At 40.8% G+C, this 70795-nt stretch overlaps 4 protein-coding genes across 6 annotated transcripts; 2 read left to right on the forward strand and 2 right to left on the reverse strand.

Moving 5' to 3' along the window:
- Positions 1 to 2577: 2577 nt before the first annotated feature.
- LOC146640220 (ankyrin repeat and death domain-containing protein 1A-like) lies at positions 2578 to 7439 on the reverse strand. The gene is made up of 5 exons (XM_085352181.1): positions 7428 to 7439; positions 6310 to 6397; positions 5247 to 5351; positions 3489 to 3620; positions 2578 to 2840 (listed from the first exon to the last, which is right to left on the reverse strand). The coding sequence occupies exons 1-5, from the start codon at positions 7437 to 7439 to the stop codon at positions 2578 to 2580; spliced, it is 600 nt and encodes a 199-aa protein (XP_085208307.1).
- Positions 7440 to 20393: 12954 nt separating this feature from the next.
- On the reverse strand, positions 20394 to 43913 carry LOC146640221 (uncharacterized). Its single transcript, XM_085352299.1, has 26 exons — positions 43395 to 43913; positions 40947 to 41008; positions 40610 to 40648; positions 40265 to 40501; positions 38430 to 38656; positions 38013 to 38188; positions 37761 to 37805; positions 35099 to 35174; positions 34865 to 34966; positions 34729 to 34763; positions 33837 to 33989; positions 33536 to 33664; positions 33289 to 33327; positions 32624 to 32749; positions 31982 to 32108; positions 31194 to 31364; positions 31075 to 31109; positions 30676 to 30840; positions 30438 to 30567; positions 27018 to 27139; positions 26796 to 26936; positions 26117 to 26196; positions 25485 to 25738; positions 24370 to 24477; positions 20560 to 20681; positions 20394 to 20468 (listed from the first exon to the last, which is right to left on the reverse strand). Exons 1-26 carry the CDS (start codon positions 43911 to 43913, stop codon positions 20394 to 20396), a joined length of 3495 nt encoding a protein of 1164 aa, XP_085208425.1.
- Positions 20930 to 22790, forward strand: LOC146640222 (uncharacterized). The gene is made up of 2 exons (XM_085358646.1): positions 20930 to 21271; positions 22160 to 22790. Exons 1-2 carry the CDS (start codon positions 21012 to 21014, stop codon positions 22428 to 22430), a joined length of 531 nt encoding a protein of 176 aa, XP_085214772.1. The 5' UTR covers positions 20930 to 21011; the 3' UTR covers positions 22431 to 22790.
- A 12477-nt stretch (positions 43914 to 56390) lies between the features above and the next one.
- LOC146640223 (serine/threonine-protein kinase pim-1-like) lies at positions 56391 to 61755 on the forward strand. 3 transcript variants are annotated; one of them, XM_085358658.1, is made up of 10 exons: positions 56391 to 56498; positions 57372 to 57497; positions 58875 to 59117; positions 59252 to 59404; positions 59526 to 59620; positions 59758 to 59805; positions 59909 to 60127; positions 61137 to 61317; positions 61404 to 61574; positions 61664 to 61755. In XM_085358658.1, the coding sequence occupies exons 1-10, from the start codon at positions 56462 to 56464 to the stop codon at positions 61753 to 61755; spliced, it is 1365 nt and encodes a 454-aa protein (XP_085214784.1). In that variant the 5' UTR covers positions 56391 to 56461. The 3 variants fall into 3 exon arrangements, with proteins under 3 accessions (XP_085214784.1, XP_085214801.1, XP_085214792.1); XM_085358675.1 differs by lacking the exon at positions 57372 to 57497; XM_085358666.1 differs by lacking the exons at positions 56391 to 56498; positions 57372 to 57497 and adding an exon at positions 58402 to 58462.
- The last annotated feature ends 9040 nt before the right edge of the window (positions 61756 to 70795 follow it).

The following is a 70795-nucleotide window of genomic DNA, read 5'->3' on the forward strand; positions in this document are numbered from 1 at the left end:
ATTCAAAACACGTACAAAATTCAAAACACGTACAAAATTCAAAACACATGCAAAATCCAAAACACGTACAAAATCCAAAACACGTGCAAACTCCAAAACACGTACAAAATTCAAAACACATGCAAACCCCAAAACACATACAAAATCCAAAACACGTGCAAAATCCAAAACACGTACAAAATTCAAAACACGTGCAAACTCCAAAACACATACAAAATCCAAAACACGTACAAAATTCAAAACACGTGCAAACTCCAAAACACATACAAAATCCAAAACACGTACAAAATTCAAAACACATGCAAACTCCAAAACACATACAAAATCCAAAACACATGCAAAATCCAAAACACGTGCAAAATCCAAAACACGTACAAAATTCAAAACACATGCAAAATACAAAACACGTACAAAATCCAAAACACGTGCAAAATCCAAAACACGTACAAAATTCAAAACACATGCAAACTCCAAATCACAACGGAAGTGCTCCAGGACGCTAGGGGCAGTGTTGAGCTCGATTTGTAAAATAAACGGCAAGTTTGTTGCAAACACATGGGCTCTAGTCTCCGTTGCGCTTCCCAGGTTGCCTAGCAACTATGATACTAACAGCTGGAAACGTGTCATACAACTTTTTTTGACAGAAATGAAGGAGAACATATTTTTTTTCATTTGTTTGTTTGTTTCTATAAGAGCTTTGTGTGATTTGATAAGTATCTGAGGCTGAGACCACAGGACAGTAAAACATGATTTTTGGGCTTCATTTCTGTACTGAACAGTCATTTAAGATTAGCTAGTAAATAACAATTAGCTAATGTTGTTCATGAGACTAAAGTCATATCACTTTGGTAATGTAAATATAATATGGCCAATATTATGGTTATTATATTAGTCATTATTAGGTATTACAGCAGTGAACATGAACTCTTTGTCAAATACCTTCAGTACAGATTCAAGTTGCAGTTATTTACATGTCTTACCACCTTAAATCTTCACTCAAAGACAAGTATATAGGAATGACTGCCAAATTTATTTGCCACTGAAGCCGAAGGATGGCATCTGAATAAAACCTCTCTTGACATGCCTAGATGACATTAAAGCTTGGTTGGCTCTAAACTTTTTAAATTTGAATGAAAAGAAAACAGATTTGTTGGTGTTTGGACCCAGTGGCCCCTGTGAGTCCTCTTCTTTTCATTTGGAACCCATGGAGGTTTATTTTAAACCTGTTGTTACTGCCCTTGGTTTTAAGTTGGACCAGTCCATTTTTATCATTTTTAATTGATCAGGGTCAGAAGCATGTAGCTGGGATGAGTGAAAGGCATATAAACCAGAACACCAGACGAACACATCTCCTCAATTTACAGCCTGTGTTTGTGATTTTTTTGTGCAGATACTACATATGTGTAACATCTTCTTTCTGTTTCCACAGACAACCAAGAGATGGGAGAGATTGATGCAGCTTGAATTTTATGCTTTTCAAATTTGCCTGAAATAGCTTTGTTTAAAATGAGAAATGAAAATGTATCATTGTCTATACTTTTCACCTGTCCGTTGACTTAATCCCAATCACGCTTGTGTAATTGCTAGTCAGCTGTATGAAATACTAAAAAATGAACAAAAATAAACATTCATTTTCATTTCTAGTAAGTTTGTTTCTTTATTCCACAAATCCTACAAGTCTACAGGTCAAAAATACACATTTAACAAGTAAAGATATGAACTCAGTCTTGTACTAGTATTTTCCTGACAAAAAGATATAAAACCAAAGGTTAATCTACTTAAGTAACAGTCAAACAGAGTGGAAATGGCTTTCAGTGAGAAAAACAATATTATTTTCCCAGTATTACTCTCCTCAAAGTAAGAGTAAGGCCAGTCAAAAGAGTAAGTGAAATGCACACCGCCTTCGCTCCATGTTGCTTTACTGTTGACTGAACTGCTAACTTGGGGTTTGCTCTCTCTGTTAGTACAAGAATTAATAATTGATCAACAAATTGATTTATTCTGACTTACAGAAACCTGGTTGCAGCAGGATGATTATATTAGTTTAAATAAATCAACCACCAATCATCAATCAAATGTGTTATGTACTGCTGTACTTTATTCACAATGAGTAAATAAGAATTTCATTAAAATGACTTTATTTTGGACTGTCACTTTAATTTTGTTTATACAGTACCAAATCCAAACAACAGTCGCCTCATGGTGCTTTATGTTTAAGATAAAGACCCTACAATAAACCCCAACAGTAAGATGAGCCCCTGTTAACAAGCACCTGGAGTCAGTGTGGAGGAAGAACTCCATTTTAACAGGAAGAAACCTCCAGCAGACCACGGCTTAGGGAGTGACAGCCGGTTTGAGGGGAGGACAAAGAGAGGCAAATATTAACTTCATGTGGCCTACAGATTAGCTCGACAACAGTGCATAGAGGGCTTCATGGAATGGGTTTATATGGCCAAGCAGCTGCATCCAAGCCTTACAACATCAAGTGCAACACAAAACATCAGATGCAGTGTTGTAAAGCATCATTGTGAGGGGCGCTTTTTGTTAGGAGCTGGGCTCTGTCTTAGATCCAGTGAACTAGTGTTGGTGTGAGGGTCTTGGGGTTTGGGGTCTGGGATGCAGGGGGCCTGCAAGGAGTATGGAGCACCAGTGCCCGGAGTCGCCAGTTTCATGGTTTGGTCTCTCCATGCGCAGGGGGGGTCCACGCCTCCGCAGGGGGGTCCACGCCTCCTCGGATGCACTATCATGTGGAGCGAGCTGGCCCATGTTGGGAGGTACGATCTGCGCTTTAGGGAATCTCAGGAACCTCAAGGACCTTTGGGGGAAGCAAAATCCCACACCTAAGCAGCAGGCGTGGGGCATTTTGGGTAGGTTAGGGGCAGCTTGTCTTGTCCTTTCTTTGTGTGTGGATAACTGGCATGGGATGCAGCACATGGAAATCTGCAGCAGTGCAAGGCTGTTGTTACAGCCCTTCTAGGTAAACACAGTTCAAGTGCTGCAGTAGAGAAAACCTGACAAAATTGCACGGCAAAAAAAAAAGAAATAAATAGAGAGCAACTTTCCCCTGGCTGCTACACACCTATCTTTCATTAAAAAATGTAAACCATTATGTGACTCACAATTCAAATCATGTAATTTTATTTATAGAAAATAACATTTTTATTTCTTTAAATAAAGAACGTTTTAACAAAGCTAACACAATAGCTCGATGATAAGCATAAACTTGTTGCCGTCACATTACGCAGCACATTTTAGGAGAGCTGGTCTGGGAGTTTGCCTTCTGTCGGATGAACTCTGGATAACAAACCAGAAGAGGAAAACAGAGAAAAGAAAAAAAAGTAGACACATTCCAGTGAACAAACAGAAAAACAGTCTTACGGCATTATTGGTCTTTCTGTGGAGAAATATTGTTAACTAATATTGTATGACTGTTAAAACTGACAAATAGTCTGACCAGTGAAAGGAAGTGACCTCCCTGATTAGCTCACCTGCCAAATCTGTCCGGGAGATTTCCACCAACCCCTCATAGAGGCCTTTGGTAGGGTTTTCTCCAGCTACGAGCACTCCATGAAGCCAGATTAACAGCATCCGGTGACCATGATCTTTGAAGCTTTTCTTACCTTCAATTTAGATTTATATCAAGCATTATCCATCTGAACTTTTAGTTAAACACAGTCACTGTAGACAGTTCTTATACCATCAGAACATTTATAGAATCACAGTAACTAACTAGTTCATATAGTCCACTGGGTCTGTATTGTAACCACAGACCAGCGTTAAGCAAGCGAGGTACTTGGCCAGTAAGCAAAGCTGAATGACATCCTGATATCTTACATTTTAAGTGCTCCAACAAAATGAAACAATATTTTATTTTATATAATTTAATATTTTATTTAAAGTTCAACTTTAAATTAAAAAAAAGGTTCAACAGGTTAAAAGTCAAATAGAGTTTAAAAGCAAGGTGTCAAAGATCTGGCATTTGGAATTAAAGAAAAAAGCTGTGCCCAGAATGTAACTCTTGCAACAGTGTACAAAAGCTGAAAAACTTATTACAATCCATGTTGCAAACTGCTGTCATCTTGGAGAGACTGCTCTTGGTTGGAGGACCAATCTACCCAAAGAGAAAGATTAGCAATTATATCCAACTATGTCCAACAAGGACAAGTGTGGGTTTGGATGGACGGAGGTACAGTATCTACCATTCAGGAGGAGGGCAATCTGGTGGGCAGTTTAGCCAAGTTATTGGCCAGTAGTTGGATGGGACCGGCCCCTTCTTGGGATCCTTGGGGATCAGGACAGCCTTCGGTTAGACATTCCGGGTGGGTCTCAACCATTAGCACCTGGTTCATTTGTGCTGCAGGATGCTAATGGAGTTAGCTTGTTAGCTTCCCTATCCAGTAGGTGTTAAACATGGCAGGGAATGGTGCTGTCCAATCCCTCTGCTTGACATGTCTGCCACTGTGATGGTTACTGGATCCTTTCAGGGAGGTTGTTGCAGTCTGCTCTTAGATCCACTAGGCACTGAGCATTTCTGTTATGTGTTGCATCCTTCTTACATATACTCTTCAGTATTGCTCTGTCTCCAGCGTTGGCGGGGCTGTTCTCATTTTGTTCTGCTGCCATTCAGACTATACTTTGGGTAGTTCAGTGGAGAACATCTGGTTTATTCTCCTGGCTTTTATCTCTCTGGTTAACCAAGATTCAGGTATCAGGTATAGGCAGTTGTAGTTGTGCTTCAGGTCATCATTATAAGACAAGATATTGTATGATAATAGACGTTTTTCTACAAAAAAGTGATGTTGTAAAAAAACCAAAAGAAAAACAACACCATCTGCTCTCTGAAATATTAAGGATTAAGCATCCATTTACTCATGTCAGACTATCCATATATTCTAAATAGATCTGTAGTTCATTTGTTGTAGTAGAATTGTAGAAAGAATTCTTGATCTGGGTTAAAATTGACCTAGACCAGAGTTAATCACCTCAGGTACTCAGAATGCTGTAGAGTGAATCAGTCAGTGCCAAATTTGAGAATTTATTTTCAATAAAATCACTGGACCCATGAAACAGTGCTTCTATGGTTCTGGACATTACAGGCCTTATATTACAGTTTTTCAAACTTGTATGATTTCCTGTGTAAAGATTTATATATATATATATATGAAAAAACCCAACAAGTACAAAAAAGGTAATAAAAATAGCAATAAAACTGTCAATAATTTTTTTAGGAACTCAGCACTGCTCACCTGTCCACTGTTGTTCTATAGCTTGTATATGTGCTTCACTAAAGTCCCAATGCTGAGCGAGAATCTTCCACTCCCCATAACACAGATGCTTTGTGGCGAGGGTCCTGTGGAGCAGGGAAATTATTTTACTGCTATTGTTAAATAATCATCATTATTACCATTGCATTAATAATATAATCTGGAGTTTATATTGCATTCAGGGGTTGAACAGTGTGTGTCTTTCAGAAAGGCTAAAAGTAACAGGACAGGAAACAGGCTTGCAGAGAGTTTGCAGAAGCAGGAAGTTATTTTGAGCAGCAGGCTAAGACGAGGCTTTAACAATGTAACAGATAGCTTTAAGAAGGCCTTAAGCAGTTATGACTATTTTATACACAATGCATATCTGTGCTTATTAAAGAGCTGGAGCTCGGTCAATTAATTGGGGGTCGGAAGCTTTGTTCGGCGCGATGTCCGGACAATCTATTGTGCAAGTGACTTGGAGCCATAGAAGGAATTGCAATACATGCTTACAAAACACTTATATATCAGATCATTTTATATTAAGGTTTTAGTAGAGGTTCTTGGTTAAAACATTTATTTAGTAGAAGACATACACATAGTCTCAGTGAGCCTAAAGAGCATGTGAGGTCAACACACACACACACATGAGTTAGATCTATTTAGAGGAGAGATTAGTCATGTCTGGTTGTAACTGCAAAAGTGTCTCGGTAAAAGAGGAACCGTCCTTGTTGTCTCGGCAAGAAAGAGGAACAATTTACTTTAAGACAAGAACGGAAAGTACCAGCCATGAAAATAGAAGATGATCTTCTGGGTGAAAAGCCATTGTTGGTGTTGATCTGATCTATGTATAAAATGTATCTGTGACGCATGAAGGGGCGTCAGTAAATCAAACCCTGATGCTATAAAATATCTGTTCATGCTTTGATTAAGTCGAGGACTACTGGCTGTCTGCGTACAGAGTGTCTTCCCACACGTGTGTTCATTAAAATCATTGTTTGACCAAGAGCTTCTGGACCATGGGTGGTTTGTACTCTCCCTCCTCAATTGTGAACCTTAACAGTCCATAAGACAGAACGGAAGTGCTGTGTCTCTGGCTGATGGTCCTGTTTGAAGCTCAGAGGTCTTCTTACCTGCTCACATCCCCCGTGATCCTGAATTCAACAGGGAGAAAGTTTTGTGAGTCGTTCGAAGTTAAAAGGATGTTATCACGTTTTATGCATATGATGTACAAAGAAAACAAACTCTCAGTACCTCTTGCTTTTAAAACTAGCACAAAGAATTTACAAGATACTTAGCTGGTTTGTTAAATACCTTCTCCAGGAACAAAAGGCAGTACACAGCTGTTTTACACCTTAAGCTTCACACTCCCTTGCTACCTCCAAAAGTCATTTCCTTCTAAACCTAATACGTGGTTTTGTCATCTAGCAAGAACTGCAATCAAGCATTTGCAATAACTAATAAAAAAAGCACTTGGGACAATTGTGTTGGTGACAGCTTTTGTTATAATATCAATAATATTCATATGAATATGGGATACTGTTACATGTTTGCATAGACTTTTGTGGAATATGGAGACACTCCTGGCATTATATGAGCAAAGTGAGACTCATTTTTTAGGGTTGGTGGAGATGAGTGTGAAGATCCAAACAATCCCTGTCAGTGATGGAGAAGCTTTGATGAAAATATTTGGTAAAAAGTTCACCAGCATGAAGGAAATGAAGTTTCAAACTTTCCTTAGGAGGAGCCCAGCACGCCTGCTTAAAGAAAAGTGAGTGTGGCGATGTGGATGCTTGCAGCGACTGCTGTATAGAGGCCATCCTGCTACACATGAAACACATCAGAGTCATAACTGTTATTTTAGTCACGTGTTTGTTTATTATCCTTATTGTTTTATCTGGGACTGTTTGCAGACATCTCAGAGAGAGGAGACACCAGCATCTGAACAGAGACTCAAACCAGCAACCTGCAGCTCCCTGCTTGGCTGCTCCAGTTTTCTCCTCACTCATGTTGCCCACCAGTGATTTCTAGCTGCCCACCCACACAGCAGGCTAGAATATGCGCTGAGCCTCAGCACCCAATACTTGGACATGTTTTCTTTATTAAATAATGAACCAGACCCCAAAAGTAAACAGCTGTTATTGCTAGGCAACGGGAGCAGCCTTTGGTGATGCAGCACCTGACATTCCTGACCATGTGGGCGGAGCATGCATGAAATGGAATGTTCAGTAGAACTGTGCAACACAAGCACTTAGTTCCAGCATGTTTCATTGTATCCAGACACAGCTAGAGACACATCTACAGCAGCATCTCTGTGCAGGACAAACGACAGTTGACGAAGAAACATCGAAAACTTCACTTCACTCCTCTACAAAACGTTGGCTCCTTTGTTTAAAAGGCCAAAATGAATCGAGGGAGAACGAGAAGAGGATCGGCGAGTGCTTCACCTCACAATTCAGTACAGCTGATTAACCTGCAAGAAGAACTTCAAATGATACAGGCTGAAAATATCAAATTAAAAGAAGAGGCAGAAAAATCAAGAGGAGAAGCTAAAGATTCAAAGTTTGAAACTGATGTAGTATTGCAGGAATTACTGCATGTGGGTCTCAAACTTAAAGGAGAGAAAATGGGAAAACAACAGGCAGAAAAGGAGAATGAAAAGATGAAGAAAGAACTGTTGGAAGCTCAAAAAGCATTGGAGGAAGAGAAAAGCACAGCACAAGAAGCCAACAATAAATATCAAACTGCAAAGAAGGAGGCAGGAAATGTGATGCAGGAATTACAGGAGGTGCAGGAAGCTTTTGAAGAGGGAAAAAAGAAAATGCAGTTGGCAACTCAAGAAGCTGCAAATGTAACAGCTGAAGCTGAAACACTAAGGAAGGAATTACTGCATGTAAAGCAACAACTTGAAGAGGAGAAAAGACATAAAGATGAGGCAGAAAATGAGATTGAAAATTTGAAGAAAGAATTGTTGGAAGCTCAAAAAGTGTTGGAGGAAGAGAAAATTAAAATACAGGAAGCAAAGAAAGAAATGGAAGATACAAAGAGTCACACTGAAAACATGAAGAAGGAACTGATGAAAGTGCAAGAAGAACTTGCAGAAGAGAAAATTGAGGTGAAGGTATTCAAGAAAGAAATGACGGTGACCAAGAAAGGCTGCAAAGACGCACTGAAAGAAATGCGAAAGCACAAAAAGGAAGCTAAAGAGCTCCTCAAACACAAAGGGAAACTGGCCAAACAGCAGCTGAAAGAAAAATTTAAAGATGCCGAGGAGCAGCTCAACAAGACCTTAAATGAACTGAAGGCAAAAGAAAAAGAAAAGCAAGCTGAGGACAGGAGGGGATTCTGGAGCAGACTGCTGAGAAAGAACTGACTCAGCAGCATCAATAGTTTCTTCCCCCTCTCTCCACCTTTCTTTCACCCCATCCTTCTTCTTGGGACGTTTGCTTGTTTTTTAAAAACTGAAACACACAAATAAAATTGCCATAACTTGACTTCATGTTGCCTGCTTCTTTTCTTGTGTGTCTGTGGATGTAAAACAGTAACACACTTTCTGCTCTGTGTCTTTAATTGTAAATAAATGCAATATGTTTTCATTTTAAAATGCAGTGCAAAAAACTTCTGCTCTGAATCTTTTTTTTAGCAAAAAGCTTTTTTTTGCCTGTTGTGGAAGTTTTCCATTTAAATAAAGCCTGCAGACGAGCGGTGAGCGGTAGCTAACATTCTTTAATCAAACACACAAAGAACAGACAACCAAGCTTGATGAAGTCCCTGCATGACCGCAGGACAGACGGTCAGCAGAGTCTGAGCCCAGCATGGCTCTCAGTTAAATACCTTCTCCAGGAACAAAAGGCAGTACACAGCTGTTTCACACTCCCTTGCTGCCTCCCAGAGTCCTCAAAGACACAAAAGACTCTTCCTGTGGAGTTTTCTGCTTCCCCCAACTTCCTTACTACACCCCCACCATTTGTCTTACTGTATGAGTGTGAGACATGTTAAAATCCAGTGGCACCAAGGCATCATACAATAAAATAATGTGATTAATACATAAGTAAAAGAAATTCCTATACATGCCCCTTCCTGATTTCTTATGTTTTAACATGTTTGTTACACTTACATGTTTCCAATTTCAAATGTTAACACAGATGTTCAGAGTAAATACAGATTGTAGTTTTTCAAATGATGATTTAATTTAGTTTGGGGAAACAGCTCCAACTTTACCTCATGTAGAAAAAGTCATTTCCTTCTAAACCTAATACGTGGTTTTGTCATCTAGCAAGAACTGCAATCAAGCATTTGCAATAACTAATAAAAAAAAGCACTTGTGACAATTGTGTTGGTGACAGCTTTTGTTATAATATCAATAATATTCATATGAATATGGGATACTGTTACATGTTTGCATAGACTTTTGTGGAATATGGAGACACTCCTGGCATTATATGAGCAAAGTGAGACTCATTTTTTAGGGTTGGTGGAGATGAGTGTGAAGATCCAAACAATCCCTGTCAGTGATGGAGAAGCTTTGATGAAAATATTTGGTAAAAAGTTCACCAGCATGAAGGAAATGAAGTTTCAAACTTTCCTTAGGAGGAGCCCAGCACGCCTGCTTAAAGAAAAGTGAGTGTGGCGATGTGGATGCTTGCAGCGACTGCTGTATAGAGGCCATCCTGCTACACATGAAACACATCAGAGTCATAACTGTTATTTTAGTCACGTGTTTGTTTATTATCCTTATTGTTTTATCTGGGACTGTTTGCAGACATCTCAGAGAGAGGAGACACCAGCATCTGAACAGAGACTCAAACCAGCAACCTGCAGCTCCCTGCTTGGCTGCTCCAGTTTTCTCCTCACTCATGTTGCCCACCAGTGATTTCTAGCTGCCCACCCACACAGCAGGCTAGAATATGCGCTGAGCCTCAGCACCCAATACTTGGACATGTTTTCTTTATTAAATAATGAACCAGACCCCAAAAGTAAACAGCTGTTATTGCTAGGCAACGGGAGCAGCCTTTGGTGATGCAGCACCTGACATTCCTGACCATGTGGGCGGAGCATGCATGAAATGGAATGTTCAGTAGAACTGTGCAACACAAGCACTTAGTTCCAGCATGTTTCATTGTATCCAGACACAGCTAGAGACACATCTACAGCAGCATCTCTGTGCAGGACAAACGACAGTTGACGAAGAAACATCGAAAACTTCACTTCACTCCTCTACAAAACGTTGGCTCCTTTGTTTAAAAGGCCAAAATGAATCGAGGGAGAACGAGAAGAGGATCGGCGAGTGCTTCACCTCACAATTCAGTACAGCTGATTAACCTGCAAGAAGAACTTCAAATGATACAGGCTGAAAATATCAAATTAAAAGAAGAGGCAGAAAAATCAAGAGGAGAAGCTAAAGATTCAAAGTTTGAAACTGATGTAGTATTGCAGGAATTACTGCATGTGGGTCTCAAACTTAAAGGAGAGAAAATGGGAAAACAACAGGCAGAAAAGGAGAATGAAAAGATGAAGAAAGAACTGTTGGAAGCTCAAAAAGCATTGGAGGAAGAGAAAAGCACAGCACAAGAAGCCAACAATAAATATCAAACTGCAAAGAAGGAGGCAGGAAATGTGATGCAGGAATTACAGGAGGTGCAGGAAGCTTTTGAAGAGGGAAAAAAGAAAATGCAGTTGGCAACTCAAGAAGCTGCAAATGTAACAGCTGAAGCTGAAACACTAAGGAAGGAATTACTGCATGTAAAGCAACAACTTGAAGAGGAGAAAAGACGTAAAGATGAGGCAGAAAATGAGATTGAAAATTTGAAGAAAGAATTGTTGGAAGCTCAAAAAGTGTTGGAGGAAGAGAAAATGAAAATAGAGGAAAGAAAGAAAGAAATGGAAGATACAAAGAGTCACACTGAAAACATGAAGAAGGTACGGTGGCCCCTAGAGACAAAGCACGTACAAACTCCAAAACACTTACAAAATCCAAAACATGTGCAAAATCCAAAACACATGCAAGCTCCAAAACACTTACAAAATAAAAAACACATGCAAAAGACAAAACACGTACAAAATATAAAAAACATGCAAAATCCAAAACACGTACAAAATACAAAACACGTGCAAACTCCAAAGCACTTACAAAATCCAAAACACGTGCAAACTCCAAAACACTTACAAAATAAAAAACACATGCAAAAGACAAAACACGTACAAAATACAAAACACATGCAAAATACAAAACACGTACAAAATACAAAACACATGCAAAATACAAAACACGTACAAAATACAAAACACATGCAAAATACAAAACACGTACAAAATACAAAACACGTACAATATACAAAACACGTGCAAAATACAAAACACGTGCAAACTCCAAAACACTTACAAAATACAAAACACATGCAAAATACAAAACACGTACAAAATACAAAACACGTACAAAATAGTGATGGGATTTCCGGCTCTTCGGTTCGGCTCACTAAAAAGAGCCGGCTCTTTCGGCTCCGAACCGGCTCTTCAGGTTGTTTTGTTGCTTTAATTAATTTATTATTAACAATAATATGAAATTATGCACAAAAAGAATTACTAACGTAAAACAAAGTGGTTTTATTTATATACCGGTATGTTTATATATAAATATATGCGGTGGCCCCTAGAGACAAAACACGTACAAACTCCGAAAAACATTTCTAGCATGAACTGAACTTCCAAAGCAGAGCTACTAGATCACTTAAATTACACAATTGAAAGCATGTGTGTATTGTTTGTGTATTTATACACAGGCACTCATATATATTCAAATAATTTAAAAAAAAGTTCATTTACCTGTTACTACCACACACCAAATCCGGTTGTTGGTACTTGCTGGCTTGTGTAGCCACAAGATACCAAAAGCTCCACACTGCGCCCAGCATCCTGGAGCACTTCTGTTGTCTTTTGTACGTGTTTTGAGTTTTTATGTGCTTCTGAGTTTTTACATGCTTCGGAGTTTGTACGTGTTTTGGAGTTTGCACATGCATCAGAGTTCGTACGTGATTTGAAGTTTGTATGTGCTTTGTCTGTAGGGGCCACCGTAAATATACTTTTATTTATTCACTCCACATAAAATGTAATAAATAAATCATATAATACAAAAATCAACTATTCACATTTCAACTTTTAACTATTTAAATTTTCAGCTTTTTCCTTTTACAAATTTAAAGTGAAAACAACACAAAACACTGCAAACCACAACCCAATTAAATATAAATTAAAATATCAAAACAAAAAGAACATGCATATTCTCTGTCATATGGGCCTGGATGAATAAACTTTCTGAATCCTTTATCATCTGCAACCGAAAATAGTTGTGGATGATTACTATACCTTTCTAATGTCACGTTTTTGTCCCTGGCTCTCTTTGTCTCTCTCTCCATCTGGCTCTGTTCCTGCTACTGAGTGTAACTACCGCCCCTCCCCCCTCTGCCCAGCGTAAAGCACAAGGCTCACGTGCAGGCGAGAGAGAGGGTGAGAGAAAGAAAAAGAAAAAAAACCCCACGTGACGGCTCGCGATAAGGAGCCGGCTCGCGTCGTTCACGTCAAAGAGTCGGCTCTAAGAGCCATTTCGTTCGCGAACGACCCATCACTAGTACAAAATACAAAACACGTACAAAATACAAAACGCGTGCAAAATCCAAAACACGTACAAAATACAAAACACGTGCAAACTCCAAAACACATGCAAAATACAAAACACATGCAAAATACAAAACACGTGCAAAATACAAAACACATGCAAAATACAAAACACGTACAAAATACAAAACACGTGCAAAATCCAAAACACGTGCAAACCCCAAAACACGCGCAAACCCCAAAACACGCGCAAACTCCAAAACACAACGGAAGTGCTCCAGGACGCTAGGGGCAGTGTTGAGCTTTTGTTACCTAGTAACTACACAAGCCAGGAAGTACCAATGACCGGATTTGGGGTCTGCAGCCTTAAAGGCCGCATTTTAAGGCTGATTATGTCACAGCGACACGACAAAGACTGTCCCAATTCAAAGGCTGCTCGAAATGCGGCCCTCAAATGTGTCCTTAATTTCCCTGAATTTTAAGGATGGGTCTGTGTAGCCTTCATGGCCCAACATATCCCAGACTTCATAGCGCGGCGGTGGTTTGGATAATTTTGCCGAAAAAAAACGGCGGAAGCGGAGCGGACGAAGAGTAAACTTCCAGAAGTAAGTACTGAATATTATGTCACTTATTTATGCGCAAATGTTTTTATAATGAAGAACATTAAAACATTACTGTTGGCAACATGTCGGGAAAGTTATGTGACATTAGCGACGTTTGTACTAACTTGGTTTTAAAGCCTTCACTTCAAAATATTCGCCGTTCAATAGCTGACTTTAATCTTACAGAGAATGTGATGATTTTATGCGTAATTAAAGTCAGTCATGTCAGTCAGCTGACGGTTCACTCCTTAAGCTGAAAGAAAGATGCTTTAATCACAGGAGTCACACATGTGTCCACTGTACCATCTGGGAACTCTTCTTGTTTAGCACTCGTAATGACACAAACACTAAATCCTCCTTCTCTGGTGCTGTTTTGTAGCAGTGTGTACACCTGAGACTGTCACCTGTCTGCAGGCCCGGCCCTAACCAATCTGGCGCCCTAGGCAAGATTTTAGGTGGCGCCCCCCTACATCGGCAGTGTAGTGTATGTACTCACAAGAAACCGAATAGCTTTGACTTTGACCTTTTTTTTTTTTACTTAAAGAAAGCAAATTCACAATCAGAATAATTAACAAGATAAAAAAAGATATGAATAAATAAATGAATACAAAAAATAAAAAATGAATATATGAAATACAATAAATTTTACATACATAAACACAATAAAACGTGTCAACAAGTTGGATAAAATAAATTAAAAATACAATATAAATAAGGCAACAGGAAGACCGCTTGATGCTGCTGCATCATGGCTGGGTTGTGCTGCTGATGCTGCATCACTGGTGGGTTGTGCTGCTGAAGTGGAGGCAGCAGCGGTAGATGTGGTAGATGGCCCAGGGGTGGGATTTAGAAACTTCAACAGTGCATCTGAAGAGAGGAGTATGTGACACCACTGAGTATTAAAGTCTAATAATAAAAACATATGATTCCAGGAATAAAATGAAATGATATAATATAAATAAAAAACCAAAGAGATATATGTATGATGTTAACTCTTATGCAAATTAGATTAGATTCAATTTATTGTCATCATTACAGTGAAATGCTGAATAGCAGAATGCAAAGTAACAGTATAATATCATATGAGAATGTTATGTTATGATTATCTTTGACCGAATCACAGCAGTGCTCATATTAAAAAACAGCATTCCCTCTCATGTGATATTGCTTAATTAACATTAATGATGTGCACTTTAACAACTAGGCTTACAACTATAATATATACAGGGGTGGAAAAGTGACTATTACCTGCAGGGTAAACGTTAGCTAACCAGAAGGCAATAACAATGTAAACAAAAAACACCTGCTTAAAAGATGAATACAAATGAGGAATGGTGGGAAAGGTGGGAGTACTGTAATTACCTAACGTTACATTATTATTTTCCATAACAATTTAGCCCCCTCCACAATATTAACTGACGTTAAAACAGTTAACTAGCTATTTATTGATTAGCAATTAGCGACTCATGTAACATTAGCTTAATCCTAAAAATTTAGGTTACTATCACATTCAGACAAATAATTTCATGTAGGCTAACGTTACCTACCTCTGTCTTTTTCTCGTTTCTCCTCCTCTTCTTCTCTCTTTTTTCTTCCCTGGGCACCTGACAGTTTTGGCCTTTTTGACATCTTGTGTTGATTTTTTGATGTGGTGACGTCCAAAAGGAACCATGATACGGGAAGGGAGGGGGCGCACCGTGCGGGGAGGGGGGGCATAATGTTGTAACAAATAATGTTTCTATTAAATAAGCTTTACTTTGCATTTTAATTAACGTGGGATTATTTTTTGTATTTAGAAATAATAGTACCAACTTGTTTTTTTTTTTTCAACATTTATGGCAGTGGCGTGGCGCCCCCTGATGGACGGCGCCCTTAGCATTTGCCTATACGGCCTATGCCACGGGCCGGCCCTGCCTGTCTGTCCTGCACTCTCTCTCTGTTTCTTTCTCTCTGATTGTGGAATAAAAGTATGAACATGTATTTATAAGTCACACTTGTGTTTGAATCCTGCAGCTTATCACACATTTGATTTCTATGTGTGACACCTGCAAGTGTCCAGAGTGAGGACAGACTGAGGGACCCACTGCATTACATCATCTGTGAGGCTTTGCACCCCTGATGATCCACCAGGACAATCTCAGCAGTATGTGAGGAAGAGGAGGAGGAAGAGCCAGCAGCAGCTGACAGATGGAGAGAATAGACAGACTGTTCCCTGTTTGTGAAGGACTGCTAGAAAAGTTTAAAATAACTAATTGTCTGTCCTGAATCAGTCTTATTAGGTAATGTTCAAATAATTTTATCATTCCAGTGTTTCCAGTGTGGGAGAAAGTACTCAGGGCCTTCAGGTTACACACTATGAAAGGCAGCAACAAGTTTAATGTTCAGAAACCTAAAGTCTGTATCAGCAGCAGAATGGAACTAAAAATAAATGTTTGTTTCAGTTCTATGAAGCTTTGAGTATTTTGGATCAGTAGCACTGCTGTGTTTGTTGCATCATATTGCTGTAATTGTTTATATGCTTTATATATTCTGAGGTAAGTTGATCTATAGTGTTACATCATATTCTATAAGGATGTTATGTGTTTGTATACTTTCTGCCCAGTTTGACCCATTTAGCAGACGTCAGCCTGTTTAAAGCTCTGATATCTATTCTGTATGACTTAAAGCAGTTATGACATGGTCTGATTTTCTCACCCAATAAAGGAATATTTCATGTATCAGTCTACTCTTCATTTTATCAGAAACATATATATACTATTATATATTGTACATATATTTATTAGTTTCAGATGTAGCCATTCTTGTATTTTGCTTGTTTACATTATTGTATTTTGCACAACTCTGTTGCTTGTGAAGCTCGCACACAAGAATTTCACTCACATGTGCTGTACCAATGTACCTGCACATGTGATGTGACAATAAAAGTGATTTGATTTGAAACAGCTCACAGCTTGTACATTTTCTTTTTACACATGTATGTAAGCATTTGAGCCAAATTTAGTAATGCCAACATACTGAAGGAACAACATTTGTCTCTTATATATGATACACCTATGCACTGTCAATATACATTTTGAACCAGCTGCAGATGTCAGAGTAACAACTGACTGACCCCCACATAAAGTGCGTTACAGTTAGGGTTGCCAACTCCCTGAAAAATAAATAAGGGACACCTCGTGGCCAGGGCCGGGCGACCCAATTGTCTTCACCCTTCCCAGTGTGGTGAATTTTCTAGCTCTTTTTTTGTGTGTGAAATTATTTTTTTAACCATTTGACTTGAATTTGATTTAAGTAGATGTGTATTCTTTGTGATATGAACACATGTGAAATAGTGATGGGTCGTTCGCGAACGAAATGGCTCTTAGAGCCGGCTCTTTGACGTGAACGACGCGAGCCGGCTCCTTATCGCGAGCCGTCACGTGGGTTTTTTTTTTTTTTTTCTTTCTCTCAGCCTCTCTCTCGCACTTTTTTTCCGCTTCACTCTGCACGCGAGCCTCGTGCTTTACGCTGGGCAGAGGGGGGAGGGGCGGTAGTTACACTCAGTAGCACAGGAACAGAGCCAGAGAGAGAGAAAGAGAGGCAGGGACAACAACATTAGAAAGGTATAGTAATCATCCACAACTATTTTCGGTTGCAGATGATAAAGGATTGAGAAAGTTTGTTCATGCAGGTCCATATGACAGAGAATATGCATGTTCTTTTAGTTTTCATATTATAATTTATATTTAATTGTGTTGTGGTTTGCAGTGTTTTGTGTTCTTTTCACTTTAAATTTGTGAAAGGAAAAAGCTGAAAATTTAAATAGTTAAAACTTGAAATGTGAATAGTTGATTTTTGTATTATATGATTTATTTATTACATTTTATGTGGAGTGAATAAATAAAAGTATATTTACGGTGGCCCCTAGAGACAAAGCACATACAAACTTCAAATCACGTACGAACTCTGAAGCATGTACAAACTCCAAAACACGTAAAAACACGTACAAACTCCAAAACACGTAAAAACTCCAAAACATGTAAAAACACGTACAAACTCCGAAGCACGTAAAAACTCAGAAGCATATAAAAACTCAGAAGCACATAAAAACTCAAAACATGTACAAAAGACAACAGAAGTGCTCCAGGATGCTGGGCGCAGTGTTGAGCCTTTGTTATCTTGTGGCTACACAAGCCAGCAAGTACCAACGACCGGATTTGGTGTGTGGTAATAACAGGTAAATGAACTTTTTTTTAAATTATTTGAATATATATATGAGTGCCTGTGTATAAATACACAAACAATACACACATGCTTTCAATTGTGTCATTTAAGTGATCTAGTAGCTCTGCTTTGGAAGTTCAGTTCATGCTAGAAATGTGTTTTGGAGTTTGTACGTGTTTTGTCTCTAGGGGCCACCGCATATATTTATATATAAACATATATAAATAAAACCACTTGTTTTTACGTTAGTAATTCCTTTTGTGCATAATTTTATATTATTGTTAATAATAAATTAATTAAAGCAACAAAACAACCTGAAGAGCCGGTTCGGAGCCGAAAGAGCCGGCTCTTTTTAGTGAGCCGAACCGAAAGAGCCGGATCTCTAAAAAGAGCCGGAAATCCCATCACTAGAGAGCAGGAAAAAGCAAAAAGGAAACGCCAGTGCACGTCTCCCCGCCCCCCAAGCGAGGCACTGAAACAGCCGGCCAGAGAGGGCTTGAAAAAAAAGGACATTTATCATTTCTTCTTCAGACACCTTTTTTTCCCCATTGTTTTTACAAAGTACACATTAAGCTTCTTCTGCAATGACACACTAATTACACATGCAAACCTACCTATTTCTTTCTTCATTGGAAACAATTACACTTTATGGAAAGTGCTTTCAATAAAACACAAAACAAAAGTACCTTTTCTTTTACTTTTTTTATTCAACATCTCTTCACATGTACTTAGCAAGAGTGAGTACATACAGCCCTGGTTTGACAACCACACTGGGGCACATATTCACCAAAACACAGCACACATTGACAATCTTATCAAGCAGTGCTGTCTTCATCCTCACATGATATGAGTAATCGGATTGGCATTGTAGAAAAATGACACGCGAAGCTGTCAAACACTCTATTTAAAAACTATTAAAATAAGATATTTCTGCTGATGAATACACTGAGCTGGGTTATAGTGCTGTGGCTTATGTTGAAATCTGCTGTGCTGTAGGGGAACAGGCTGTGTTGTCTTGTTGTGTGCATGTTTGAGTTGTGTTTCTTTTGAGATGGTATATTTTTTTCTTAACAGAAACAGACTGTGTCCAGGGTGAGAAGGGTCAGCTGTGATCTGAGCTGCACGCCCCAGTGTCCTGGAGGTGTACAGGTCCTGCAGAGATGGGAGTTTGCAGCCAATCACCTTCTCAGCAGAGCGCACAACGGTTGCCCGGGGCGGCATCGTGGTGGGGGGCGGCATCACGGGCATCGGCGAAAAAAAAAGAAATTGCTCGTACTCATGCTGCCCCGACATCAGCCGGCGCATATTGGGAATGGTACAGGCACCGATCGGTTTTCTATCGCCCATTTGCTGGGAGTAAGGGCGCCCTCCGTTTGTGAGGTGCGCCTGCTGCTTCGCAAAATAAACACTGAAGCAGTTTCACAAAACTTAGCGAGCAGTTTGCTGACTGTAGCATGGGAGATGGGTGGTCTCGTAGGGTGTCTTGCATTGAAATCTGCTGCAATGACCCGGTTACTGCGTTCACCAGATATCAACACAATTTCGATCCGCTCCTAACATGTTAACCTCTTCGACATATCAATGGCTGTGAACAAAGAGAAACTTGTAAATAACTCATGAAAGGATAACCAAGCACACCATTGGGCAGAGAGAGTGTTCGCCCGTGGCGCCAAACAGGCTAGGACCGCCACTGTCCCTGATAGTGGCTCCAGCGTACCACACGGTGATGGAGTTGAGGATGGACTCGATGATTGCAGTGTAGAATTGCATCATCGCCCGTGTTGGCAGGTTGAATTTCTTCAGCTCCCTCAGGAAGTACATCCTCTGCTATGGCATCATGGCCTTGGACTCATTTTTACAACTTTTTAATAGGAAAAAAAGATTAATTTTAATTAAAAAATGTTTTGACATTTGTGAAAATGGAATTTTTCCTGTATTCATTTTTTTACATTTGTTTTGGTTTTTATTGCCTTTTGAGTCAAAAGTCTCCAGAGGCAGATGCTTGGTTTCCTGGTATTTCAAGACATTAATGCAATGGAAAGGGATTTAAAAAAAAGAAAGAAAGAAAGGAAACAGTGGAAAGTGAATCTCACATGAAGCGGAGGAGCTCAGAGTTCTCTCACTAGTCTAAATATCTTCAGAAGTGAGTGCAGATAGTAGTGGGAACATTTACTCAAGTACTTAAAATACATAAAGTCTGTGTTTCAGGTAGGTGTTTCCATGTTATACTAGATTCTGCTATTGTCATGGTTGGCTGTGTGGCAGGCGAGCAGAAGCGGTGGACGCAAAAATGCAGGACTCTTGGAGACGGGAATAAACTGAAAACGCAGCTTTATTGCTGGAAGAATGACTGACAAAATAAAACTTACAAAAGGAAAACAAGACTCTAAAGCGAGGTGCTGGAGGACTGGACATTACAAACACACAGCAGGTTGAAGGTACGACGCGACAGGGAGCCCAGGAAAACACAGGGCTTAAATACACAGGGGAGTAATTAGGGAATGGGCGGGAGGGAGGGAGACACAGCTGGGAGAAATCAGGCTAACGAGACAGGGGAGAGGTAAAACTGAACACACTGACATAAGACATGAACTTTCAAAGTAAAACAGGAAATAAGAAACAAATCACAAAACCGCAAACATATCCACAGTCATCCAGGACACACATACACACACATATACATATATATACACTCTGCACAGTTATGTGTTAAAAATACAGTAGATCAGGTCCATCAGTCAGAAACGGAGCCTGGAGACGTCTGAGACAAAGCTTTTGTAGCTCTTTGTCGACGTTCCTCATAATATTTCTAAAAAAAGGGAAAAGTGAGAAAACAAACATCGTTAGGCCAACAGTGTGATTTTGTGTGCTGAATCGTGTATATGTATGTGCGTGCGTACCTGCAGGTTGTCGTAGTGTTTCTGGCTGCAGCAGTGGAGTTCCTTGGCGGTCTTCTCATTCAGGCAGAAAACAGAGCAGATGTTACAGAAAAATCCTGATTTAGGGACCACAAACTCCTGACCTGCAGAGAAGCAGAAACAGGAAGATTAGACAAGTATTAACAACACATTTGAATTTAGAGTGTGTGTGTCTGACCGATGGGGCTGTTACGGTGTGTTCACACCGAACGCGATGGACGCGAATAAAACGCCCCAAACGCCCCTAATTTGACGCGTGTACATTCGCGTCTCAACGCGTGTCCAAGAAAAATCCATCGCGCGTCAAAATATGATATTTTGACGCGCGTGAACCGGAAATGTGGGAGGAATGTGGGAGGGAGTTGTGCCAGACCGGTATCTTTGCAAGATGGCAGCTATCGAGCTAGCGCTTGAAGAGAGAGTCTCCCTTCTCTATGTACTGTGGAGAGCAGAGCAGCAGCGTAAAAGACGTCCTCGCCGTACCTGGGTCCATCAGGTCCTCCAGAGGCATGAGCAGTTTGGTGAGTTTCACCACTTGCTCCAGGAGCTGCGCCTGGATGACGGCCGATTCCAGCGCTATCACCGTCGGCCAGTTTGAGGACCTGCTTTCCCTCGTCGGTCCCAGCATCGCCCGCCTAGACACCAACTACAGACGCTCAATCCCACCTGCAGAGCGCCTGTCCGTCTGCCTGAGGTTAGTAAAACTATTTAATACGGTAGTCCTTTATTGATATCTGTGCTAATATGCTAATCCATCCAGTTATACACTGCTAACATGGATGTGCTATGCTAACAGTGAATGCTGTCGGTGTTTACTGAAAGCAAACTGTGGTACAGAGACGACTCTTTATAATATTTCTAGTGATACTCAGAAGGTCTCATCAAGTCCCGATTTAATTCGATTTATGCTGTTATCAGTGTTTGCATGATAGCATGGCTGTGGTGTCACATCAATGTATGCGCTCGGTGTTTGCTGATATCAAACTGTAGCATTAGGACCACTGAGTTAACCTTTGTAGTGATACTCACTCCTTTTTATTTAGACCTGGTTTAATTCTGGGATAGTTGAATATTTGTATATAATCCCTGCAGCTGTCAGACTCTATAGCAGGGGTCACAGCCTTTATTAAAACAGAGTTAGATAAAACTGTGAACAGTTTGGTTCATCTCTAGTTACATGGTTCTATCTTGATAAGCTGTCTTATCACAGATTAATTTTTCAAAAATATTAATGATTTAAGCAAGGAAAGGGCTACATGTCAACACACAACTCTTTATTTCTATTAATGTCTTACTTCATTCCTACCTGATTGACATGTTTAGGAATTATGAGTGATTGGCTCACTGTAGTTGTGAAAGTTGCTACCAATCAAATTATGATATGTTAAAGTTAAAACAAAACACAACTGTTTTAGATATTATCTAATATACATTTTGTAATTATCCTTATAATTACAAAATGTTTTATGTAAGATTTAAGTTTTGTGATTTATATCTGACATCACAAAAGTATTTTGGAATTTGAATAATGTATTTTGTAACTGCAGTACACATAATACTGATTTTGAACAATTTTGTCCAGGTTCCTTGTCACCGGGGACTCCTTCAGGACCATCGCGTTCAGTTTCAGAGTCGGTGTGTCCACGGTGAGCCAGATCACCCCCCAGGCAGCGACGTCCATCTGGGACTGTCTAGTGGACGACTTCATGGCTGTGCCTTCACCTGGAGACTGGCGGTCCATCACAGAGGGATTCCAGGAGCGCTGGAACTTTCCTCTGTGCTGTGCAGCTCTGGATGGGAAGCACATCCAGACAAAGGCACCCCATATATCATATAGGAGACACACACATTGATATACACTAAATATTCATTTCATTTCTTTTTTGTGGTGCCCAAATTGATGCACCTGCTTGATTTTGTTTAAACAATTATTGCACACTTTCTGTAAATCCAGTAAACTTCTTTTCACTTCTCAAATATCACTGTGTGTGTCTCCTGTATGATATTTAACTGACATTTTTTATTGTAACAACCAACGATTTATACAGGAAAATAATGTCTATTAACAAGGTTGCCCAAACTTCTGCATCCCACTGTATCAGTATATTTTGTCATTAGTATAATATGAAATAAATTCTACATGTGTCAAGTTGTGTGCCAACATTTGCTGTGTAGTAGAACTGAGACATTAGTCATTATAAACATTTATTTGAAATAATATTAAAAGTCTCAAACAGAAAAACATTAAACATAAATATATAAAATATAAGAATTTACAGAGAGACAGGAATAAAAAGGACCAGCTGCTCTCCAGAGCAGGAACAAGGCTGAGGAGGAAATGCTCCATTGGAGACTGGTGTGGCCTCTTCAGGGACTCCAGGATGGCCAGCTCCACCGCCGATGGACCGTCCTGGGACCCGTCCCTCATCTGCCTCGGAGCCGTCCTCCTCTGTGGGCCTGTAAAACAGTACAAAACACAAAGAAATGAGAAGGCTGCTACTAGATTTTAATTTCAACATTGAAAAAAAAAAAAACAATAACAGGATATAATCAGATTGGTTGTAGATATTTAGTAAAGGTGATCACAAGGCAATCCCACCGACTAAAAAGGTATCAGTGCTTGCTGTACATATCTGTGGGTGCAGCAGCAGGAGCTCAGGGACTGGGGATGCTCTGCTGCAGAATCAGTTGGTTCTATCAATACAGTATTAAATGTTAACAGGTTGGATATAATAATCGTAGAGTAGACAGTGGTCCCTCATTTATTGCAGGGGTTCTCAGAATAACTAGCCCCTGGTCACAGTTCTCACAATTGATTCTCAAAGTGCAAACCTTTGTAGATTGCAAAACGTAAAAGTATTATTATGCCGCGGTTTGTCTTCATCTGCCCGCCACTTTCGTGCGCCTTTTTCCCTCACGGTGCAGGTGTCTATTTCCGAATGAGGCTCATAGTTATGGGTGTTTTTGTGCTGTTTTTTCTATTGGACGCGATGGTTATCAAAACCAAACGTGATAAATTTGGCAAGCGCAGGAGATTTGTCAATCAGGCTGCAGAATGCAATGCTGTACTGTGCAATAAAAAATCAGCGAAAAAGCAAAGCAGTGACGGATGAACAGCGGGACCACTGTGTGCTGTTTATTAATAAACAATAAAATATATTCCTAAATGACAACATGCATAAAAGCAGAACGGTATTTGTACGTCAGTGGGAAAATAGCGGTGGCTTGCTAGCTTTTGTGCGGCTTCCCCGGGTCAGTGAAAACTTTCAAAAGAGAAATGAATGAACTTACCAGGTTGCCCGATCTCTTCACATATCTTCCTCCAAGCTCGGTCCTTTTTATTCCTGTCTCGGTACTGAAAGCAGCTGGTGTTGTACAGCTCCGAGTTGTTTGCTACCGCATTGATTAGCCTTCCCCTCCATTGAAGTATGAAAGGCTTTGGCTGGATCTGCCCCTTTGACCTAGGTAACAGCCACGTCACCAGGCTCCTGATTGGTTGTCGCGGCGCGATTTGACGCTGGAGTTCAGATTTTTCCAACTCGAGCGGTAGACGCGAAACGCGCGTATGCACAAAATGCAACACAAAACCTCACGCGCGTGGTTTTATTCGCGAGTCAAACGCGCCAGACGCGCTACACTGACGCGCGTTTCACGCATTTTGGCGTTTTCGCGACGCAAATCTGCTTCCGAATTTTCGCGGGACCCGCAATCGCGCGTCATCGCGCCTTTCCATTGACTTTACATGTAAACCTGACGCTCTATTCGCGTCCATCGCGTTCGGTGTGAACACACCGTTAGGGTTGAACTGAGGCAGTCTGAAATCTGCTACAACACACGGAGACTGAGAGCGAGATGGCTTTGCCTCAGCTCCGACAAGCTCCCTCCTGCGTTTAGCCACAACTGAAAATGAAAAGAGCGACGCGTTAATCATCAACGAATCTGCTACAGGAGCCACTGGGTTTATAACATATTTAAACATTCAATTATAACTCAATAATAATTGAACAAATGATTTCGATTTACTTGAAAAGCTGAAACGTTCATCGGCCACTTTATTAGGTACACCTGTTTGACTGCTCATTAATGCGACTCTCTAATCAGCCAATCACATGGCAGCAACTTAGTGATTTAGGTATGTAGACATGGTCAGGTGACCTGCTGAAATTCAAACTGAGCATCAGAATGAAGAAGAAAAATAATTTAAGTCACTTAAACGTGGCATGTTTGCTGAGCTTAGCATTTCAAAAACTGCTGATGTGCTGGGATTTTCCCACAGAAGCATCTCTAGGGTTTACATAAAACCGTCTGAAACAGAAAATATCCAGTGAGTGGCAGTTCCCTGGAGGAAATGCATTTTTGAGTTTAGAGGAGAATGAAATAACTGCTTCACGCTGACCGGAAGGCCAGAGCAAGCCAAACAACCACTTATTACAATGCACAAGAGCATCTCTGAACGCACAGCACATCCAACACTGAAGCAGATGAGCTACAGCAGCAGAAGACCACACTGGGTTCGACTTCTCTAAGCTAAGAACGCAAAACTGAGGGTACAATTCACACAGGCTCAGCAACGCTGTAAAATAAAAACGCTGCCTGGTCTGTTGAATCTCAGTTTCTGCTGTGACATTAGGATGGTAGGGTCAGAAATCTTGGATCCATCCTGCCTTGTATCAAAATCTCAGGCTGGTGATGGTGTGGGACATAGTCATCGCACCAACGGAGCATTTCTTAAACACCACATATATAAAATATATTACTACCACCAGGCTGAATGTCTGTAGCACAGTGAGGAGCACAAATATGAGATCAGAGCCACAAAATATCACAACTTGTCTTTTTATATTCACTTTACTGTGTTTTGGCTGTCAGAGCGGTGTATTTTGCTGATTTAAAGCAGCTCTTTGTACCTTTAATGTCGGCCATGCTCCATCCATCATTCTCCTCTCCCTCCTGTGTCTCGTCATCAGGACACTTGGGCTCTGGCTGCTGTCCAGCAGGGGCGGCTGCAGCATCGGGCTGGGTCCCTGCTTCCTCCTCGGTCCTCTGGCTCTCCGCCTGGCAGTCACCTTTGGTCACTGCATCAGTCGATTCTGCGGTCTTCTTGGTTTTCATTTTGAGGTTGTCACCAGAGTCTTGCAGACGCTGTTTCAGGCTCTTCAAACTGAATTTGAAAGCAAAGATGCCAGTAGGTTACCACGAAAAGAGGTTTGTTGTCACAAAATGTTCATGTGAAATAAGAAATTCCATTTCAAATTCCTAATCTAGAGTTGCTTATATCTAAATCACATGCTGCTCTTTTTGCATCTTTGGGAACTGTTTACTACAGACGACCTTGAGGAGCGTATGGTATATTTGACTCTGCCACTAAAGCTGAAAAAGAAAGATACTCACGACTCAATACGTCCAGCTTTACTGCTATGAAGAGGAGAGAAAGAAGCACAAGGTCAGACAGACATGAAGACACTTTAAAGAAAATGAAGAAACACAGTGTAAAATAAATTTCCTCTTTTTCTCACTTCTGATCGTGGGACACACTTACCAAGCAGATAAATAGTCCTTGGTGACTTTGCTCTCCATCACCTGTGTTAATCCACCAGGTTCGGCCATCTCAATGCATATCTGAGAGAACAGAACGGATATTTGAGCAACACAGTGGTACTCAATGGGTGTGCTACAGGCACGATTTGTATTGTACAGGGCGATAAAGAATTTGTCCTGGCGAGTTTCTTTACTGCCCTGTACGATAGTACAAGGCAAAGAAAAAAAAATCTTGGAGTTTTAAACTTGCAAATGGGAAATAAGTGCAAACATATTTCTATACTTTTGCAAAGTTTTGATTGAACAATAAAACCACTGAGCAAGAAACACTAAAAGAATAACTTAGCGCTGCCTCAAACTGCAGGGATCTCCCCTGCTCGATGGGCCAGGACAAAAGGCTGAACAGGTCATAAGATTACTACTTGGTTGAGAACTTGGTGCATTTCAGGCAGTCCTTCTTCACCAGTGTTTGCAAAGGCATGTGTAATTCAGATTGCCTGCCGCAGGGACTGTCTGTACATGGAATATTTAAACTTGCTCAACTCGTGTTAAAAAACCACAAAGTCTCCTTCAGACTCATTTAAAATGTTTCTCAATATGAAAAGAACAGCAGACACCATGACAAGCCTTGCAGCCTTCTGTAAAACATAAAACAGTTGCACGTGTTTATGAAATCGTACCCTGTTGGCAAGCGGCAAGAATCTGACAAAAGCAGCGATGGACGCCACCACTTCCATGATCATCATGACAAGGTCCACATTCACCTCGGAGACCTCCACACTCAGCAGCCGGTCCTCCAGAGACTCCGACTCTGGAACATGCTGAAAAACAACCAGCGTTAAGATCAGGGAGACCCGAGCCTGCTGCTTTTACAAGACAGATTTATGTGACTGCTGCCTTACAGTGGTGCTCCATTTCATCATGCTTCTATACATGCTCTCCTGTGAAAAGAGCAGAAGATGAAAGGGGATTACATCAATCGCTGATCCTCTGTTTGTACAATAAATATTGAATAACTCTCCTCCTGGTTAGAGTGTTTTTAATCTTCTATTGAGCACATTTAATAAGATAAATATTGGACTCCACTGTAAGTGAGAAGTGACTCGATCCTGGTTTGCATCTTTGTGGCAAAGGATTCATACTTCAGGACAGTAACGACACAACATATAACAAGGTTTTGCAGGAACTATTTGATGCTATTTGAGTCTCAGTGTCAGGTCTGACGGTGCCCCGACCGGCGCCCTGTGTGTATGTGTGTGTTTGTTCTCCTCTCTCTCGCTCTGTTTCTTCCTCTCCTGCTCCGCTGCGATTGGTACGCGGTCGCGTAGCAATGGGAGATCTCCGACCCGGAAGTGCTGCCGCTCTGAGCTGCTGTCCCACCTGCGACTGATTCCTCGCCAGCTGCTGCCAATCATCCACCGTCGTTGGCAGAGCTATTTAATGGTGTGGCTGAGTGACAGACAGCGCTGGAGTATTGCACCAAGCCTGGTAGTGACTCGAGCTCAGCAAGGGTAAAGCAAGTGTTTGATAGCGGAGGGAGGCTAATCGTGGCTGTTTTGCCTTTTGCCAGGAAGCGAACGAGGCGGAGAGACGGAAGGAGAGACGTCACTGATGCACGGGAGTTGTGTGGACACACGAGGAGAGACGGGGAGAGGAGCACTGAAGGGACTTGCACTATGGATAACTGTGGATTGGCTTCACTGTAAATAAAGACACTGTTCAACTTTAACGAGAGGTCCGCGTCTGGGTTCACTAACTCACCATCCTTAACACTCAGTGACTTTCCGCAACAGTTGTCAGACCTCAATTCCTCTTAACATGTAGCTGTGGAGAGAGCTCTCAGAAAGCTCCTGAATAGCTAGCCCACAAGGAAACTTGAGAGGGGAAACGCTGACGCTAGAAGGTTAGCAGCGACTGAAGTTTCAAAATAAGTAAGGGCATTACTTAATAGTCAGTAAAACACTCTGGAACCTATGTCTGGGTCTTTAAAGTTTACACGGGGCTGACTTCACAAGGAGCTCTGTGGAAATTTAAAGTGGTGGCGGAATGACGTGGGTTGTCGCCTACGAACAGAAAAGTGGATAAAGTTCATGCAGCTTTTGTGCTGCTGTTGCAAAAAGGAAGGAACAAATACAGACGAAGTAACAATAAATAGTTGATTTGAAATTCATGCATATTTTTAGTTTTTCCATTTCTTATTCAGATATTTATCAATGAGTGACTTATATGTATGTATATATTGTATATATTGTGCTATTCCTTACTTCTTGTATCTGTCTGTGTTACTGTTTGTACTGTAACCAATATATTTCCCCCAGGGATCAATAAAGTACTCTGAGTATTCTCATTCTAGTAATATTAGCCCAGAGAAGGATGATGCTGTGCTCACTCCTTAGAGGAGAAATCTGTTTTGATTGGGATCTGAATAGTTTGAGTGAAACAGGAGCATGCCCCCGATTTAACAGCCCCCGATTGCTCCATTTTCATACCTCACTTGTACCAGGAAGCATGTCTTGTAAAACAATGTGGATTCTGAGCGTCCACTCTCCAACAGTAACTGGATTTTTGAGGTAATCCCTGGCGAAATCGCAGCACGCATCCCAGCTGTTAAAAAACACAAAGGCCTGGAGGGGAAAAATGATGCAGAGGAAACATTCAATATCAATCATTAAATTGAATTCAATTTGCAAATGCAAATTTCTCTGTATCAGCCTGCTGGGTCTACTCCTCACCCTCCTCTGCAGTGATAAAACGATTATTTTGTAGTACAGAGTCTGAACAGTCTGATCAGGGACGTAACGCCACACCAGCTTGGTGACATCCTCCTGTCTGTAGTTTCCTTCTGGCAAACCGGTCAACATGATGGTGGTAGTTACACTCAGTAGCACAGGAACAGAGCCAGAGAGAGAGAAAGAGAGGCAGGGACAACAACATTAGAAAGGTATAGTAATCATCCACAACTATTTTCGGTTGCAGATGATAAAGGATTGAGAAAGTTTATTCATGCAGGTCCATATGACAGAGAATATGCATGTTCTTTTAGTTTTCATATTATAATTTATATTTAATTGTGTTGTGGTTTGCAGTGTTTTGTGTTCTTTTCACTTTAAATTTGTGAAAGGAAAAAGCTGAAAATTTAAATAGTTAAAACTTGAAATGTGAATAGTTGATTTTTGTATTATATGATTTATTTATTACATTTTATGTGGAGTGAATAAATAAAAGTATATTTACGGTGGCCCCTAGAGACAAAGCACATACAAACTTCAAATCACGTACGAACTCTGAAGCATGTACAAACTCCAAAACACGTAAAAACACGTACAAACTCCAAAACACGTAAAAACTCCAAAACATGTAAAAACACGTACAAACTCCGAAGCACGTAAAAACTCAGAAGCATATAAAAACTCAGAAGCACATAAAAACTCAAAACACGTACAAAAGACAACAGAAGTGCTCCAGGATGCTGGGCGCAGTGTTGAGCCTTTGTTATCTTGTGGCTACACAAGCCAGCAAGTACCAACGACCGGATTTGGTGTGTGGTAATAACAGGTAAATGAACTTTTTTTTAAATTATTTGAATATATATATGAGTGCCTGTGTATAAATACACAAACAATACACACATGCTTTCAATTGTGTCATTTAAGTGATCTAGTAGCTCTGCTTTGGAAGTTCAGTTCATGCTAGAAATGTGTTTTGGAGTTTGTACGTGTTTTGTCTCTAGGGGCCACCGCATATATTTATATATAAACATATATAAATAAAACCACTTGTTTTTACGTTAGTAATTCCTTTTGTGCATAATTTTATATTATTGTTAATAATAAATTAATTAAAGCAACAAAACAACCTGAAGAGCCGGTTCGGAGCCAAAAGAGCCGGCTCTTTTTAGTGAGCCGAACCGAAAGAGCCGGATCTCTAAAAAGAGCCGGAAATCCCATCACTAGAACAAATACAGACGAAGTAACAATAAATAGTTGATTTGAAATTCATGCATATTTTTAGTTTTTCCATTTCTTATTCAGATATTTATCAATGAGTGACTTATATGTATGTATATATTGTATATATTGTGCTATTCCTTACTTCTTGTATCTGTCTGTGTTACTGTTTGTACTGTAACCAATATATTTCCCCCAGGGATCAATAAAGTACTCTGAGTATTCTCATTCTAGTAATATTAGCCCAGAGAAGGATGATGCTGTGCTCACTCCTTAGAGGAGAAATCTGTTTTGATTGGGATCTGAATAGTTTGAGTGAAACAGGAGCATGCCCCCGATTTAACAGCCCCCGATTGCTCCATTTTCATACCTCACTTGTACCAGGAAGCATGTCTTGTAAAACAATGTGGATTCTGAGCGTCCACTCTCCAACAGTAACTGGATTTTTGAGGTAATCCCTGGCGAAATCGCAGCACGCATCCCAGCTGTTAAAAAACACAAAGGCCTGGAGGGGAAAAATGATGCAGAGGAAACATTCAATATCAATCATTAAATTGAATTCAATTTGCAAATGCAAATTTCTCTGTATCAGCCTGCTGGGTCTACTCCTCACCCTCCTCTGCAGTGATAAAACGATTATTTTGTAGTACAGAGTCTGAACAGTCTGATCAGGGACGTAACGCCACACCAGCTTGGTGACATCCTCCTGTCTGTAGTTTCCTTCTGGCAAACCGGTCAACATGATGGTGGAGAACGTAGAACCTTGAGATTGGGCTTTCTGCAAGACACAAGGTTCAAGAACCAAAGTTTATTCGAAGAGAAACTTTGCGGTACTTTTTAAAAAATATATTATTATTACTGAGCACATAGAGAAGACAAAATGAAACCAAGTTTAGCAGAAAAAAAGAAATGTGGTTTTTGAGGTGAGTATTTGGAAAAATGGACACCTCTTGGTATTTACTCAAGGATTCCTGTTTAACACATGAAACCTGGGTTTATAAGATGCACTCACCTCAATGTCATCAGGTTCACTGACAGTTAAATACTCTAGAAGTGTAAAACAGACACAGTTAGTAACAGTCAACACTTTATATCTGGAGGTTAATTTTAGTTTCCAGCTGTTTCTCTCACCTGGGATTGTGAACCAAGGAGAGACAGTGGGGAACACAAAGGGACTAGTTGTCATTGTGATCCAATATGGTGAAGTGCTGCGTTGTGGGATGGTAATATCTTCTGTTGGGACAGTTGCACCATCAACAGCAACCTCGCTGTCTGGCAAAGCTTTGTCTGGCAATCTTGGTGCTGCACAAGCAAAAATAAGTTTTGTTAAAAGTTTTGTGGGGGAAAGAAAAGGAAAAACGAGTGGTGCAAAACAGGTTTTTAATGTTTACAATGATCCAGTAATATCAATGTTTTGACTTTTATTTGAACTTTAAGCACCTTTACAGATACCCAAGGTATCATAGACATCAGAAAAACAACGATTAGTGGGTTAGATCAAATGCCAGACTGAAAAAGTGCAGTTTAAGTAATGGCTCTGGCTCATGTGTCTGGGGCAGAGACAAGCAGAAGGAAATTGACCACTGATGGAGCAAAGATTTCTGGAGGGGCCAGAAAAGAGGTCAGAGAGATAATAAGGCAAATGAGCATCAAAGGATTTGTGGGAACCAGAATCACAGTGTTAGTGGATAAAAGTTGAGGGAATGTGTCACAATGATTGATTGTGAACAACAATAAATCAGCAGTTTTGTCTGCACTTTATCCACAGCCCAGGGGAGACCTGAAAAATCTATTCATGAGTGTTTCACAAACAGAAAGCGAAAGAAAGGTCTTACCAGATGACCTTCCATTAACTTAACCCATCTTTTTGTTTCCGTTTAAATCATATTTGTTTAAAATCCCATTTAAAAAACACTTACGCAGTGAGGTACATCCACACTGTGGTATTTTCAGCCTTGACAATTTGTGGCCGGTGGGCCGTTTTAGAAGGCTGTACCAAACGCCAAGGCGATCAGCATCACGAAGAGACTGAAATTCGATAAACACCTGAAACACAAGAAAGAAAATGTATTCTGAACATTTTACCTTCACATTGTAAATGTTAGAAAACAAGTGCTAAGCACACGTGGAAAGAGTGAACTAAGTACAGCTTTATTGTGGAGTTCACTGGATTCAAGAGTCAGAAATCCTGGCTCAATGATGCACTGGAGCCATGCTCAACATGACCCCTGCACTAATGCTGTAATGTGATAAATACTAGTGCGCATGAGCATATGAAGAATTGCTCAGCGAGCAGCTTATCGGCAGTCTCTCTTTACTATCGCTATAGTTTTGCAGTTGTGCTTTCCTCAAGATAAGTAGCATCCAAATCTAGACACATTATCTCTTTTGAAGGATGGATTTATGAAGGTTGGTGCACGTCCTTTAGTTTGGTGTGCAAGCGGTTAATCTGTCAATTTTTCTGTATGGTTAAGATTACACTTACACAAGCACATATCTCACACAGCCTTTCACAGACTTCTAACACATGCACTTGTTGGCATTTATGAGTGTGTTTATACCTTGTTGAGAAGAGGCAGGTAGTTTCTTACACAATCCATTTTTTTCAAAGCTTCTCTGAGATGCCGGGACTCGCCTGGCGAGATGTTCCTGATGTAGATTAATCGTGCTCCATTGTCAGTCACTTGCTGCTTCGAGAAAACCGGGTTAACGTGAAAAAACAACAACCCCACAAACAGTATGACATTCCAAACATTCTTATACTACAGCTCCAAGATCAAGGCCATAAGTTTGCACTTATATTCACACAGCAGGTATGCACCCTGGCAGCTATCTTCATTTTCCAAACAATTTATAATTGCAGCTCTCGCTGTTTTTGATAACACTGGTTGAAAAAGTATTTAAACTAATGTACACACAGTGCCGTGGAAAACGCATTTGGCTCGTTCCCAATTTCCTAATTTTTTGCACAAGTTTCAAATCGTTAAACAAATGTTTAAAAAAATACAAAATGCATTTTTAAATGAGGATTTCATTTATTCCAGGAAAAGAGTTCTCCAAACCTTTCCTAGCCCTGTGTGAATATCTGAAAAAACGGGTATGTCCCCATTTTTCAAGGTGTTTTGACTTGGATGTGAGTGCTTCCAGTTATGACTTTATACTCTGACCAATAAATCTAAAGGTATTCGAGTGCAGTCTTTGTTTCTGAGATATGTGCGTTACTTACATAGCATAGCCGTTTCATCAGAGACTTATAAAACTCAAGCTGAAAGAAAAAAAACAGTTCAAAATCATTACATCACTTCGGATTCGGTTCGATTTATTTCAGCTTAAAGGTATTTTTTTCTACAAAAAGAAATATTTTTTACATTTATAATCACACTTTAAATAAACAAGCAGAAACAAATATTTTCAAATAATTGTAATAACATCTGTCACAACAGTAGATTGCATTATCTACACACAGTGCTTACCGGCGTCATTAAAATGTTGCCCTTCTCAACCTGCAGTCGAAGTTTAGAACCACTGAGAATAAAATCGTGATTTTCTGATGCTAGCACGATGTTTTTAGCTGCCACTGCTGTCGGCATGAGGGCAAAAGCCTGAAGGAAAAACAAACAACCAAACACTGATTTTTACTGAATCACCATGAAGACAGGCACTCACAAAATATGCATTAACTAACTAAATGTTAGTTAGGTCGTCTTAGAAAAGAGATTTAGAGCGCCATTAAAATGAAGGTCATAACCCAGCCCAATGCAAACTGGTGCTTACCATGCGTGCCTGTGGTATAACGTAGATCGTGTCGTCGTAATACTCAAATCGGTGTCGAGTGAGCAGACCGGCGATGTCCTCCTCTGCGTAACAGCCATCGTGATACTCTGGCAGGTTGCTTATTAACAGCACCTTGTAATCAAGCGAAACAAGCTGTGCAAACGAAAAGAATTTCAGGATCAGTTCACAATTGCAATGGAAGAAATTCCAGACAGAAATCTGAAAAATGCAAACATTAACTTATAAACCTCACTTTGAGCACTGTCTACAACTATGAACACAATCAGGTACCTATTACAAAATGTTTCTGATGCTAATTTTCCTTTACTTCTTTTTTTCTTTCTTTGTTTCACGTAGTGCAGCTCTACCTTGACTCACTGACAAAAAAGGCAGTAAGAGTCAGCTATGAAAGTACTTTTCATTTAAGGTGGATCCATAAACAGTGATAACTGATTCCCAAAAGGCAATGTGTAAACAGCACTATTGCACATGTCAAACTTGGGAAGGAAAAACCTTTTTAAGCACTCAAAACCACCATGTCCTGGATGACTGTGCATATAATTTGAACATGTTAAACTAGCTTTTCAATAAAGGAGTTTTAGTATGTGTTAGTACATGAGATAATTGTTTTATTACAATACTAAATTGGTAACCAAGAATGGTGCAATTCTATTGGTGTCTATACTGACTACAAAATCTCTGGTATTGCGACATCCCTAGTGAATTTTTAACATTTTTCTACATTTACACCTACTTGAGCGTCACCTGACAATGAGATATAACCCAACTACAAACTTGTAAAACAAACTGAACTATTTCAGATCAAAACTTAACCACTTTGATAAAGCATGTTTTTCTTACAGGTATAATTGAAGTGTTTTTTTAATGTTACCTTTGAATTGGGAAGTTTGACTGTCTTGAGACAACCTGTGAAGTGCAGAGCAAAAGAAAAACCAAAAAATAATTATGAAATAGAAAATATCTTCACATTGAGAAATCTTTCATACAGATCTTTGGGGATTTCTTACGGATTCTTTCTGGACGCAGTTGCTCTTGTATCCGCTCCCAAAATGTTGGGTGGGTAACAGCGACCGGCTGATCCTTTGAGATCTTCTCTGCAGTCACAGAGTCTTGGAATAAAGGAAATGTAGTTAAGTTCAATAGTGGTAGTTTAGATAGGATGCAAATTACCCAGCTGATCTAAATACAAATCTGCGTGGTTGAGGCCGTTTCTGCTTTGGAAGCCAAGACTTTTGGCTCACCGTCAACTGCAGCACCTTTAATTGGTTCAACAGCCTCCGTAGCCTTGGCTGTATTTTTAGGTGCCACCGCAGCTTCCTTACAAACACACACACAACGAACATACATTAGTTTGTATTACTACCAAAACTGTTAAGTTACTACATTCACACTAAGAATCATACATGAGCACTTGTCATGAGCTTACAAGTATTTACAGACAAGTTGGAGTCTTCCATGCAAACCACAAGCAACTGTGGCAACTTGCAAGCAACCAGTGCGATTCCAAGGATGTTTTCAGTGCAATGTGTATATATAGATTTAAAAAATGCATAATGCAACACAGCAAAATAAAAACAAAGTACAGTGTGTATGCTTTCATAGCATTAGACTTGAGCGGAAGCTTCCTGACATGGGGATGACTATATAAAAGCTCAGTATAATCCAAAGTAACTATGAATTTGAGGGGTGCGAGACTGTAGAAGAAATGTAAGGATAACCAACTGACTTTAAACCGCATAATGAATGCAGGACTACAACTGTGAATGGACAGTATATTTATAGAGAATTGTAGCTATGGTGCATAAATATCTATCTTAGATTGCAGAAGCAAACCAGGAGACAAACAGGAGAGGAACTTTCTCTCGATTCACAAGTAGGTCAATGAACTCATCCATCTATAACAGTGACAGGGGCGGATCTAGAAGGGTGGCATGGGGTGGCAAGTGCCACCCTAAAATGATCCCTTGCCACCCCAAGTGCCACCCCAGTTTTGCATATGACAGTGTTGTTTATTAAAATAAGACAGCATTAACAGTTTGAACGTAGTTACAGTCAACAGTGAATATAAATGCTAAAACTGAAAATATTGCATAGTGTTCCCCCCTCCACCATTAACAAATGGTTCAGCCCATAGCAGGACCGGCTTTTTTCTTGTTTTCAGTAGCAAGCGATGCTTATGATTGTGCCAGAGCACATTCTGAACAACACCATGGGAATTTCGCTTTTTACACAGGTGGGTGGATGTTACACTCTGGAAATGGAAGGAAGGTGAGTGTTATTAACCCTCTGTGGTCCACGGACACGCTGCACCTCCAAATCACATGACTGATGTAAGCTGACACAGCAACAAGCTGCAGCCACGCTGAGTTTCTATTTCAGCCCACATTGAAAATTCGGACTTCAAAGTTTTTAAATTTTAATTACAGGCCAGTAAATCCAGAGTTATGATAATATATATAAGCCACGCTTTGTTCTAAATACTGTCGTCACGTTTTTGTGTGTGTGTGTTTTAAGCGTTTTGTAAGGACAGCACGAAAACAGTAAAGAAAGAAAAAAAGCCACCACCTTCCTAAATGTACCATGTCGACCAATTAAAAAAACAGTCAACGCGTGGGATTTGATTGTTTAGGAAGAGGGAAACGTTTTAGGAGTGACGGTAACGGCAGCGAGACAGAGCAAGCAAGTGAGAGAGAGAGTTTTTAGATGTGGGAGATTTGTGACGTTTAGTGTGGAGTGTTTACTTAGTGTGTTGTCTTGTGTAGTTCTGTTGTGTAGTCGTTTTGTTTTGTGTGTCAGTGAGGGCACTAATGAATGTCACAAAGGCACATTTGCAATGTAAACACTGTCACTAAGTAGAAAACCAGCGGAGTGATACAGCTGCTGTTATCAGGCCTGCAGGTTTGTCCCTGTGCTGTTCTGTCTTTTGGTGGACAAACTTTTTTTTTACTGGCACACATAGTTTGTGGGGCATCTTAGTGCGACACCTAATTGTTCTCTCATTTTAGTTGTAGTAATATTTTTAAATTCTTATACAAAATGAAAAAAAAAAAAACGGCAGGTGTATCGGCTGCATTTTTAGATAAATAGTTGTATATGTTTACAAAATGTACAATTTATATTTGCATTTCAAGTTATAAAAATATACTGTGGTGTTTTTTTTTTTACAGTAAAAACATACTACTAGGATTTTAAGTTCTTTGTGTGGTTTCAGATCAGTAATACTAATGCAGTATGTCAGTGAAAAAAACAACTAAATTCAGTTGAGCTGAAAAGAATGACACCAAACAAGGCAAGGGGAACAAAATAAAATGAAACAATCTGAGGGTGAAATACAAACGTAAACTCAAAAGGAGTCAAAAATGGCCGATTGTATTTCAGACCTCAGTGGGTTCATCCAACAAATCATGAAAAATTAGGTTTAAATTGTTGTTCATGACAGTGCAGATTTCTGACATTTTGTGTCATTTAAGCTGTAACAATGTGACTGTTTTCTAACAGTGTGTCTGGATTTTATACTTGTTGGGCTACATATTTATTTATTATACAGGCTATACAGAAACTCACATGTTTTATGTAACTAAAGTGTGTAATTATGTGGGCTACAGACAATAATTAAGTTCTAGACTATATTTATATGAAAAACGTGTATACTTACTGCATTTGAATTATTCTAACCATATGTAACCACCTGCATATGTGTTTGAAAAATAAAAAGGCTTCGATTTTGCCACCCTATTTGATTTCTTTGCCACCCTAAGAAAATTTCTCTAGATCCGCCCCTGAACAGTGAACAAATTTCAGTGTACATACCTGTAATTTTGACCTAAACAAAACAACTGACTTAGTTTTTCAAAATGTTTTCTCCATAGCAGAAATCACATCACTGTGACAGAGACTACTTACAGTCCCTTGTAGCCTCACCATGGTCGGAGGGGAAGATTTGCCAGCCTGTGGAAACACAGGGAAGAAAATTATGAACAAACCAAATGCAGATTTCATCATGACAACTTGACTCAAACTATCTGCTTGTATAAATCTGTGTTGAAAGATTTAATCTTGGTTGTGTGGCATCAACAATCACGTCATCTGTCACTGATCACATTATAAATTGTCCAAAACTGTGCATTCATGAAAAAAGGCATAATATGAAGTCACCTCTGTCTTCTCTGTGCTAGGCGTCCCTTTAGTTGTTTCTGGAGATGCAGAACGTGAGGACGATGATGATGATGTTGATGGGGACGACTTCATCTTGACTAGCTCAGCCAGCAGGGCAGGAGCCAAAGTTTTGACGACAGTCTCCAGGTCAGACTGGTTTGATAAGGACTGGAGAGCTAAAAGACCACAGGTGCAAAAGAGATTCACACTTTGGTGGGTGCCAAGTCTCGAAAATCATCTACCGTTTCTGAAAGTTTTATAATAGTAGAAAAAACTATGCTGACATTTCTGGTGGCACTGGTCTTTATTTATCCTTTACATTAGTAAAGTTAAGGTTGTGAGGGGGGAGGAGAACTTTGATCTTAGAAAAACTAATGAGTACATACAAAAAAATAAAACATGAAGCAATTTTCAAACCTGATGTTTCCAGCAGTTTCTTTGCCAAGATCTTTGAGCTGCTTGACTTCTTTCGCCTCGGAGATGACCTCTCAGTCGACGATCGCCTCTCCCAGCTTTTCCTCGGTGATGAACGTTTCTCATCTCTTCTTCTCAGTGAGGATCGTCTCTCGCGGCACCTTGAGCGTGATCGATATCGTGAAGAGGAAGGACGGTCATACCACGAGGAGTCAGAATGAGACCGGGACCTGAAAAAAGTATGGATCAAAGAACTTAATAACTCAGAAACATCTCAAAGCACACACCCAGCATGGATACAAAAGGTAAATGCTGTCCACCAATTAAGTTTTTTCAAGTTGATATTTTTATATATATGTTATATTTCACCCTTTAACAATCCACTGGAGAGCTAAATCTTCTTGATTGATCCTAGTTCTCAAAATGTTTGTTGGACAGACCTGCGATTGCGTCTGGACCTGTACAGAGATCGTGATTGGCTTCTGTGTCTCTCCCTTCGGCGGCTGCGTAATTGAGAACAGGAATGACTGTTCCTCCTATTCTGCAAGTCACGGAGAATACACAGTGCTGGTCCTGCTGGATCTCAGCTCTGCTTTTGACACTGTAGATCACAGTATCATGATAAACAGACTCGAGAACTTGTTTGGGATTACTGGTGTTGTTTTAAAATGGTTTATATCATATCTGTCTGAGAGATCTTTTACTGTTTGCATGAATCATGTCACATCAGAATCAACAGTTTTGCCGTGTGGGGTACCTCAGGGATCTGTCCTGGGTCCAATTCTCTTTTTACTTTATGTATTTCCCCTAGGCCAGATTATTAAGCGCTATAAATATATCTCCTATCATCTCTATGCTGACGACATCCAACTATACTGTTCCTTCAAAATGTCTGAGTTTTATAAATTGTCTAATTTAAGTAATTGTCTGACAGAAATCAACAAATGGTTATATGACAATTTTCTCCAACTAAACTCTGATAAAACAGAAACTCTAATTATTGCTCCAGACCATATGGTCCCAGAAATTAGACAGCATATCAGCTTCTTAGACCCTTACGTAAAATCAAGCCTTAGAAATCTCGGTGTCTTATTTGACAGCTCGATGTCGCTCGAGCAGCATTCTAAGCAGCTGGTCCGAAACTGTTTTTATCATTTACGGAATATTTCTAAACTCAGACTAATGGTATCAAAGCTTGAACTTGAGATGATTATTCATGCTTTTATTTCTTCTCGTTTAGACTATTGTAATGGCCTTTTTACTTGTTTTAACAAATCAGCCTTAAATCGTCTTCAGACTGTGCAGAATGCTGCAGCACGTCTCTTAACAGGCACCAAGAGAAGATCGCATATCACTCCAGTCTTGGCCTCCCTTCACTGGTTGCCTGTAAATTTTAGGTTTCAGTTTAAAATTTTAGTTCTAACCTTTAGGGCCCTGCATGGTCAGGCTCCTCAATATTTATCTGACCTGCTGAAATCACATACATCTTCTCGGGCTTTAAGGTCATTAGATCAGAGACTGTTGGTGGTACCACGCACTCGTTTTAAAACTCGTGGTGATCGGGCCTTTCAGACTGTGGCACCACGGTTGTGGAATTCTCTCCCACTGTCTCTTCGCTGCACGGACTCCATTGATTGTTTTAAGAAACAGCTGAAGACATTTTTATTTAGAAAAGCATTTGATTAATTTCTTCTTATGCTGTTTTTATAGTTTTATTGTTTTACATTGTTTTATTTACTGTTATATTGTTTTATATTCCCATTTTCTGTGTTGTAAAGCACTTTGTGATTTTTATCTGTGAAAAGCGCTATATAAATAAATTTTACTTACTTACTTACTTACGGTGGCGACGTGGGCTGCCGGAGCGGGAATGGCTGCTTCGCCTGTCCCTGCTACGCTCCGAGTCACGATGAGTGCGGGGTCTGCGAGAGCGGGAAAGCCTTCTTCGCCTGTCGCTGCTTTGCTCCGAGTCACGATGACTGCGGGGGCTGCAGGAACGGGAACGACTCTCATGTCTGGTTTTCTTCTGGGAAGTCTCAGCAGACGTTGCGGGAGAGGGCTTGGCACCTGACGCACTAACAAGTGCATTAAAAAGAAAAGCACAGTTAAATGAAAGAAAATGAAAGGCTCCAATGCTGGCATGTTTTTTTATTCGCCAAATGACTTCAAATGAAGATATTTACCCTCGCGGTGATGCTATTTCACCGTTCCACTCTGGGTATCTGTGGAAAAACACAGGTACATTTTTGTCAGATGTTGCCAGGTAGAATGTCCTTAAAAATATATTATTGTTCATTAATTCAAAAACTTAGAAATGTATTCAGCCTTTTAACAATAAATCATTAAGGTGCTTTACAGGAACGCAACAAATATGACAAAGAAAAATGAAAAAATACAAATGAACAGTTCTTAGGAAGCTATCCTAGCATTACAACCCCGACATCATTTCGGCACAACCATGGTTGCGCTGCCCCAAAGATATCGGTTCATAATCACGAAGTACAGAGAAGAAAGACTGACTGCTTTCGCAGAAGTTTGCAGTTCTCGATGTGAAGGCTGGTATTCTGGTGGGAGACCCAATCCTAGTGGTCACAACAAAAAACAAACATTTAGACCAGATTCATTATTATCAGGAGCAATGTTTGTCATTGACATCACTTGCTGATAAAAAGGTCACTAAACTTTGCAGTGGCCTTAAAAAAAATCTTAAAATATTAACAGTTAGTCCTTCACTGAACGGAGAAGCATTATAACATTAGCCAGGAGCCTGGATTGCACTTAGAAACCTTCATGGGCCAAAAACAAAACAGGAACAAATAAGCATGACACATTATACCTCTCCTGGGATACAATTTTAAAGATGAAATTATTTAGTATATATGGAAAACACAAGTCAAACATCTGACTACAAACAACCAAAACAAAAGGGTCATCTTAGGCTCTGGATTCTGGACTCTCAGGCTTAGGGGTGGGTTTTTATAATCGATTCATCGATTAAAATCGATTCTGGCTTGGATAACGTAAAATCGATTCATTAAAATCCTGAATCGATTTTTTAATATAAATTTATTTTGCCCAAAATGCCAGAATCTCAGGTGACATCTCACAAAATTTCAAGAACCACCAAACAGTTAAGACAGTAAATGAGAGCAGGAACACGGCTTCTGCACATAGACTTAAACACACAGCGCGACCCGCGGATCAGAATCAGTGAGATGTCGCCTTTCTCACGGTCGGGGCTGAAAGCCGACAGCTCGCTGATTCTGATCTGTCGGCGGGTCCGCGCTGTGTGTTCACGCCCTTTATGAGCCGATTCTAAAGCTGTTAGTTTGATCTCTCTCCAAACAATATTGACCGAACCAGCAGCAAAAGAAGATCCAAACTGTCGGCCGCTGTTTTTTTCCCTTTTACATTCTTCCGAAAAGAAAACCTCATTTCTGCTGTTCAATACTGAACAAATTAAAACTTTTTAAAATTATTCAAAATGTAAAACGCTGTGTCTGTAATAAAACCGCTGTAACTTCAGAGGTGATGTTCATATGTTGATTAATGGTTTTCTTTCGTTTTTGATGTACTGCAGAATATTTTTATAAAATCCCAGGCCAGGAAAATCACCTTCATGTTTTTCTGTGTTTTATCTTCAGCTACTTTGACACAAAGGCATCTGCTGTGACGCTTACACCTGTGATAAAGTCTTGCGTGTGTCAGCTTCCTTTTGATTGATACAAAAATATGTAAATGTACTGATCTGAATTATAATATTTCTGACTGTCAAAATTTCCCAGATTTAAATCGAATCGAATTAAATCGAATCGTGGATCGAATCGATTCGGGACCTTGTGAATCGGAATTGAATCGATTCTAGAAATCAGTGACGATACCCAGCCCTACTCAGGCTCTTCTTATGGCATCAAAATTTCCCAAGGTTCCAAGAAGGTCGTCTCAGGAGAGGCCAAGTTTGGATTAGGACAAAATGCACCACCTATGTTGATCACAGTTAGGAAGATGATGTTGAAATAGGCCAGAAGAGGAAGGCGCTGTTTCTTTGACGAGGAGCCCAAATGTGAAATTTGGTGCAGCAAAGGAAGGCACATCCATAAAGAGAGATTCAACAATCAGTCAAATTAAAGCTGGTGCTTGTGTAGCTCATGACTGGGCGCTGCGCCCAGGGTGCTTATGTTTGTGGTAGTAAAAGTCTTGTGACACCGAAACACTAACTTAAAGTATGAGCAAAGAAAATTAGTATAACACAAAAACAAGGTGCCTACTGATATAAAATAAAGGACCAAACACACTATTGTTCACTCTAGTGACAAAAGACAAAAAGGGGAACTTTTACATTCAGCAACAGTTCCAGGAAAAGCAAAGCTGAATGAGCACTGTGGAACAGTAGCCCAAGGACAGAGACAAATGAAAAAACAGCCCTCTTCCAACATTTTCTGATGCACAGGTTCTTCATGCTTGCAGATTCTTCCTCATCACGTCATCTGAGGCCTTGGCTCCATTGTTAGCAAATGCCTTGAATGTCTTCGCATGGGTTTACATCAAGTCAAAAGACATTAAATCTATCAATTGCAAGTACAGACCACTGAAGTTTCTGAAGGTCTCTTTGAAGTAGTTTTTTAAATTACAACATCTGGTAGACATATAGTTAAGTTTAGTCTGGACTGTAATCCTTCAAAAGTTCTGTTACAGAATACTGAATTGCAGAAATATGGGAAAATTTGTCCAAATGTTTGCAGTCCAAGTTGGTAGTCTTCCTACAGTCATCATTATGCAGTAATAGTGAATAAAACAAACCAAATAAACTTTAAAGTAGCATCCATGAAGCTTTTTCAAAACCAAAATCCTATAATGGCATTCAAAGTCAAATAATTAAAAACAATCCCAAAACAAAACAAAAAACATTGCGTTTCAAATAAATAAAAACTGACTGAAAGCAAAAACATCGAACAATCTTCGACTTACCTTCATCTGATTACATTCCTTGTTACATAGAGAGCAGGTATGCGGAAAGACCCTAGGTGAAGTGGCAGTGTAGTCTTGCATCTGGGCCAGCACTGGGATATCCTCTGTCACTTGTAAGGTAAAAGGCAGGTTGTCAGGAGTGATCTGATCTTCAGAGTATGAGATTGGATGTTCCAGGTCCTCTTTTTCAAGTCCAAATTGCATAAGGATGTTCACAGCTGTTTCTGAAGTAGACTCTGCAGAGCCCACAGGTTTGGACTTCTTTATGTCCTCTTCCATTGAAGTCTTACTCCCTTCTGGCCTGCAGCTCATTGGCATAGTTAGCAGTGATGGGATTGTTCCTCCAGATTTTGCAGGAGACGCAGATGAAACTCCAGAAGAGCTAAAGCTGGACCCAGGCCCAAGATGAGGAGGTGTCTTATGAGAGTCTCTCTCTGCCTGCATACTCGACTGTCCATAGCGCCCCTGGGCTGAACTTTGTTTCCCAGAGGCATAGGGGTTATATAAGGGATGGGACATGGTGTTAGCAACCTTCAGAAGGTTTAGTAGACTGATGGCTGCAGCTGTCAGGAAAGGGGGGTGTTGTAGATATAAATGGGGCGCGTGTATTGGTTCGGCCACCAATAGCAATGGCGTTATTTATCTGTGTCAACGCAAGGCGGGCTTTCAGCTGAGCCAGCCGCAAGCATGCAGCTTGCTGTCCGATCAGTAAAGAGCTCCCTGGGAGCCTACCATGTAGGGGGCTCTGTTTGTACCCTGGTGCAGGAGAAGGGGTGTAACGCTTCGATGGCAATGGAAAGCTGGAAAGTTAAAAATAAAGAAAACAAAGAAAACAGGTTAATGAGTTGTACTGGGCCTCAGAATCTTGGAAAGATGAAATCCACACAGATGGACCTGGACTGGTGCAAACTGCCATAAGTCATGAACACATCCTCCTACCCCCTAAACATGATCGCAACAAGCAGGATTCACTGCACTGTTAATGTTAGCTATGTTATATTGCTGCCTCTGTTCGGTGGTGTCGAGCCAAACGGACTTTAACGTGTGTTTGAACGAGCTGACGGTTCACTCGTTAAGCTGAAAGAAAGATGCTTTAATCACAGCAGTCACACATGTGTCCACTGTACCATCTGGGAACTCTTCTTGTGTAGCACTCGTAATAACACAAACACTAAATCCTCCTTCTCTGGTGCTGTTGTGTAGCAGTGTGTACACCTGAGACTGTCACCTGTCTGTCTGTCCTGCACTCTCTCTGTTTCTTTCTCTCTGATTGTGGAATAAAAGTATGAACATGTGTTTATAAGTTACACTTGTGTCTGAATCCTGCAGCTTATCGCACATTTCATTTCCATGTGTGACAACTGCAAGTGTCCAGAGTGAGGACAGACTGAGGGACCCACTGCTGCACATCATCTGTGAGGCTTTGCACCGCTGATGATCCACCAGGACAAACTCAGCAGTGTGTGAGGAAGAGGAGGAGGAAGAGCCAGCAGCAGCTGACAGATGGAGAGAATAGACAGACTGTTCCCTGTTTGTGAAGGACTGTTAGGAAAGTTTAACATAACTGTCTGTGCTGAATCAGTCTTATTAGGTAATGTTCAAATAATGTTATCATCCCAGTGTTTCCAGTGTGGGAGAAAGTACTCAGGGCCTTCAAGTTACACACTATGAAAGGCAGCAACAAGTTCAATGTTCAGAAACCTAAAGTATGTATCAGCAGCAGAATGGAGCTAAAAATAAATGTTTGTTTCAGTTCTATGAAGCTTTGAGGATTTTGGATCAGTAGCACTGCTGTGTTTGTTGCATCATATTGCTGTAATTGTTTATATGCTTTATATATTCTGAGCTAAGTTGATCTATAGTGTTACATCATATTCTATAAGGATGTTATGTGTTTGTAGACTTTCTGCCCAGTTTGACCCATTTAGCAGAAGTCAGCCTGTTTAAGGCTCTGATATCTATTCTGTATGACTTAAAGCAGTTATGACATGGTCTGATTTTCTCACCCAATAAAGGAATATTTCATGTATCAGTCTACTCTTCATTCTATCAGACACAGTTACCACAGCTCGCACATTTTCTTTTTACACATATATGTAAGCATTGAGCCAAATTTAGTAATGCCAGCATATTAAACGAACAATATTTGTCTTTTCTATATGATACATCTATATACACACTGTCAAACATACTTGTCTTTGAGTGAAGATTTAAGGAGATAGGAAATATAAATAATTGTAACTTGAATCTTATGGCGTTATTTTTGTGCCACTATTCTGAGCGCAAGTAAAAAGAATTTGAGCATAGTGGCACTAAAATAACGCCATAGAATCTTTACTGAAGCTCAGTATTTGACACAGAGTTCGAACTCACTGCTGTGATAACTAATAATGATTAAGATAATAACTATCATATTGGCCATATTATATTTACATTACCAAAGTAAGATGACTTTAGTCTCATGAACAACATGAGCTAATTGTTATTTACTAGCTAATCTTAAAATGACTGTTCAGTACAAAAATGAAGCCCAACAATCATGTTTTACACTCGTGTGGTCTCAGCCTCTGATACTTATCACATCACACAAAGCTCATGTAGAAACAAATGAACAAAATATGTTCTACTCCGTTTCTGTCAAACAAAGCTGTATGAAACGTTTCCCGCTTTTAGTAACTGCGGTAAAGTGAGCCGTCATTTGTGAGCCGCGGTCAAGCCAGCCGCCTCCTATCCGCCGCATAAATTTCCTTGCGCTTTTACACCAGTCTTTACGGTAGCGCCTTTTCGCTTTACATCCTGATTGAAAGCCTAGACTCGCGCACACACGCACGCGCGTGAACAGTCACACGCACGCGCGCACACAAATTACAATGGAACAGCTCAATACAGCCATCGTGACAGTCTGGTTGCATATTCAAAAATTCATTAAAAATCATTCTTAAAAGTTGATGCCAAGCTTTCAACACAATCCTCTTCTCGGACACCTACTTTACCTCTGGGCCAGATTTACTGTAATATTACTCAGAAATCACAGTAAACTCATATTCAGTGCAATACAGTCAATGCACTACAATTATGTTTATTTCAAAAATTCATTAAAAGTCATCCTGAATAGTTGATGTCCAACTTTCAACACATCCCTCCTCTGGGACACCTACTGTACCTGTGTGCCAATTTTCATCCAGATTTACTGTAGAATTCCTCAGAAATTAAAGGGTACTTGTATTCAATGCAATACAGTCAATACAATAGAATTATGTCAATTTTCAAAAATTCATTAAAAATCATCCTGAGTAGTTGATGTCCAACTTTCAACACATCCCTCCTCTAGGACACCTACTGTACCTGTGTGCCAAGTTTCATCCAGATTTACTGTAGAATTCCTCAGAAATTAATGGAAACATTTATTCAATCTAATACAGCCAATACACTACAATTGTGTCAATTTTCAAAAATTCATTAAAAATCATCCTGAGTAGTTGATGTCCAACTTTCAACACATCCCTCCTCTGGGACACCTACTGTACCTGTGTGCCAGGTTTCATCCAGATTTACTGTAGATTTCCTCAGAAATTAATGGAAACATTTATTCAATCTAATACAGCCAATGCACTACAATTGTGTCAATTTTCAAAAATTCATTAAAAATCATCCTGAGTAGTTGATGTCCAACTTTCAACACATCCCTCCTCTAGGACACCTACTGTACCTGTGTGCCAAGTTTCAGCCAGATTTACTGTAGAATTCCTCAGAAATTAAAGGAAACTTATATTCAATTCAATACAGTCAATACAATAGAATTATGTCAATTTTCAAAAATTCATTAAAAATCATCCTGAGTAGTTGATGTCCAACTTTCAACACATTCCTCCTCAGGGACACCTACTGTACCTGTGTGCCAGGTTTCATCCAGATTCACTGTAAAATTCCTCAGAAATTAAAGGACATTTATATGCAATTCAATACAGCCAATACACTACAATTATGGAAATTTCAAAAATTCATTAAAAATCATCCATAATAGTTGAGATCCAACTTTCAACACTTTCTTACTCTGGGCGTCCTACTGTACCTCTGGGCCAAGTTACATCTCAATTCACTGTAATCTTTATCAAAAATTGAAAGAACAATTATATGTCAATGCTGGATGTGTGTCCTTTCTAAGTGACACTAAATAACAGAACTCAGGCACATCAGGGAATAATCCAAATGGCGTATTTATTAAACAAAAACAACATACAAAATATCTCTAACCCATACTACATAACCTAAAAAGAAACAAAGGGACACTTAGAAGCACAAGGAAACAATACTGAAAGGGCAAGAGACACAGTCCAAACATAATCCACAACTAAAATGCCAAAAGAACAAGTCATCCCACATAGCAGACGGGTCTTGCCTGGATCTGGTGTCAAGCCGGCACTGCTGGCTGACTTCTGGCATGGTAAGATGGCACTGTTTATGTGATGGCATGCCACATTTGGCCTGATTGGGTGAATGTGACATGTTGTATAGAGCACTTTGAGTAATATGGGTGAGTAAAAAAGTGCTGTATAAGAATCAGTCCATTCACTGTCTGAACAGAGTTTCGTCATGTTACTTTTGCACTATTATGTTCCAGCACATGTTGTTATTACATGGCTTACATGGCTAAGGTACACATTAGGCTGACATCTGGGGCCAGAGCTGAAACTGTTCTGGGCCAGCACAGGGCCAGCAGTGTGTCTGCAACTGGCCTTGTGCTGGCTCATGTGTGGGCCACCTCTGGTAAACCAGATCTGGGCCACCATAGGGCCGTCATTCTTTGCGGTACGCAGGCCATGTGTAAGCACATTGTGTGGGACAGATCCAGGCCATACCAATTTTGCTATGTGGGAGGAATTATGTAAAAATAGAAACATCATAAAAATGAAAATGAACATAAAGTAAAATGTACTGAAAAGAACATCAGTATGGCCATCATTATTTGCTTGGAAAGTCTAAAGTTCCATGGCTTTGAACAGCCAGAGAACGCAATGCCCAGCTTAGAGCGACTAAAAGTAACTTCTTTTAACATTCTGTCATTCTGCCTCCATATCAAACATCCACTAAAAATAGTCATTTGAAAAAAAATATTCGCCACTTTTCATCAGTTTGGGTTCCTCTGTTTATAGCAATTTTTAGAAAAGAACCCAATACCTTTGTCACTATACAGTTGTACAGTGAGATACAGAGCATCTCCTACTCATTGCAAACATGCTGGGAGGGTGGCTCTATCCGCCTTAGTGCAGCTGCTGTACCATACTGTGATGCAGTAAGTTAGTAGGCTCTCAATGGGCGAGTGGTGGAAGGGCGAGCTGTAGTCCACAAAGAGCATTCTGGCGTAGCTCTGCCGCTGTTCTAGGTGACTCAGCACCGAGTGGAGGGTGATGGCATCTTCTGTGAATCTGTTTGCACGGTATGCAAACTGGTGGGTGTCGAATTCTGGGGGGAGGTAATCCTTGGTGTGCTGAAGGACTAGTCTCTCAAAGCATTTCATGATTACCGGTGTGAGGGCCACAGGGCAATAATAGTTCAGGCTGGTGATGGGAGACTTCTTTGGTACTGGGATGATTGTGGCTGATTTTAGACAGGATGGGATGGCTGCTTCATCCAGTGAGAGGTTGAAGATTCTGGTGGAGATGAGGGTGAGCTGGTGGGCACATGGTCTTAGCACTTTACCACTTATTCCGTCTGGACGCCTTCCTGGGGTTCACTGCTAGGAACACTCATCTGACATCGTGCTCCGTTACAGTGAATGGAGCGGTGCAGGAACCAGGTGAGGATGAGGATGGGAGCAGGGCTGAGGCAGATGAATGCTGCTGTTGTGGTGTTTCAAAGCGGGCAAAGAAGCTGTTTATGTCCTCTGCTAGCTGCACACTCAGGTTTTCTGTTTTCACAGTTCTGCCTCTGTGGTTTATGATGTCTATTATTCCATGCCATGTGTTGTTGCTGGACAGGTGGGACCCCTTTTCAGGTCAGCTCGAGCAGACCTGTACAGAGCTCTGTCAACAGACCTACAGGGAGTGCAGAATTATTAGGCAAGTTGTATTTTTGAGGAATAATTTTATTATTGAACAACAACCATGTTCTCAATGAACCCAAAAAACTCATTAATATCAAAGCTGAATGTTTTTGGAAGTAGTTTTTAGTTTGTTTTTAGTTTTAGTTATTTTAGGGGGATATCTGTGTGTGCAGGTGACTATTACTGTGCATAATTATTAGGCAACTTAACAAAAAACAAATATATACCCATTTCAATTATTTATTTTTACCAGTGAAACCAATATAACATCTCCACATTCACAAATATACATCTCAGAATCAGAATCAGAATCAGAATCGTGTTTATTGGCCAAGTATATGTGCAGACACATACAGGGAATTTGGTTCCGGTAGATGGTGGCTCTCAAGCACAGCAATGTAAATCTCACACACACACACACACACACACACACACACACACACACACACACACACACACACACACACACAAGTGTCTATATATACACATTACACATACATACACAAAGCTATGTAAACCAACTATAAATAACGAATCTAAACTTATATACATAAAATACAGAAATGAATGAGGTGGAATGAATACTACAAAATGTACATAAGGTGCAGTTGCAGTCTGGCAGTGGGAGCAGTGTGACAGGTCAACTGTTAAGAAGGGAGATGGCGAGGGGAAAGAAACTGTTCCTGTGTCGGGTGGTCCTGGTCTGCAGGCTTCTGTACCGTCTGCCAGAGGGCAGCAGATCAAAAAGTCTGTGTGCAGGGTGTGAGGGGTCTGCGATGGTTTTCCCTGCCCGTTTCCTGGTTCTTGAGAGGTACAGATCCTGGATGGAGGGCAGGGGGGCGCTGATGATCCTTTCTGCTGCCCGTACAGTCCGCTGCAGTCTGCTCCTGTCCTGTTTAGTGGCTGCTCCATACCAGACTGTGATGGAGGAGCACAGGACAGACTCAATGACCGCAGTGTAGAACTGGATCAGCAGCTCCTGTGGAAGACTGTACTTCCCCAGTTGTCTCAGGAAGTACATCCTCTGCTGGGTCTTTTTGAGGATGGAGTTGATGTTGGTCTCCCACTTCAGGTCCTGGGAGATGGTTGTACCCAGGAACTTGAAGATCTTCACAGTCGACACAGGGCTGTCTGATATGGTGAGGGGGAGCAGAGTTGAGGGATGTCTCCTGAAGTCCACTGTCATCTCTACAGTCTTAAGAGTGTTCAGCTCCAGATTGTGCTGACTGCACCAGAGTACCAGCCGCTCAACTTCCTGCCGGTATGCAGACTCATCACCATCTTGAATGAGGCCAATGACAGTGGTGTCATCTGCAAACTTTAGGAGTTTGACAGCAGTTATTGGAGGTGCAGTCGTTAGTGTAGAGGGAGAACAGTAGTGGTGAGAGGACACATCCTTGAGGGACCGGGTTTCAGAGGTGATCTCCCCCAGCCTCACTTGTTGCTTTCTGTCTGTCAGGAAGCTGGTGATCCACTGACAGGTAGCTGGTGACACGCTGAGCTGGGAGAGTTTGGAGGAAAGAAGTTCAGGCACAATGGTGTTAAAAGCCGAACTAAAGTCCACAAACAGGACCCTGGCATAAGTTCCCGGGCGGTCAAGGTGTTTCAGGATGTAATGCAGCCCCATGTTCACTGCATCATCCACTGACCTGTTTGCCCGGTAGGCAAACTGCAGAGGGTCCAGCTGGTGGCCTGTAATGTCTTTCAGATGGGCTAACACCAGTCGTTCGAAGGATTTCATGACCACAGACGTCAAGGCGACAGGTCTGTAGTCATCCAGTCCTGTGATGGTGGGTTTCTTGGGAACAGGGATGATGGTGGAGCGTTTGAAGCAGGAGGGAACTTCACACAGCTCCAGGGATCTGTTGAAGATGCGAGTAAAGATGGGAGCCAGCTGTTCAGCACAGGTTTTGAGGCAGGAGGGTGAGACGCCATCTGGTCCGGGGGCTTTCCTGGGCTTCTGTTTCTGGAATAGTCGGCTCACATCCTGAGTGTGTATTCTTAGTTTCAGGGAGGAGGAAAGGGGGGTGAGAGGTGTGGTGGAGGTCGTTGAGTCTGGGATGGAGAGGGTGGTGGTGGTCGTTGAGTCTGGATTGGGGAGGGTGGGGGTGGTCGTTGAGTCTTGATTGGGGAGGGGCAGGGTGAAGGGGGGAGAGGTGGAAGGTGTGTTGGGGGTCAATGTCTGAAGCAATGTCCCTGGGGAGGGGAGGGTGGGGCGTGGGAGTCTGTCCGTCTCAAACCTGCAATAGAAAGTGTTTAACTCGTTGGCCAGGTCTTTGTTTGCTTCAATAGTGGGTGGGGGGCGTCTGTAGCTGGTGATTTCCTGCAGGCCCCTCCACACTGATGCAGGGTCGTTGGCTGAGAGCCGTTCTTCCAGCTTCTGGGAGTAGATCCTTTTAGCTGCTTTGATCTCCTTGGTCAGTGTGTTCCTGGCTTGCTTGTACAGGACCCTGTCACCACTTCTGTAGGCGTCCTCCTTGGCCTTGCGAAGATGTTGGAGTTTAGGAGTGAACCATGGTTTATTGTTGTTGTATGTGCAAAAGGTCTTTGTTGGCACACACACGTCTTCACAGAAACTGATGTATGATGTCACAGTGTCCGTGAGCTCATCTAGGTTCTCAGATGCAGCTTCAAAAACAGTCCAATCAGTGCAGTCGAAACAGTCCTGCAGTTCCTGCTTTGCTGTGTTAGTCCACTTCTTCACAGTTTTGACTACAGGCTTGGCACGTTTGAGTTTTTGCCTATAAACTGGAATAAGATGGACCATGCAGTGATCAGAATGTCCCAAAGCTGCCCGGGGCACAGAGCGATAGGCATCTTTTAGAGTGGTGTAGCAGTGATCCAGTATGATGTTGTCCCTGGTGGGGCAGTCTATATGCTGTCTGTATTTAGGGAGTTCGTGGTTTAGGTTTGCTCTGTTAAAATCCCCAAGAATAATTGTAAAGGAATCCGGGAATTTCCTCTCCAGGGTAGTAATCTGGTCAGCCAGCTCGCACAGTGCGTTGTTCGCGTTGGCCTGTGGAGGGATGTAAACTCCGACCAGCATGAAGGAAGAAAACTCCCGCGGTGAATAAAAAGGTTTACAGTTGATGAGAAAACTTTCCAAGTGTGGGCTGCAGTGTTTCTGTAACACTGTGACATCAGTACACCAACCTTCATTAATGTAGAAGCAGACTCCACCACCCTTTGTTTTCCCTGAGAGCTCTGTTTCGCGGTCCGCCCGGTGAAGTTGGAAGCCCGGCAGATTTAAGACAGCGTCTGGGACTCGCTCACTGAGCCAGGTTTCAGTGAAGCAGAGGGCAGCAGAGCGTGCAAAGTCCTTGTTAGTCCGGTTTAAGAGCAGTAATTCGTCGACTTTGTTTGGAAGAGAGCGGAGATTCGCGAGGTGAATGGAGGGGAGTGCCGTGCGGAATCCTCGCCGAAATTTAAAAAAAAAACAACAACAAATCAGTGACCAATATAGCCACCTTTCTTTGCAAGGACACTCAAAAGCCTGCCATCCATGGATTCTGTCAGTGTTTTGATCTGTTCACCATCAACATTGCGTGCAGCAGCAACCACAGCCTCCCAGACACTGTTCAGAGAGGTGTACTGTTTTCCCTCCTTGTAAATCTCACATTTGATGATGGACCACAGGTTCTCAATGGGGTTCAGATCAGGTGAACAAGGAGGCCATGTCATTAGTTTTTCTTCTTTTATACCCTTTCTTGCCAGCCACGCTGTGGAGTACTTGGACGCGTGTGATGGAGCATTGTCCTGCATGGAAATCATGTTTTTCTTGAAGGATGCAGACTTCTTCCTGTACCACTGCTTGAAGAAGGTGTCTTCCAGAAACTGGCAGTAGGACTGGGAGTTGAGCTTGACTCCATCCTCAACCCAAAAAGGCCCCACAAGCTCATCTTTAATGATACCAGCCCAAACCAGTACTCCACCTCCACCTTGCTGGCGTCTGAGTCAGACTGGAGCTCTCTGCCCTTTACCAATCCAGCCACGGGCCCATCCATCTGGCCCATCAAGACTCACTCTCATTTCATCAGTCCATAAAACCTTAGAAAAACCAGTCTTGAGATATTTCTTGGCCCAGTCTTGACGTTTCAGCTTGTGTGTCTTGTTCAGTGGTGGTCGTCTTTCAGCCTTTCTTGCACTGAACATAAGTTCCCTGCAATTTCTGAAGAATATTACAGTAAATCTGGCTGAAACTTGGCCCAGACGTACAGCAGGTTTCCCGGAGGAGGGATGTGTTGAAAGTTGGACCTCAACTACTCAGGATGATTTTTAATGAATTTCTGAAATTTCCATAATTGTAGTGTATTGGCTGTATTGAATTGCATATAAATGTCCATTAATTTCTGAGGAATTCTACAGTAAATCTGGATGAAACTTGGCACACAGGTACAGTAGGTGTCCTAGAGGAGGGATGTGTTGAAAGTTGGACATCAACTACTCAGGATGATTTTTAATGAATTTTTGAAAAATGACATAATTCTATTGTACTGACTGTATTAGATTGAATAAATGTTTCCATTAATTTCTGAGGAATTCTACAGTAAATCTGGATGAAACTTGGCACACAGGTACAGTAGGTGTCCCAGAGGAGGGATGTGTTGAAAGTTGGACATCAACTACTCAGGATGATTTTTAATGAATTTTTGAAAATTGACACAATTGTAGTGTATTGGCTGTATTGCATTGAATACAAGTACCCTTTAATTTCTGAGGAATTCTACAGTAAATCTGGATGAAACTTGGCACACAGGTACAGTAGGTGTCCCAGAGAAGGAATCTGTTGAAAGTTGGACATCAACTACTCAGGATGATTTTTAATGAATTTTTGAAAAATGACATAATTCTATTGTACTGACTGTATTAGATTGAATAAATGTTTCCATTAATTTCTGAGGAATTCTACAGTAAATCTGGATGAAACTTGGCACACAGGTACAGTAGGTGTCCCAGAGGGGGGATGTGTTGAAAGTTGGACATCAACTACTCAGGATGATTTTTAATGAATTTTTGAAAATTGACATAATTATAGTGTATTGGCTGTATTGCATTGAATACAAGTACCCTTTAATTTCTGAGGAATTCTACAGTAAATCTGGATGAAACTTGGCACACAGGTACAGTAGGTGTCCCAGAGGGGGGATGTGTTGAAAGTTGGACATCAACTACTCAGGATGATTTTTAATGAATTTTTGAAAATTGACACAATTGTAGTGTATTGGCTGTATTGCATTGAATACAAGTACCCTTTAATTTCTGAGGAATTCTACAGTAAATCTGGGTGAAACCTGGCACACAGGTACAGTAGGTGTCCCAGAGGGGGGATGTGTTGAAAGTTGGACCTCAACTACTCAGGATGATTTTTAATGAATTTCTGACATTTCCATAATTGTATTGACTGTATCGGGCTGCTACATTGTAATTTGTGCGCGCGCGGGTATAGGCTTTCAATCGGCACATAAAGCGAAAAGGCGCTACCGTAAAGACTGGTGTAAAAGCGCAAGGAAATTTATGCGGCGGATAGGTGGCGGCTGGCTTGACCGCGGCTCACAAATGACGGCTCACTTTACCGTGGTTTTTAGTATAATGGTTGATAGGCAACCTGGGCAGCGCGAGGGAGGCTAGACCGTCCCATTTCACAAGCCTACAAGCCTGTTTTTGTTTTCTTTACAACAACTCGGTGTACATACCGTGCTTTATATGTGTGTAATCCCTTTCTTCTGGTGTGCTCAAATGTATACTCGCAAAAAACTTCTTGCAATCTACAACTTTGCTAACGGAAAGTAAACGCTAAACGGTAGCCAGGTGACCCAGCGCAACGATTTCCGTTTCAATGGGCTGCCTTCAAAATAAAAGCACGAACGGAAACGGCAAATTTCAAGATACTGTAGTAATTCCACTAAAGCATATTATTAATGTTTTGCTTTTATTCCACTTGTTTTGTAGTGTATTGCATTTATAAAATGAGGTTGCTGTTGTAAAATGTGTGACTTTGGGATATCCTTTAAGTGTGTGAGCTCTCAAGATTATGTTGCTGTCATTAGAAGGACCACATTGTGTGATTATTTCATCAAGTGTCTGAATAAAATTTGACCAACTAATTTAGTTTGTGTGGCTATTTCTGTGTGTATAGATTAATAAAATGATTAGGTTCCATTCAGTAATCCAAATCAAGTGAGTAAACTTTGGAAATAAATCAGGAGAGGATACATACACATAATTCGGTAGTAGAACGACTTTTAGCAGCTATATCTTGAAGTAATCATTTTCTGTATGGCTTTATCATCTCACATAACTGTGGAGGACATTAGGCCCCTCTTTTAACAAAAGAAACTGTTTATTGGGCTTGATTGCTATTTAAAAGTCGGTGCTATAGTTCGGATATTTTTTCTTTTCTTGTTGCATTACACAGTTTTACTAAAGTAAATGACTCATTGTCTTGATACATGCTCAATCATCCAGGTAACATCCCCAAAAGTGGATTTTGTTCATCTGGACATAGCGTTTTCAGTGGGAAGAACCTTTTTGTCACTCAGCCAAGTGACTCCTGCAGTGCAAAAAACCGACTCATTAAAACATACTAATTACAACAGCTAATATTCATGCTTTAACATTCCCACATCTTAACATATCTTAAAATATAAGTAAAGTTATTTTTATTTATAGCATTAAACATAACTGACATTTTGGTGCATAGCAAAACTGTCAGTCATACAGTCATAGAGTCATAGAGCATGGTTAGCACCCTCATGACTTACCATATTTGCAATGGGCAATTAAAAATGGTACACTCATACTTTTTTGAGGTATAGTAAATATGCTTCAATTGATAGTCATTAATTAAGAGCTGTTAGTGACACTGAGTTAGTCATGACTATGCTTTCTGTGTTTTTTCCCTCCCCTTTTGGTATCCTGTTCCTGCTGGATGAGCCACTTCATGATAATCCTCATCTGATGACTCCGCTGCGCTATCCTGCCTGGTAGATTCTCCTTGCTGCAGGTGTATGCTTCTGCCAGCTGGATGCTGTTACTGGATAGTACACCGTTCCAATGGAGCGGTAGGAACAAATTGAAACACACTAAAAGAAAAGGGTTATTGTTTAAAATTGTGTTTTAATAAATGTGTTAATGTTAATTAAGTGTTCATTGTGTGCTGGAGGTCCTACTGGTCCTATGGTGGAGCAGCTACTACCTCTCCTTTAAGAAACTAGCCTCTGATGGGATACAGATATTTGGGACACATTTCAATTCTTGTAAGGGTTTAAAAAATACACAAACTTGGAAGAGCTGGCTGGATTTGTACAAAATGAGATGGCTGGCAATGGAAAGATGCAATTCGATTGTTACATGTTTAACCCTTTAAAGCCGGTCGGAGCAGGCACGCTCTGTTTTGCGTAACTATTTTTAAATCCCTGTAGAACCGGGAACCGCATAAGCTAGCGCAATAATATTTTTTGCATATGAAACCAGAGGAGTTGTACTTACATCTTATGCCATCAGCTTGTCCTAGGTCACGGTTTCCTTCCACATATAGCTTTGCAAAAATTGCATAAAAAGCGCTTGCAGTAAACATAATATTCCAGAAACACGCTTTGCTGATCCGATCAGCTGTTCGTATTCCAGATGTATTTCATTTTCAATCAAGATGGCAGAGCTGTAATCTTGCTCTAAAATTATATATTGTAATATGAAAATTGTAAAGTTACTTAACCTGTGAGTCCTTGGTAAAGACATTCTCTTCAAAGTGAACGCTGCAAAGATGAGATGCAAGTTTCAAGTACAGTACAAAACATGTAGTTAAGATGATGGTTTTTAATTAGCTGCTGTAAAACAATGTAATAATAAATAAATGCAACATGACATTAACTGCTTTTTAGGTAAGTACTTTATGTACTTTTGGAGAACTGTTAGATCATCCATGTTTTCTACAGTCATTGGTTTGCTGGACAAAGTGGCCCACCCGAGGGGTCCCCTGCCATTGACCAGCAAGCCACCCTGGCTGAGGATCATCTGGTTGCCAGGGCAGAAGGAGCAGAGCATGCCAGGCAGTCATGGAGGTACAGCACTCTAATAAGGTGTCAAGGGGGTATACACCAGGCCTTGGTGGACACGGGCTGCACACAGCTCCTGGTTCACCAAACCCCGCTTTGCCCCGGGACATTATTGGTGTTGCAGTGGGTGGAGGTTACATGTGTACATGGGGGCATTCACAGACAAAACACATGGAATAAAGGCTGCAGTCAGTTTGTACCTGTGGCGTCCTCTAATTTTAGGAACACGTTGGCAGGGATTTAATAAACGTTTGAGGCAGTATGTGGGGTTCTGATCACCATATTAAGTAGTGTGTAGTGTCTGCGTGGCGCTCAGCGGTGATGCAGGGTTGTCCGACGCCGATTCCGATGAGTCGCCCCACAGAAGATTTTCCACTGGTGACACCCTACGCTCAGCCTTTGACAAAGTGATAGAAATTGATGATCACTTCCTGCTGCGTGGACCTACCCTCGCTTTGTACTATTGAATGATCCTAACAGAAAAAAACAGAGTTAACACTGACTTAATAAAAAAGTGTTATATTTTATCTCAGATAAACTAGTCAGTGTTTATTAGTGTTTGCTCAACTAGAAGTCTTCATAGTAGCATCCACACATCAAGTCTTTAAACAAATAATGAAAGGATAATGAAAGAAAGTTTAATGTGAAATTACTGAATTATATGAAATATTATGGCTTTGTCTGCCAGAGTGTTTTTCTTTAAACTACTTGGGACACTGCCTTTTAGGGATGTCACTAAAAGGCAAGGTTCTAATGTTGTGTTGCCATAGTCTCCGGAGTTTACTTTTAAAGCTCACTTACAGAACTGACTTATACAGCTTAGTTAGAAAAGTCAAGCATCCAGACATTTGAAGGACTATTCACTCATTGAGGTGACATTTTCTATTTTAAAAGTTCTCAAAAAATTAAGATGAAAAAGGAAACAAGAAAAGTTACAACTGAGGCAGATAAGAAAGATCCAGGAGATCAAAGTAAGTTAAAAAAAAAAATCCCCCAAATAACAGAATCTACATTTCTAACAATGTTGAGCCTCTGTGTATAAAATGATTCATTTTTAGAGGATTTAAATCCTGGTTTTGATTGAAACTAACCTGAGTGCAACATGTCTAATCAAAGAAAGGTTACTGGGGCACTTTGTCTTTTGGTAAAATAATGTGACAAGTTTATTCTTGGACTGAGCAGTGAAAACAGAGCAACAAGTGTCATCAGTATCTAGACTTAGTAGACCTAGTATGGACTCGTGTTGGTGTGTTTTTTATCAAAAGGATGAACTTGTTATTATATTGTAAGCAATACTAATTTAAAATTCAATGACATCAAAATCCTTCTAGTCCTGATGTCGAGCGCTCTTTTTCACTAATGTGTTGTTGTTGTTGTTTATAGATTGTAAGAGCAGGATGGCTAAAAGAAAGGCCAGTCCTGAAAAAACGACCCCCATAAAAAGAAGGAGGGTCACTGAGCAGGCTGGTCCTTCCACCAGCTCAGAAGCTCATGTGGTCAGGGGAGTCAAGCGAAAGGTCCAACAAGATGAAGCGGGGACAACCAATACAGCAAAAAAGCGTAAACTTCTTGACCATGTGAGCGGTGACAAGGGGCAGGCATCTTCCTGGTTGGACACTGGTAAAGGTAGGCTAATTAGTTGAGTGAGGGGTAGATTAAGTGTACATCTGGTTGCTAGTTTGAAGGTATTAGTGTTTGGGAGATATTTGTGTCTATTATCTAATAAGCTGACGTGCTTTTGGTGTTTTCCACATCTGCAGACTGCAGCATAGAGATTTCAGAGAGCTGCAGTAAAAACAAAAAGGCTGGCAAAAGGAAAGCTGCGGGAGACACCAGGGACCCACCTAAGAAAAAGAACGTGGACCAGGACAAAACCAAAACTGTTGCCAAAAAGTCAGTGGCTGAACAGAAACGTAAGTAGCAAGCAGCTTAGCTTTTATATTCAGGTGAAGAGCAAAATGAACATTTAGGGTACAGCAGAGAGTAATTTGTGTGACAGCTGTAGTAAAACCCAATTTGTGTTTGTCTGTTTAGGAGACTTCCAAGCGAAATACGTGGAGGAGCACCGGCTTGGAGAAGGAGGATGCGGAGCAGTGTTTGCTGGCTACCGCATAAAGGATCATTTACCAGTAAGTGTTCAGATGGTGGTAGTGAGACAGGCAGTAATGCAGATAAGGGATAATATCGTAAGCTGAGACGTGTGCTGTTTTACACCTTTAATTATGTCATACTGAGGAAATGCTCATCAATGCCCTGTGTCTTTTAGGTGGCCATCAAACACATCCCAAAGGGGAAAGTGTACTGCAAAGTGAAGGTAAATGTGCAAGACTTGAATTGTTTTTACATTAGTGGATTGCATGCAGCGTTCACCTGTGGAACGTCTGTGCCTCATCATCCACTTTGTTAAAATATTTCAGGATGACAACGGGAAGAATCTGTCGGTGGAAGTTGCCATCATGCTGAAGCTTGCAGCTGAAGCAGATGGATCAGTGGAAACATCAGCCCCAGTGTCTCTGTTGGAGTGGTTTGACTTTGGCAGAGAGCTGATCCTGGTGATGGAGAGACCTGTCCCCGCTGTGGACCTGGATAAATACATAGAAGAAAATGGAGGATTTTTGCCAGAGGACAAGGCCAAGGCAAGTTGACTTGCCTTAGAAGAGTCTTAGACTGTACATCATTCAATCAAAGCACAGAGTATTAGAGAAACATTAACCCATTGATTGGTTATTGTCTTTTTCATCGTTTCCAGGTAGGGCTGGGCTATATCACACCGTTCACGGTAATACCGGTGTAATTTTGGGCAACGATAGGAAAATGAAATATGGCGATAGAATATGGGTAAAACGCGCATGTGCAGTGCCTTTGTTTACATATGCACATGGCGGTGACGCAGAAAGAGAAGAGCAAAAGTGGATCGTTGAATGAAACGGATGAACCAGAACTGGTTTGTAAAATGCTGCAGCTTCAGTGGTGTGGAACTGGTTTAGCTTTCGTCCGTCAGATACACAACAAAGCACAATTTTTGGTAGCGCATGCTAGCAGGCCGTCGTTATTACCGTGTTGTATGGAAAATACGGCACACTTAAAATCAACCCTTTGATTTTTCTGAAAGTCGACAGAGCCCCTTATAATCCCGTGCGCCTTATGTATGAACTCTGGTTGTGTTTACTGACCTCGAAACGGTTTTATGTGCACGGCGACTTTGCTAAGCTACAAAGCCGCACCGCTCGATGGATTGTCGGAGCATTACGGCTATCGTAGGCGGAGCCTCGCGGAGTGATACGTACTGCACCTCAACATGATATTACCGTATTGTGTGTGTATAACCTCTTTTTAAGTTTTGTGGATATTATACATGGTTATGCTGAGGATATGTCGGCCAGTTTCCACTGGAAATGCCTTTTGGTTAAACTGTCAGCGAGGAATTTGCACTGTTACATTTTTATATAACTTTAATGGACATAAAAAAACAGCTGCTTGTTTAAGTGAAAATACATTGATGGGGTTTTTTGCACTAATAAAGTTGTGGAGTTGTAAAGTATTTTGTCTAGTGTCAGTTATATCGTCAGTTATATCGTTATCGCAACTTTTCAAATGTATATCGTGATGAATATTTTTGGTCATATCGCCCTGCTCTATTTCCAGGTCATTCTGAAGCAGCTGGTTGATGCTGCGAAGCACCTGGAGGATAAACACATCTTTCACCGGGACATCAAGAGTGAGAACATTCTAATTGAGACCGGCTCAGATGTACCGCGTGTTCGTATCATCGACTTTGGACTCAGCTGCTTTTTTAAGGAGCGGTCGCAGTACCGCCTCTTCTATGGTAACATATTCTGCTCTTGCTCTTCACAGATGTCACAGTTTTCGCCTTTTGTTCTAGAAGAAATTGCAATTGTGTCTGTTTATTAGGTACAGAAATTTACTCCCCTCCCGAGTGGTACGGGCGCAGTTGCTACAGGTGTGGACCCACCACGGTATGGCAAATGGGAGTGGTTCTGTACGAAGCGCTTCATGCGGGGGACTTTGACACCACGAGCTTCCTCAAAAAGCGCCTGAAATTCAAAAGACATCTGTCCAAAAGTAAGAAAACGTCACACTTCAAGACTGACTGATGGCTTGGACCACTGGAACTATCATCTTCATGTTTTTTCTCTTTCCTTTCTTTCCAGACTGCCAGGATTTCTTGGACGCGTGTTTAACCAAAGTCCCGGAGACGCGGCCGACGCTGGAGGACCTACAGCATCACACTTGGCTGAGATAAGCCTATCACACACACACAAACACACACAATTCAGACGTTATCATTTATGTGTGATGTATGAATTACCTTTCTTTTTTTCAGGAAATAATTTTTTTAATTGGCCCACTTTAAATTTCAGTGTTTTGGAATTCCTGTAACCCCCCCAGCCATCCCAGGAAAGGGGATCTCTCTTTGAATGGGCTTTCCCGAGGTTTCTTCCCGTCAATCTGGCCCCCCCAGGGGAGTTTTTCCTCGTCTTCATAGAGAGCTTGGGCTGGCTCAGGAGCTCCATCAAAACTGTCTTTATTTAATTACTCAAATGTAATCATATACTTTAAAGTAATCAAATAAAAAACAGTAAAAATCTAAGACTTGAAGTAAACTTCCATTAAAATAAAACTTGTTTAATTCATCTTTGCTGAGGATACTGTGTTATTACTATTTCAAGGATTATGTCAGATACTGGTACCCATCCCTACCCATCACTAGGGAACAGAACAAACCAGACATCAATTACAACAAAAATGACACTGACCCAGCCAGCATGACTCGTCTGCCTTCAGAAATGTTTAGCAATATTACAAACTGGGTGATATGCCTTAAAGTAGCTTGTCATGTGTTCAGCATTGTCACAGGCTACATTTTAATTAAAACCACAATCTAGTAATGTTCTGTCTTTAACCTTCCTAATTTGTTTTTTGTCCTAACCTAACACTAAACTGCCAGTGAAAACAAAAGTTACATAAATAAAGAAAATTACGGTCTCACACAGGAGTCAAACCCTAGTTTCTAAATGATGTCAGTAATAGGAAATTCTATCTTTAAAAAAACCCAAATTGTCACACCACTTTGTCAGCCTCGCTGGCGTCAAGAATCATTAGTATGATGCTAAAGCTTTAGTAGAAGTTGCACATCAGTTGGTGTCCCCGCCCCTTATCCCCCTTAAAATCCTAACTTGAAGATGCAGAATTTGCTTCCTAGTAATATGGATGTCATTCATGAAGGTAATACCCAAGCAAATAGCAATTTTATTATGATCTGTGCTGCAGTTGTAAGACCGGGCACTCGAATCTTTCCTAAAACCCTCTCCCCACTCCCTACTGACATTGTCGTGATGTTACTGCTTTCTCACTGCAGTCATGCAATTTATTCTATAAAAAGCTCTTACGGTGTGTTCATACCGAACGCGATAGACGCGAACAGAGCGTCAGGTTTACATGTAAAGTCAATGGAAAAGCGCGATGACCCGCGATTGCGGCTCCCGCGAAAATTCGGAAGCAGATTTGTGTCGCCAAAATGCCAAAACGCCTGAAACGCGCGTCAGTCTAGCGCGTTTGGAGCATTTGACTCGCGAATAAAACCACGTGCGTGACTTTTTGTGTTGCATTTTGTGCATACGTGCGTTATGCGTCTACCTGGAGTTGGAAAAATCTGAACTCCAGCGTCAAATCGTGCCGCGACAACCAATCAGGAGCCTGGTGACGTGGCTGTGACCTAGGTCAAAGGGGCAGATCCAGCCAAACCCCTTCATTCTTCAATGGAAGGAAGGCTAATCAACGCCGTAGCAAACAACCTGGAGCTGTACGACACCAGCTGCTTTCTGGACCGAGACAGGAATATAAAGGACCGAGCTTGGAGGAAGATATGTGAAGGGCAACCTGGTTCATTCATTTCTCTTAAGTTTTCTCTTAAGTTTTCGCTGACCCGGGGAAGCCGCACAAAAGCTAGCAAGCCACCGCTATTTTCCCACTGACGTACAAATACCGTTCTGCTTTTATGCATGTTGTCATATAGGAATATATTTTCTTTATTAATAAGCAGCACACAGTGGTCCCGCTGTCACTGCTTCGCTTTTCCGCTGATTTTCTTTTTCTTTTCTTTTTTTTGCACCGTACAGCATTGCATTCTGCAGCCTGATTGACAAATCTGCTCCGTGTCGTGTCTCCTGCGCTTGCCAAATTTATCATGTTTGGTTTTGATAACCATCACGTCCAATAGAAAAAACAGCACAAAAACACCCATAACTATGAGCCTCATTCGGAAATAGACACCTGCACCGCGAGGGGAAAGGGCGCACGAAAGTGGCGGGCAGATGAAGACAAAACGCGGCATAATAATACTTTTACGTTTTGCAATCTACAAAGGTTTGCACTTTGAGAATCAATTGTGAGAACTGTGACCAATGTTCATGTGTGTGGGGAAAACAGTGTATAAAGTGCGTGGCCAGGGGCTAGTTATTCTGAGAACCCCTGCTGCAATAAAGGAGGGACCACTGTATATACTTTCTCTGATTATATTCAACCTGTTAGCATTTAATACTGTATTGATAGAGCCAACTGGTTCTGCAGCAGAGCATCCCCTGTTGCTTCTCCTGGCTCCCCAGTCCCTGAGCTCCTGCTGCTGCACCCACAGGTATGTACAGCAAGCACTGATACCTTTTTAGTCGGTGGGATTGCCTTGTGATCACCTTTACTAAATATCTACAACCAATCTGATTATATCCTGTTTTTGTTTTTTTTCACTGTTGAAATTAAAATCGAGTAGCAGCCTTCTCATTTCTTTGTGTTTTGTGCTGTTTTACAGGCCCACAGAGGAGGACGGCTCCGAGGCAGATGAGGGACGGGTCCCAGGACGGTCCATCGGCGGTGGAGCTGGCCATCCTGGAGTCCCTGAAGAGACCACACCAGTCTCCAATGGAGCATTTCCTCCTCAGCCTTGTTCCTGCTCTGGAGAGCAGCTGGTCCTTTTTATTCCTGTCTCTCTGTAAATACTTATATTTTATATATTTATGTTTAATGTTTTTCTGTTTGAGAATTTTAATATTATTTCAAATAAATTTTTATAATGACTAATGTCTCAGTTCTACTACACAGCAAATGTTGGCACACGACTTGACACATGTAGAAGTTATTTCATATTATACTAATGACAAAATATACTGATACAGTGGGATGCAAAAGTTTGGGCAACCTTGTTAATAGACATTATTTTCCTGTATAAATCGTTGGTTGTTACAATAAAAAATGTCAGTTAAATATCATACAGGAGACTCACACAGTGATATTTGAGAAGTGAAAAGAAGTTTACTGGATTTACAGAAAGTGTGCAATAATTGTTTAAACAAAATCAAGCAGGTGCATAAATTTGGGCACCACAAAAAAGAAATGAAATGAATATTTAGTGTATATCAAAGTGTGTGTCTCCTATATGATATATGGGGTGCCTTTGTCTGGACGTGCTTCCCATCCAGAGCTGCACAGCACAGAGGGAAGTTCCAGCGCTCCTGGAATCCCTCTGTGATGGACCGCCAGTCTCCAGGTGAAGGCGCAGCCATGAAGTCGTCCACTAGAAAGTCCCAGATGGCCATCGCTATTTTCGACGTCGCAAACATTTTCTTAATATGACAGCAGTATGTGTGACGGCTGTGGAAGCATGCACTCGAGACAACCGCAAATCAAAGAAAACGCGCCTTTATTTACAAAATGACGCTGCGCTGTAGGTGCTGTAGGTGTAGTCACTCACACGTGAACCCGTGCACGATTCCCCACAGATAAACAGGGCCAGTGTGGCCCAGTGGCAACGTTATCCCGAGCTGCTTTATAGTGCAAACAAATCCGGTCTAGACATTTTCCTGCACCCACCTGACTTCATTGCTCCACAGCATGATTGGATCATGTGACTGCAACGCATCCATCAGCAGCATGAGGTCACACGTGATTCTAATCTATAGCTGCCCCCACCCAAAACAGTAATAACACTACTGTGTTGCTGAATGTGTGGATCCCATGGTTACAAACGTGCACGAGGTGCTGTGTGTTTAATACCTGAACACTGTCTGTTTGCTAACACGTGACCTGAAATGAATCTCAAATGAAACTTTGAAGGCTCTGAAAATGACTTTTTTCTTTGTTTTAGGGTGAAAATGATCCTTTAACTCACGATAAGCTTTGTTAGATATATTAAGATTCTAAAGTTGGGTAATGTATTGAGTAACTCTGACCTTTGTGTTGGAATCACACACCTGCTCTCACTGTGAATCAAATGACAACAAAGTTTATTACCTATGGAAAATAAACTCTCTCCCTCCGTGTTGTAACATCCAGTGCACTTTACTGACAGCTGTTTACACAGAGATTAAATTACAGTTATAAAATTCTTTGTAATTCACATTTTACACATAACCCAGTTTCTCGTTTTGTGAAATATAACGCATGCTTCTGAATAAACTGGAAAGTTACGTGACAGGAGTAACACTGAGTTTGGCCTCTGCTGCTGAACTCATCTGCTTCAGGGTTTAACATCTGGACGTCTGCACACCTTTGTTGTAACAAGTGCTGAGTTACTCTTTTCTTCCTATTTTCCATCAGCTTCTGAAATACGTCCTCATCCTGATGCTTGGTTTGAACTTCAGCGTGCCATCTTAACCGTGCCTAAATGCACAGACCTGCGTCTCTGTGATCAGCTGATGAGATATTTGTGTTTGCGTGCAGGTGAACAGGTGTGTGTCACGGTCGCTGGGTCTCCTGACCCAGCGTTTTTAGTTCTTTGTGGTTTTTGTGTTATTGTACTTATGTGTGTGATTTATTCTATGGTTTCTCGTTTCGATCCCTTGCCCTTCATGTTTCTCTGTGTCCCCTCTGTTCTTAGAGTCCTCTGCCTTATGGTTTATGTCTCTGTGTTTCTTAGTTGCTGTCTCCACTGTGTCAAGTTCGCGTCTCTGTGTGATCCTTCCTGTTTTACTTTGTAGGTCCGTGTCTTATGTAAATGTGTCCTGCTTTGCTTGTCTCGTCAGTCCTGATTTCTCCCAGCTGTGCCCTCCTTCTGTGTCTCATTCCCCTCGTTACTTCCCAGTGTATTTAAACCCTGTGTTTCTCTGAGTCAGTGTCGTGTCGTCCCTCATGCTGTGTGTGATTCTCCCCGTGTCTTCTGGTATGTGTTACAATTAGCTAGTGATGGCCAAATGAAGCTTTCCGAAGCACTGAAGCTTGTATTGAAAAACGGTTCATTACTCGAAGCTTTTCAACACAGTCCTCTCCGGTGACATCTGGTGGTGAAAATTTTGAAGAGCAGCTTGAATCTGCAAAATAAAACGGACTGCTCAATCATCGCTGCTCACTCAAGAGTGGAGTTCTCTCTGATATTGGGCCACCGTTCGTTGCTTTGAACATGTAATTGGTTTTGTTTTCTCGATTGGGGGGCTGAAAAAAATGTAATGCGTATTTGCGTAATACATTTTGATCAATAAACTTTCCCTATTTAAACATGCACTATGGTGGCCTTTCTTTGCTCATAACTCCTTGATGTTGGTAAATACAATAAGTGAGCAATATATATAATATACATATGAGAATGCACAGCACATTATGGAGTATGCCCCTGCTGTGAAGTCCTGCCTCCATCTACTTGTCGTTTAATCACTGGACAGCTGGACAGGTTCATACAAAATATTAGATGAGGCCAATTGTCCTATACATATTTTTGACCTAGGGGTGGGATTGATTGTGAACTGGAAAGGGAAAATGCTTAGGGAGCTGAGTACGGCTGCATCGTCACTGATTTGTAGAATCATTTTTGATTCGATACAGGATCCGATTCAATTTGATTGGAATCTGGAAAGTTTTGCCCCAGTCAGAAATATTACAATTCTGATCATTTAACAGTATATATCCATAATTTCGTATCTATTAAAAGAAAGCTGACACATGTGAGACTTAATTAGAGATGTAAACAGAGAGTTATGAAACCTGCAGCTGCAGAAGCCAGCGGAAAAAAAAAGAGGCAAACACAGCGCGGACCCGACGACACATCAAAATCTGACTCTGACGCGTCGGGTCCGCGCTCTGTGTTTACGTTTGTATGCAGAATCCGTAAACCTGCTCCCAGTTACTGTTTTAGCTGTATGGTGTATAATTCACTTCCTTATATCCGTTTGAATCAGGTACCGAAGCAGTTACGTGCGTAATGAAGCTTCGGACGTCACTGGTCACGTGACTTTTGCCAAACGAAGCAAGCCTCGACACAGTGCTTCTGAACCAGTGTGTTGTTTTTTTCGACACACGCTCCGGAGCGTCAGCTTCAAGCGGGCCATCACTACAATTAGCTCTTCCCAGTTTAGTTTTGCATTGCTTTGGTATCACTGTTATCGTTTGTCACCTGTCAGCAATAAAGCTGCATTTTGAGTTCAGTCCTGTTTTCCTGTGAGTTTGTGTTTGGGTCCTATTTTCCTGCCTGCCACACACCGTTACATGACAGAGTGTACAGGAACACGGCTCGTTTATTCTGCATCTACTTCATTGCCACATTTTGTCAATATTTTCAGTTTGTTTGTTTTTTTCTTGCTTAAAAACGATGGACGTAATCTGTTACATGTGCTTTTTTATGTGATGATTACTGTTACTTGAATACTTGAATACTTGCATCATTGCATTGCGAGCATTGTTAAGCTAAAACCCTAAAAAAGTTCAAGCAGTGGCTGCAAAGGGACTTGTCTTTGAAAGGTAGGGTGTTACTTACTAAAGCTGAAGGGATATCCCGATGAACATATGCTGCTCTCTTCTTACACCTGGATAAGAAAATTAGTAAAGATATTGACCGTATGCTCTTTAATTTTATATGGAAAAACCGTACGCATTATATTAGAAAAACTGTTGTGATGAATAAGTACGAATCAGGTGGGCTTAACGTCTTAGACTTTTCTACTTTAAATAACACTTTCAAAATTAATTGGGCCAAACATTTTCTGATAAGTGATAACAGAGCTGTACGTTTTAATTTGTTTCCAAACCCCGCAGTCAGGACATGCTATATTGTATTTAGATAGAAGCTAGCGAGCTAACTCCCTGCTAACTTCTAACTCCGTTAAATGTCATAAATTCCGTTTTCATGGATGCCTGGATGCTAAACTCAATTGTTACACCTGGTAGAGCAGAACGCTGATCATTTTATTAAAGATGAAAGACTTTAGACAGTTTTTCAACTCTCAGTAATGCCATAGTGATCGTTTGATATGTGGACCTGCAGCGGAGTTTAGGCCCAGACACGGCTAGTGACGTCAGACTGAACAACCGGATAGCCAAACTGTTGTCTGTTCCACTTTTTGTTCACTTTTTCTTGCTGAGCCTGAGAGAGCACATGCCTGTAAGTAGTTGCTATCTGTTTTGTAAGCTTTCCCGCGATAGTTTTGTGTAGCAGTTTAGAGGTTTGTGTGGAAAACTTTCTTTTGTGAGGAAAAACGGCTGCGATGCTAACACGTTAGCCCGTCTATGGGATTTCCCATGTAATGTTAGCATTAAGCTAATCGCTAAATGCGTGGGCCTAATAACCAGTGAAAGGGTTTGGATAAGTTTGTGTTTATGTGTTATATACATTGTAGTGCATGGCTTAATGTTTGATGTTATAAAGAAAATGCAATTTTATTTTTGTTTCTGTACCAGTTTTACAGTGCTTCAACAGTAAACATCTAAAACGTATCCGCTGACTCCTGGATGTTTATTGTGGACCTGTTAGCTATCTGCCAAGCTAGAAACCAGCTTCACACCCTAGTGAGGGCAGAATAGTTTAAATGCACTCACTGTATTGGTACACGGGTGTGGGGCGTGACTCATGGGTGTGTTAGGTGATAAATGTGGTTGCACTCACCTGTTCACGGCACCTGATGTTAATGAGCAGAAAGGTAGGGTGAGCATGAGGCAAAACCTTCTGTTGACTGCAGCTTGAGCGCAGCTTGAATCATTTTGATGCACTTTTTGACTGCAACTTGATGGTTTATGTATACTTATTCACTAAGTTATGCAATAGGCCAATGTTGAAATTTGGCATAGTAAATGGTGCAGTTATTTGTGCAGTCTGTGCATTTGTTTAATGGTTTGAGCCCGTGTGCCGATTTGTATAGTGGACACTTGTATGTGGAATAAAAGTAGCAAATAGTACAGAGGTGTATCTCATGTGTTTACTGTTGCGCGTCATCTGTGTCCTCATGTTTAGCCTGCCGCGGCCGTTGGTTGGAGGAGCCGCAATAGTTTGGAAAGGAAGGAAGCAGTAAGGTCAGTTTCCATTCTGGGTTTTCAGCATTAATAAAGAAACCTGCAACAAGGTGAGTAATGTTTGAGGTCCAAAAGAAATCAACACAGACATTTTTACAGTGCTTTTCTACTCTACCTGAACATTCAAAGCGCTCTATACAGGTTGCCTCATTCACACCTGTTCATAGAAGCCCTTTTTCTGTGCTTTCTATCTAACATTCACACACATTCATACTCTGATGAATGCATCAGAGAGTGACTTGGGGTTAATGTCTTGCCCAAGGACAGTTAGCATGCAGTCTGGAGCAGCCAGGGATCGACCCAAAAACCATCTGATTAGTAGATGACCTGCTCCACCTCCTGAGCCACAGCCGCCCCTTTTAGAGGTAAAGAATGATTTAGAAAGTAAGTACAGTAATTTTTTGAGGTGATTTGATTAAAAAAAAATCATTTTTGCTTCTAATTACATAATTAAGGTGTAATTACATCTTCCAACAAATTGATACATAAACGTATCATTTATCTACTAAAAATACATAGGAGCTGGCGTCATGTTGTGGAAGCTGCCATCTTGCCCCACCATCATACACTGGCTGAGATGGGCATCGCTGCTGCGCCTTTTCATGTTTTATGTAAGTGGATTTATACATTACTTTGAATTTAAAGATGTCAAATAGCTCTTTCACACTACATTTGACCATTTCACATTTGTACATGTATATTTTGGTGATCTCTTTCTCAGTATGTTTTTCTTCTTATGGAAATAAGCTAATTTTAAACCAGTTAATGTTAGGCTCCAGTGTCCTAAAAAAATTACACCTTTCCCCTGATAAACAAATTGATTGGATTCTCACATTGTGTGGGAATTGATTATCAATTACAACTTCAATAAGCCACTTCAAAGAAAGTTTCACCTGCGTGGGCAGCAACAGAAAGTCCAGATGTGGAAACAGAAGGTTTCCACATTAAAATATTGATATTTTAATCATTTTGGGTGAAATTGTAGTTTTTCATTAACAGGAACACAGTGGAAAGAAACT

Source organism: Diplotaxodon limnothrissa, linkage group LG1 (assembly GCF_057381915.1).
Source record: "Diplotaxodon limnothrissa isolate DT_005_m linkage group LG1, D_limnothrissa_male_GT1.1, whole genome shotgun sequence".
Lineage (NCBI taxonomy): Eukaryota > Metazoa > Chordata > Actinopteri > Cichliformes > Cichlidae > Diplotaxodon > Diplotaxodon limnothrissa.

Coding starts and splice junctions, on each gene's coding strand:
- LOC146640220 (XM_085352181.1), bottom strand. Junction 3,621..5,246: donor TATAGAACAACAGTGGACAG/GTGAGCAGTGCT, acceptor TCTAAATTGAAG/GTAAGAAAAGCTTCAAAGAT. Junction 2,841..3,488: donor CTCCCGGACAGATTTGGCAG/GTGAGCTAATCA, acceptor CCTGCTGCTTAG/GTGTGGGATTTTGCTTCCCC.
- LOC146640222 (XM_085358646.1), top strand. CDS start 21,012: ATGTACTGTGGAGAGCAGAGCAGCAGCGTAAAAGACGTCCTCGCCGTA. Junction 21,272..22,159: donor CGCCTGTCCGTCTGCCTGAG/GTTAGTAAAACT, acceptor AATTTTGTCCAG/GTTCCTTGTCACCGGGGACT.
- LOC146640221 (XM_085352299.1), bottom strand. CDS start 43,913: ATGTCCCATCCCTTATATAACCCCTATGCCTCTGGGAAACAAAGTTCA. Junction 31,365..31,981: donor GTGTGGATGTACCTCACTGC/GTAAGTGTTTTT, acceptor TTGCTTGTGCAG/CACCAAGATTGCCAGACAAA. Junction 30,841..31,074: donor GTGAACCTGATGACATTGAG/GTGAGTGCATCT, acceptor TGTGTCTTGCAG/AAAGCCCAATCTCAAGGTTC.
- LOC146640223 (XM_085358658.1), top strand. CDS start 56,462: ATGCTGTTACTGGATAGTACACCGTTCCAATGGAGCG. Junction 61,318..61,403: donor GCAGTACCGCCTCTTCTATG/GTAACATATTCT, acceptor TCTGTTTATTAG/GTACAGAAATTTACTCCCCT. Junction 61,575..61,663: donor CAAAAGACATCTGTCCAAAA/GTAAGAAAACGT, acceptor CTTTCTTTCCAG/ACTGCCAGGATTTCTTGGAC.